Source organism: Cibotium barometz, chromosome 11, assembly GCF_041138505.1.
Source record: "Cibotium barometz isolate CiBa-2024 chromosome 11, ASM4113850v1, whole genome shotgun sequence".
Taxonomy (NCBI): domain Eukaryota; kingdom Viridiplantae; phylum Streptophyta; class Polypodiopsida; order Cyatheales; family Cibotiaceae; genus Cibotium; species Cibotium barometz.
Window position 1 is genome coordinate 3,934,780 of NC_141056.1, and position 72,089 is coordinate 4,006,868.

The following is a 72,089-nucleotide window of genomic DNA, read 5'->3' on the forward strand; positions in this document are numbered from 1 at the left end:
ATAAACGAATGGATGAGATAAGATGTCATGTGAATCAAAATGTGATTGAATGATATAAGATGTGAAGGATTAGATGTGATGAGAAATGGATGTGATGAGACGTAATGTAATTTAAGAAAGATAGGAATGGATATTATGTGAAGTGAGTGAATCTGATGTGATGGGATGGAAAATGATGTATCTGGTTAAGAATGGATACGCATATGAATTGGTTTTGGGTTAAGTAATATGGATTGATGTGGAACAATCTGAAAAGACGAGAGTTCATTATAGAAACTGTATTTGTGAATTGTTTGTAAACTATTTGTAAATGACTGTTTTATGTCAAGAATGCTGGGGAAGCATTTTGACTGTCTTGAGAATGTGGTCGTGTGGAGACCTATCTGATAAAGTTGCAACTACTGACGGAGAGTCAATGGAGGACATCTCACGTAGCAAGGTCGGCCGAGGTCTTGACCAGCCTCGGCTCGATTTAAATGGTGAGATTCTGGTACGGTACAATGAGGGACCAAGGAAGCGGCCTATGAGTGAAGCGCTAGGTGACCTTTGAAGGATCCTAGAGGGTGCTGACCATACGGTGCTCGGGCTCTGGGTCACCAAAGATACCCACACGTGCATCATGGAAGATATTGGAACAAGGAGTAAGAGTTGTTTTCTAAAACTGTACAAACTTTAAGTAAATCAATCAAATAGATCACTATTAACAATTAATAGAGAAGCCAGGGACATACCTAAACCCCTAAGAATGATATATAATTTAAAAATAAAAAATATATATACCTTATAGAAATTTATCGTCTTTGTGGGTAATAAGAGTTTCAGAACTTGATATATGAGAATAGAGAGTCTTCTAATACCTTCTCTTACGATTGAAATCATCCGATCATCCTCCCCAAGATTTATCTCCTCTTACTCGTACTCTCTCTGTTGAAGATCTATGGCAAAATAGCCTTCTCTTGTTACACGGCTACGGCTTACTATTCTTTCTTTAAAAGAAAAGCTATGGAGTTTTGGTCTCTTTCTTCGAAAGACCATAGCAATCTAATCTTCTCTTCTAAGAGATTTGATAAGAATGAAGGGATATATACATCTCAAGCTCTAGGATTACCTTGAGGCTACTTGATGCCTTCTTATAGTTTTCCTTGTGTAGAGACCCTGACAGAATCAGCAAATGATAAAAACTTAGAATATGGTCATTTAGTCAATCAAAAGAACCGGAAGGCATCCGGTCTACAAGCCTGCATAGGTAGAATAGGCACAAACATCTGTAGATAGCCGCAAACGCGCTATCTTTAGAAACACGTTACTTTTTCACATTTTTAGTATGCATGGACTCTAAATATATAAAAGTACTCTAAATGTGACCTCCTATCATCTAAATTCAACTTTCTATTGTTGGAGATACTTATCTCTTAATAGAACTATTCTTGTGTTCTTATTTCTTTCACGATTTTTTGAGCTAATACGTTTATTCTAACACTTTCCTAATGTTTCTAGCCTTATGGTTTCACTCTTCTCAAAGTACACTCTCTTTCCTTCTTGAAATCTATATTAAAAGAGACACATATATGGCTTGGAAGGAGGGACCTTACAATCTCCCCCACTTAAAAGATTCGAGATGTCCTTATCTCGCGAGCTCGGGTAGTATCTAAGTATCTCCTCCTGTCTCTTCCAAAGTGGTGTCCCCACTAGGTAGAAAATTATCTTTTATCTAAACATTGTTTCTAAAAAGTTTCTTATTTCATGTGTTTGGCTCGTCTTGTTGTGCCCCCAAAAGGTCTTTATTATTTTAAAGTTAATTGGCCTTATTATCCTAAGTTCATGCATCCATATACTTCTCATATGATATGAACCTTTTAAAAAAAATCATAATCCTTCTTTATTTATGAATATCTTATTCTATATCCCCATGTAATATGATACTTAACAAATTGTCATGGAAAAACGTAAGGAAATCAATCCTTTACATAATCTAACCTATGATAGCAATTGCATAATCTTAGTATCGTCTTCTAGAATACCTCTATTCATCATGTACATTACTTCACATGAATCTTGTACCAATCCTCTTCTATTTACTCATAGAAATACTTGTTGAATTCAATTATCTTTAACCCTGCTATCCCTATTTCTTGACCTAATTTTGCTCTTGCTCATGATTTCTTGTAGCGCCAAGGGTGGGCTTGACGTTCCTCTTGAATTAGGGGACCTCTTCTTGATTAACATGGAAGGATTCATGTCCTTCTCGACTCTTTCTATATATAAAAACTTTATCATAGTCTTTGGATATAATTATGGCTTCTAAAGTAGAGGATGGTTTTGCATTTTTGACGAGGTTATTCAATGGTAGATTAAGCTTCCAAATGAATCGATGGAGAAGAGTTACCTCATCCATCTCTGGAGCTAATCGCAGAAGTTTAGCAAGATTTTGGTGGCGTTCTTTCAGGGTCTTCCCTTCTTGGGTTAGCTCAAAAAAATCATTCATTTTTTCCTCTCGAAATCCTAGAGGACAAAACCTTTCATGAAGGTGTACTTTCATGGCATCCCATAGTTGATTCTGATTTGAGTAGTTAGATTGACAACAGTGCTTCCAACTAATTTGGCATTTCTTATGATTTTTAGATGAGAAAGGGTGAACTTGCTTCTTTCATTGTATCCATGAAAAATTCAAAACTATAATACTTATCATAGCACCACATTTGAAGGCACTCAGGATTAATACATGTGAGATGGTCATTTTTGAGAATTACACATCCGGTGCCTTGGGATTGACACATCCAAACATTATCTGGATTAACACGTGTGAGATGATTAGTTTTCTGAAAATTACACATCTAGTATCTTGGGATTAACACATATATAAGACCTAGTTCTATCTCAAAGGTGGAGTGTGGTATTCTAAAAGTCAAATTACCCATAGGGTAATTGATCATAGTTTGAGCAACTACTAACCTTGATTCCTAGAGACAACGCTTTTTTCCTTATCCATATGCAAGGCACAGCCCCGCTGGCTTAGTCTCCTAGAATAGAGTTGCTCGAGAACCTATTTATCTAGCGTAGGACTTTCACTTAATCTGTTAGAAAGCTACCCAACTAATCGGGTCCACCCATCCATAGGATGGTGCCGTGTCGAGACATTCCACCCTCCCACTTTCCACCCTACTCATGCGTCAATTTGTTTTCTAATTAATCCTACCACACTGTTTCACATAAATAAACATGTTCCTTAATTAAGGCCTTTTTCACGAGGTTTGTTAAAACAGCCTTTTTCCACAGTACAATAATGCCAAAGAAAAGATTAATAAAAAAAGTTTATACATGAATCAATTCCATACAAGCCAAACCGGCTCTCTTATTCTTTTCCTTTATATTGTGAATGATCTAGAGTTCGGCCTTCCAGCCTCTACGTGCTGGGCAAAACCCTACGGGACCATACACCTCGTCGTCGGCCACCACTGGCGAGGACTCAAGTTGGCTTGTCACCCTCTCAGGCTCCGTCACTCGATCCTCCCGCCCCTCAGAGGGATGTCTAAGCACTAGGTTGGGCTAATTCACCGCACTAGCCTGGGCCCTTAGAACAAGGTAGCATCACAATTACTCACCTCAATCAGCGAACCTCATTCTCCCAATGATATGAGGGATACCATGGGTCGACTCTAGGCCTTACTAACGACTCCACCGTCCGGCTACACAAGCGCAAGAACTGGGCAGTGTCAAGGCAGGGAGAAGTTGTACATGTACCTTAATTTAACCAAGATAACAATCCATTTACTCAACTAAACCATAGGACTAAAATCCATGTTACCTTCTCAAGAAAACAATCCTTTTCACAAAGATTTTAGCATTTCAACTTGAGATTGCACGATAAGACATTCTTTATTAAGGCATATGCTATTGTTTAAAAGATTACAAACTTTAACTAGTAAATCAATCAAATAGACCACTATTAACAATTAATAGAGAAGCCAAGGCCATACCTCATTCCCTTAGAATAATATATAATTGAAAAATAGAATATATATATACCTTATAGAAATTTATCGTTTATGGTTGTCTTTGCTCATTAATAAGAGTTTCAGAACTTGATATATGAGAATAGAGAGTCTTCTAATATCTTCTCTTACGATTGAAATCATCCGATCATCCCCAAGATTTTACTCCTCTTACTCGTACTCTGATGTGAGATCCCCCTGTTCCCACCGAGCAACGGATTCGGGTACTAGCAGCGGAAGTAGCACTTCTCGCGCGGGATAGGGGTCCCACATTCGGGGCCTCGTCCACGGATATCCGGACAAGAGACTAATCCGTCGGTTTTTCCAAAACCGAACCCGGAAAAAACTTCCCTTACCGGAAAGCACGGGCGATTCCACCAGGATAATTTTTTTCTCTAACGAAGACAAGATCATTTCTGATCAAGCTGATCCAATTGTATATTCAAGATACTAGATCAGATCAAGGAAGAAACTTGCACTTGGATCATTGGGATCAACGCTTTTTTCCCCATCAAGAGGCACAGCCGTTGATTCCTATCCATAGAACAATTTCTATCCGGGATTTACTTTATCTATCGTAAAAACAAAAGTTGAGTCTCGATTTATGGATCCATCAGTCCAGCCTAACCCCATCCGATCCCATGGGTTAGCCAACCGCCCAACCACTGTAGTGATGGGATCCAATTTGGAATTTGGTTAGGTTTTGTCCCGGGTACCAAGGAAAAGAGTTTCAAGGCCCCCTAGCCGGAAGTTCATGCAAACATAAAATTAGGCACACCACTTACACACCCAATATGAAATTGCCTTATTCTTAGCATCAGCTAACTTTAAAACAATCCTTTAATGAAACCATAGTACCACTGATCACAGTCTTCCAAATTATCCGGTTGATTCTCAAATTTCCCATCATTCCTTCATCATCAGAGTATCTATGGCATCATTGGCAACTAGAACGCTCACCACCTGTCCACTCAGAGGCCGTTTCCATAGTTCCTAGCCCATAATACTCGGCAATATAATCATTTATCAAGATGGACTCTCGTTGAAGATCAGCAAGATCAACCAACAGATCCATATAAAAGAGCCATGGACTCATCCGTTGAGGACCAGCAAGGTCAGTCAACCAGATCCATGCCCGATTTCACAAAACAACTCTTACTCCTTGTTCCAATATCTTCCTCGACGCACGCGTGGGTATCCTAGGCGACCCAGAGCCCGAGCACCGTATGGTCAGCACCCTCTAGGATCCTTCGCAGGTGACCTAGCGCTTCACTCATAGGCCGCTTCCTTGGTCCCTCATCCACCGTACCGGAAGCTCACCATTTAAATCGAACCGAGGCTGGTCAAGACCTCGGTCGACCTTGCTACGCGAGACGTCCTCCATTGACTCTCCGTCAGCAGTTGCAACTTTAACAGTTAGGTCTTCATGACCTTAATCCACAAGATGGTCAAAATGCTTCCCCAGCATTCTTGACATAAAACAGTCATTTACAAACAGTCACAAAATACAGTTTCTAAATCAAACTCTCGTCTTTCCACATTATCCCTCCTTAGTCCACATTACTTATTCCACATTCCATTCAATGTGTACTCATTCTTATCCATTTCCTCATATCGACGACACATTAATTCACATTCACATTCATACATCCACATTTACATGGATACATCCATTTTCACATCCTCATTTATACATCCACATCCCATATCCACATTCATACATACACATCCATATCCACATCCATACATCCACATTCACATCCACGTTCACATTCACATCCACATTCACATCCTCATTTATACATCCACATCCACATCCATATTCACATCCATACATCCACATCTACATGCATACCTCCATTTTCACATCCTCATTTATACATCCACATCCCTTATCTACATTCATACATACACATCCATATCCACATCCATACATCCACATCCACATCCACATTCATATTCACATCCATATATTCACATCTACATGCATACATCCATTATCACGTCCTCATTCATACATCCACATCCACATACATACATACATCCACATCCACATACATACATACATCCACATCCACATTCCCATTCACATCTATACATCCACATCTACATCCACATACATACATACATCCACATCCACATTCCCATTCACATCTATACATCCACATCTACATCCACATTCATATACATCCACATCCACATTCCCATTCACATCTATACATTCACATCTACATCCACATACATACATACATCCACATCCACATTCCCATTCACATCTATACATCCACATCTACATCCACATTCACATCTATGCATATACATCTTCATGCATACATCCATTTTCACATTCATACATCCACTTTCACATTCATACATGCATACTCCCATCTCCACATCCACACATCCACATACATACATCCATTTCCACATTCCCATTCACATCTATACATCCACATCTACATCCACATTCACATCTATGCATATACATCTTCATGCATACATCCATTTTCACATTCATACATCCACTTTCACATTCATACATCCATACTCCCATCTCCACATCCACACATCCACATACATAGATCTATTTCCACATTCCCATTCATGTAACCCCATATGTCTTCACATCTAATCTTTTACATCACATCCATTCTCGCCCTATCACAACCCATATACATCTTATCCTATCACATACACTTCTTACCTCATCCCCCCATACACATCTTAATTCATCTTATCACCTCCTAACTTATTTCATAAGCATCTTATCACCTCTTATCACACCTCTTATCACATCTCTTATCACCTCCTAACTTATTTCATAAGCATCTTATCACATCTCTTATCACATCCTATCACATCTCTTATCTATTTATAGAATACAAGAGAATTCTTACATTTGATATAAGATTTCTTTACACATTTATTTATGAATAAATTCTATTTAAGGAGATTAATACTTTCAAAGTAAAAATCAATCTTTTATGCATCTTCCTATGCATAAATTCATTTTTAATGAAAATGACACTTTTGAATTAAATTTTAATCTTTTATGCATTTTTCTATACATAAATTCAATTTAGATGAGAATGACACTTTTGAATTAAAAAATCAATCTTTTATGCATCTTCTTATGCATAAATTCAATTTGGTAGGAATTACACTTTTAGAATAAAAAAAATTTCTCTTATGCATCTAAGTTAAGCATAAAATCCATTTATGAGGAAAATCGCACTTTTAGTATAAAAAGAATATCTTTTATGCATACCTATATGCATGAAATTCAATTATGATAAAAGTCACACTTTTATAATAAAATAATCAACTTTTATGCATACCTCTATACATGAAATCCAATATGATAAAAGTAACACTTTTGATATAAAATTTTTTCCATTATGCATACTTCTATGCATGAAATAAAAATGGTAAAAATAACACTTTTGATATAAAAATTTATCCATTATGCATACTTCTATGCATGAAATAAAAATGGTAAAAATAACACTTTTGATATAAAAATTTATCCATTATACCTAGCATTAAAATTCAATTTCTCCATGATTGTAATGAAATTCTTTCAATTAATCTAGGATGATAATTCCTAGAATATGGTAGGAAGTCCTCTTTTTATGCTTTGAATGAGATTATTTTATGCATAATTTTTATAAAAATTTTGCCATAGCTCCGCTGCTATGACTGATAAATCTCAATTTTTCTAAGGGATAATGCTTATCATTAAGAAAATAATTAAAATAATCTCTAATTGGATTATCAATCCATAATGGATTGAATCATTAATATACATAAACTAAAAGCATAAAAAAAAAACCATTAATTTGGCCTCAAGCATAGCTTAATCTTGGGTTAAGGAAAAGCTTTATGAAAAGCTTGATTTGGATTGAGAACGGTTCATGAGTATGACCATTTCTTGAGTGAGAGAGAGAATTTACATAAAAATCATTAGAATTTAAACATAAATGAAAATTAACTTCAATAGCATTATGTAACTCTTCACTACTATTCAAACTTCAATAGCATTAAAAAAAAACCATACCAATTAAACTTCTCAAGCTTGAGAGGGGTTGAGAAGAGAGAAACATTGAGAAATTATAGAAAGATCAATATTCACTAATTACCTTACAACTTGCTTGATTCTTTGTTCACGGTAGAGGCCCCCAACCAATCAATTGGTTAAGTATGTTGATGGAGCCACTAATGGGGATTGAAGAAAGAGGGAAGCTCCAAAAACTAGTGAATTATTAAATGAATTCACAGTTTCTGGCTTAGGTGGAGTAGAGTAACGATGCATAAACACTATCTATTTTTCAACAAGGGGGAGGCTTCTATTTATAGGAAAAATTGAGCTCCTAACCAAACAAACTGATTCTAGAATTTTCTAAATCAGTTTGGTCAATATTTGACCATTTTTAGGTCAGTTAAGCTAACTTTTTGGAACTAGACTTAAATGAGGAGAGAGGAGAGATGAAATATCTCAATTTTTATGAGTTTAAAACTCATTCAAGCATGTGAAATATGCACCTCCTTTAAAGAACTCTCTTTCCTTACATATGTGTCATAATGGAATCATTTTAATATTGCTCATAGTTTTTTACTAATAAACCTTGTACATTTTCAACTCTTCATCTTATGTGAAATATGCACATCCTTTAAAGAACTCCCCTTCCTTACATATGTGTCATAATGGAATCATTTTAATATTGCTCATAGTTTTTTTTTACTAATAAACCTTGTACATTTTCAACTCTTCATCTTATGTGAGCATTTAAGGGACTCCCCTTCCTTACATATGTGTCATAATAAAATCATTATTCCCAAAATATCTCATATTTTTAATATTGCTCATAGTTTTTTACTAATAAACCTTGTACATTTTCAACTCTTCACCTTATGTGAGCATTTACTCATTTTTGGGTATCTTCTTTTTTACAAATTGGATTTATCTACTCCCAACACATGGATTGATGCTATTGGCCCATAGGAACCTTAATTGGACCATAGTCTAAAGATTTCTGAAAATCTAGACCCTTAGACTAAGGTTCTTTATACCTATTTCCAATTAATTCCAATTGCACATTGGAAAATTCTTTTTGAATTCCTGTTTCAGGGAAACTCATCTGAATTATAAGAGATATTTTTCTATCCAAAAATATTCAAAATCTGAATATTCTCTCTCTAGAATATTTTCTCTCTCTAGACTAAAATAGTTAGAAACAAGGTCTTTATATTTCTGAAGAAGGGTTGATTACAGGGGAAGATACTAGACATCAAAAAAGGGTTGGGAGAGGAATCTTACATTCTACCCCACTTAAAAAACGCGAGATGTCCTCATCTCGCAACTTGTGATAATTTCGCAAGATTCACGAATATGAGACTTAGAGAAAAATTTTAATCAAGATTAACCACCAAGATAAGTCTTAAAGAGAGTAAGATTCAAAATAAGAACAAGATTTAAACTTTATTCATTCTCGGAACTTATACAGTAAAGATAGAGGAACTCTTTACACTTCCATAAGCCCGTCCATCATATGGTCACAAAAGCAGTCCTCACAAGCTGCACAAGTATAAGGTAACTCATCTATGGGAATGATTCTATGGGTTATTGCTGCGCCTATCTCAGTGGTATGAGGTGTTCTAACAAAAGGACCTCTGAGAGGCAAGCCAAAAACGGGGTAAAGGCATATCTTCTCATGAGGAAGAAAACACGCCAGTAAGAAGACCCGCTCAGAAAACCCAGGATGCCTTGATCTCATGACGCAGTAGTATCGGGGACCCAAACCCAAAGCTTCAATAACCATGGCCAAGCGGACATTGTTACGAAAGTGCTGCTGACCCCAGGGTGTTACCCTAGTTATGCCTTGATAGGTCCGCCATTTTGTCTGCGCTACAGAAGTTCCCAAGTGAGGGAAAAGTGAGCGCTCATACTGCTCTATAAAATCTTTCTTCACAGACTCCCTTGCGTCTTGAAGGTGAGAAATCATCATGGATAAAACTAATTCTTGTTGCCAAGCCATGAAGGAGATTAAGAAAGAAAGGAGATCGATGGGAGTAAGATTACTATGAGCGACAAGTAAAAGTTACGACTTATATAAAGGAAGGAGCTAGCGTAACTTAGAAGCCAACGGTAGCTTGCCACTGAAGTTTTACCGTCTTTCCATGATTTGGGTTTGGCACAATTTTCTATAGAAGGCATTAAGAACTTTGAGATGAGGAGATAAAAGAAGTTCGTAAGCTAAATCACCTACTTTCTTTGGTCCACAATATCTGGGAGATAACTTCTTATACTTCCCAAGAGATAAAGAACTTCTTTTGGTCCGTACTCGAATGAAGACCAAAACCTTGATATCCAAAACATCGATTCTCACTTCTGAACTCATTGTTCTGAATCTTAAAACAGGTGGGACTCTTGAGAAGTATTCAAGGAAAAGGTTCTTCCTTTTTTAAACAGAATCTTTCTTTTATTTTAGAGAGACAATAATTATAAGATCAGAAAGGGAGATTCTTACTCCTGTATGCCTCGAAGGCTGGGGAGGAATCTTACATTCTACCCCACTTGAAAAGTGCGAGATGTCCTCATCTCGCAAGGTAGAGGACAACTCTTTTTCTTAAGATCCAATTTATTCTGGGGTTCCTTATATTCTGGTCAACCCAACAGAATACGGGGATAATTATCCCTTATATAGAACTCATCATTAAATAACAATTCATTCAGATCATATCATTCATATCTTTAACACGATAATGGTCCATTAGTCTGAAAATTTTCCTTCTGAACATTCCTCCACAGGAATTTTAGTTAAGCAAGTTCTCAATTTGTCATCCCTTAACTTAATCTACCGTCTCAAGTGTTAACAGTAGCAATCTGACAGCACAATCCACTAATCTCATAGTGATTTGCTGAAATCATTATCATCATTCCAGTTATGAATATCATCACTGGGACTCGTCCCATTCATCCTCATTGTGGTTTCGCTCAGCTTATTACATTTCAACTAAATTTCGAAAATCGTCATTTTTCAATCAGAATCCAATTCAATTCATCAATTCTCAAACAGAATTAAAAATCATATCAACCACATTCGAAATCATCATCTGGATAGCATTAACGCTTATAATTTCAAGTCTTAGATTTACTCGTATATACTGTCAGTAATGAGCTGCAGTTATACTCTCGGTATATACGGTAGTCACGGCCCTTGGAATTATAAGGTAAATACCATCATGTCTAGGCCTCAAGCAAGTCAGGGATTCTATATAATTGCGGTACTTCCATCTGAAGACCCAATTACCAAATTACGAATTTCAGTTTGAATATCAAATTGTATGAATTATATCACACAATTACAACCTTTTTTTGTGCTTCTTGATAAATTTTTGACATATTTGGTTTCTCAGTTGATCTTTATTAGCCAAATGCTCTGATACCAACTGTGAGATCCCCCTGTTCCCACCGAGCAACGGATTCGGGTACTAGCAGCGGAAGTAGCACTTCTCGCGCGGGATAGGGGTCCCACATTCGGGGCCTCGTCCACGGATATCCGGACAAGAGACTAATCCGTCGGTTTTTCCAAAACCGAACCCGGAAAAAACTTCCCTTACCGGAAAGCACGGGCGATTCCACCAGGATAATTTTTTTCTCTAACGAAGACAAGATCATTTCTGATCAAGCTGATCCAATTGTATATTCAAGATACTAGATCAGATCAAGGAAGAAACTTGCACTTGGATCATTGGGATCAACGCTTTTTTCCCCATCAAGAGGCACAGCCGTTGATTCCTATCCATAGAACAATTTCTATCCGGGATTTACTTTATCTATCGTAAAAACAAAAGTTGAGTCTCGATTTATGGATCCATCAGTCCAGCCTAACCCCATCCGATCCCATGGGTTAGCCAACCGCCCAACCACTGTAGTGATGGGATCCAATTTGGAATTTGGTTAGGTTTTGTCCCGGGTACCAAGGAAAAGAGTTTCAAGGCCCCCTAGCCGGAAGTTCATGCAAACATAAAATTAGGCACACCACTTACACACCCAATATGAAATTGCCTTATTCTTAGCATCAGCTAACTTTAAAACAATCCTTTAATGAAACCATAGTACCACTGATCACAGTCTTCCAAATTATCCGGTTGATTCTCAAATTTCCCATCATTCCTTCATCATCAGAGTATCTATGGCATCATTGGCAACTAGAACGCTCACCACCTGTCCACTCAGAGGCCGTTTCCATAGTTCCTAGCCCATAATACTCGGCAATATAATCATTTATCAAGATGGACTCTCGTTGAAGATCAGCAAGATCAACCAACAGATCCATATAAAAGAGCCATGGACTCATCCGTTGAGGACCAGCAAGGTCAGTCAACCAGATCCATGCCCGATTTCACAAAACAACTCTTACTCCTTGTTCCAATATCTTCCTCGACGCACGCGTGGGTATCCTAGGCGACCCAGAGCCCGAGCACCGTATGGTCAGCACCCTCTAGGATCCTTCGCAGGTGACCTAGCGCTTCACTCATAGGCCGCTTCCTTGGTCCCTCATCCACCGTACCGGAAGCTCACCATTTAAATCGAACCGAGGCTGGTCAAGACCTCGGTCGACCTTGCTACGCGAGACGTCCTCCATTGACTCTCCGTCAGCAGTTGCAACTTTAACAGTTAGGTCTTCATGACCTTAATCCACAAGATGGTCAAAATGCTTCCCCAGCATTCTTGACATAAAACAGTCATTTACAAACAGTCACAAAATACAGTTTCTAAATCAAACTCTCGTCTTTCCACATTATCCCTCCTTAGTCCACATTACTTATTCCACATTCCATTCAATGTGTACTCATTCTTATCCATTTCCTCATATCGACGACACATTAATTCACATTCACATTCATACATCCACATTTACATGGATACATCCATTTTCACATCCTCATTTATACATCCACATCCCATATCCACATTCATACATACACATCCATATCCACATCCATACATCCACATTCACATCCACGTTCACATTCACATCCACATTCACATCCTCATTTATACATCCACATCCACATCCATATTCACATCCATACATCCACATCTACATGCATACCTCCATTTTCACATCCTCATTTATACATCCACATCCCTTATCTACATTCATACATACACATCCATATCCACATCCATACATCCACATCCACATCCACATTCATATTCACATCCATATATTCACATCTACATGCATACATCCATTATCACGTCCTCATTCATACATCCACATCCACATACATACATACATCCACATCCACATACATACATACATCCACATCCACATTCCCATTCACATCTATACATCCACATCTACATCCACATACATACATACATCCACATCCACATTCCCATTCACATCTATACATCCACATCTACATCCACATTCATATACATCCACATCCACATTCCCATTCACATCTATACATTCACATCTACATCCACATACATACATACATCCACATCCACATTCCCATTCACATCTATACATCCACATCTACATCCACATTCACATCTATGCATATACATCTTCATGCATACATCCATTTTCACATTCATACATCCACTTTCACATTCATACATGCATACTCCCATCTCCACATCCACACATCCACATACATACATCCATTTCCACATTCCCATTCACATCTATACATCCACATCTACATCCACATTCACATCTATGCATATACATCTTCATGCATACATCCATTTTCACATTCATACATCCACTTTCACATTCATACATCCATACTCCCATCTCCACATCCACACATCCACATACATAGATCTATTTCCACATTCCCATTCATGTAACCCCATATGTCTTCACATCTAATCTTTTACATCACATCCATTCTCGCCCTATCACAACCCATATACATCTTATCCTATCACATACACTTCTTACCTCATCCCCCCATACACATCTTAATTCATCTTATCACCTCCTAACTTATTTCATAAGCATCTTATCACCTCTTATCACACCTCTTATCACATCTCTTATCACCTCCTAACTTATTTCATAAGCATCTTATCACATCTCTTATCACATCCTATCACATCTCTTATCTATTTATAGAATACAAGAGAATTCTTACATTTGATATAAGATTTCTTTACACATTTATTTATGAATAAATTCTATTTAAGGAGATTAATACTTTCAAAGTAAAAATCAATCTTTTATGCATCTTCCTATGCATAAATTCATTTTTAATGAAAATGACACTTTTGAATTAAATTTTAATCTTTTATGCATTTTTCTATACATAAATTCAATTTAGATGAGAATGACACTTTTGAATTAAAAAATCAATCTTTTATGCATCTTCTTATGCATAAATTCAATTTGGTAGGAATTACACTTTTAGAATAAAAAAAAATTCTCTTATGCATCTAAGTTAAGCATAAAATCCATTTATGAGGAAAATCGCACTTTTAGTATAAAAAGAATATCTTTTATGCATACCTATATGCATGAAATTCAATTATGATAAAAGTCACACTTTTATAATAAAATAATCAACTTTTATGCATACCTCTATACATGAAATCCAATATGATAAAAGTAACACTTTTGATATAAAATTTTTTCCATTATGCATACTTCTATGCATGAAATAAAAATGGTAAAAATAACACTTTTGATATAAAAATTTATCCATTATGCATACTTCTATGCATGAAATAAAAATGGTAAAAATAACACTTTTGATATAAAAATTTATCCATTATACCTAGCATTAAAATTCAATTTCTCCATGATTGTAATGAAATTATTTCAATTAATCTAGGATGATAATTCCTAGAATATGGTAGGAAGTCCTCTTTTTATGCTTTGAATGAGATTATTTTATGCATAATTTTTATAAAAATTTTGCCATAGCTCCGCTGCTATGACTGATAAATCTCAATTTTTCTAAGGGATAATGCTTATCATTAAGAAAATAATTAAAATAATCTCTAATTGGATTATCAATCCATAATGGATTGAATCATTAATATACATAAACTAAAAGCATAAAAAAAAAACCATTAATTTGGCCTCAAGCATAGCTTAATCTTGGGTTAAGGAAAAGCTTTATGAAAAGCTTGATTTGGATTGAGAACGGTTCATGAGTATGACCATTTCTTGAGTGAGAGAGAGAATTTACATAAAAATCATTAGAATTTAAACATAAATGAAAATTAACTTCAATAGCATTATGTAACTCTTCACTACTATTCAAACTTCAATAGCATTAAAAAAAAACCATACCAATTAAACTTCTCAAGCTTGAGAGGGGTTGAGAAGAGAGAAACATTGAGAAATTATAGAAAGATCAATATTCACTAATTACCTTACAACTTGCTTGATTCTTTGTTCACGGTAGAGGCCCCCAACCAATCAATTGGTTAAGTATGTTGATGGAGCCACTAATGGGGATTGAAGAAAGAGGGAAGCTCCAAAAACTAGTGAATTATTAAATGAATTCACAGTTTCTGGCTTAGGTGGAGTAGAGTAACGATGCATAAACACTATCTATTTTTCAACAAGGGGGAGGCTTCTATTTATAGGAAAAATTGAGCTCCTAACCAAACAAACTGATTCTAGAATTTTCTAAATCAGTTTGGTCAATATTTGACCATTTTTAGGTCAGTTAAGCTAACTTTTTGGAACTAGACTTAAATGAGGAGAGAGGAGAGATGAAATATCTCAATTTTTATGAGTTTAAAACTCATTCAAGCATGTGAAATATGCACCTCCTTTAAAGAACTCTCTTTCCTTACATATGTGTCATAATGGAATCATTTTAATATTGCTCATAGTTTTTTACTAATAAACCTTGTACATTTTCAACTCTTCATCTTATGTGAAATATGCACATCCTTTAAAGAACTCCCCTTCCTTACATATGTGTCATAATGGAATCATTTTAATATTGCTCATAGTTTTTTTTTACTAATAAACCTTGTACATTTTCAACTCTTCATCTTATGTGAGCATTTAAGGGACTCCCCTTCCTTACATATGTGTCATAATAAAATCATTATTCCCAAAATATCTCATATTTTTAATATTGCTCATAGTTTTTTACTAATAAACCTTGTACATTTTCAACTCTTCACCTTATGTGAGCATTTACTCATTTTTGGGTATCTTCTTTTTTACAAATTGGATTTATCTACTCCCAACACATGGATTGATGCTATTGGCCCATAGGAACCTTAATTGGACCATAGTCTAAAGATTTCTGAAAATCTAGACCCTTAGACTAAGGTTCTTTATACCTATTTCCAATTAATTCCAATTGCACATTGGAAAATTCTTTTTGAATTCCTGTTTCAGGGAAACTCATCTGAATTATAAGAGATATTTTTCTATCCAAAAATATTCAAAATCTGAATATTCTCTCTCTAGAATATTTTCTCTCTCTAGACTAAAATAGTTAGAAACAAGGTCTTTATATTTCTGAAGAAGGGTTGATTACAGGGGAAGATACTAGACATCAAAAAAGGGTTGGGAGAGGAATCTTACATCTGACTTTTCTCTCTTTCGAAGATCTATGGCAAAATAGCCTTCTCTTGTTGTAGGGCTACGAGATACTATTCTTTCTTTAAAAGAAAAGCTTTGGATTTTTGGTCTCTTCCTCCTAAAGACCATAGAATGAAGGGATATATACAACTCAAGCTCTAGGATTACCTTGACGCTACTTGATGCCTTCTTACAGTTTTCCCTGTGTAGAGACCCTTACAGAATTAGCAAATTGTTTCGGCTTTAACTCTCTGATGAAAACTTAGAATATGGTTATATAACCAATCAAAAGAACTAGAAGGCATTTGGTCTACAAGCCTACATAGGTAGAATAGGCAGAAACATTTGTATATAGCCGCAAACGTCTTTAAAAATGCGTTACTTTTTCACATTTTTAGTATGCATGGACTCTAAATATATAAAAGTACTCTAAATGCGACGTCGTATCATCTAAATTCAAATTTCTATATTTGGAGATACTTATCTCTTAATAGAACTATGCTTGTCTTCTTATTTCTTTTAGGATTTTTGTAGCTAATAATTTTATTCTAACACTTTCCTAATGTTTCTAGCCTTATTGTCTCACTCTTCTCTAAGTACACTGTCTTTACTTCTTGAAATCTATATTAAAAAAGACACATATATGGCTTGGAAGGAGGGACCTTACAATCTTCCCCACTTAAAAGATTCTAGATATCCTCATCTCACGATCTGGGGTAGTATCTAAGTAAATCCTCTTGTCTCTTCCAAAGTGGTGTCCCCACTAGGTAGAAATCTTCTTTTATCTAAACATTATTCCTAAAAAGTTCCTTATTTCATGTGTTTGGCTCGTTTTGTTGTGCCCCCAAAAGGTCTTTATTATTTTAAAGTTAATTGGCCTTATTATCCTAAGTTCTTGCATCCATATACTTCTCATATGATATGAACCTTAAAAGAAAATCATAATCCTTCCTTACAAATTCCTTTTTCTATATCCCCACATGTAATATGGTACTCAACAAATTGTCATGGAAAAATGTAAGGAAATCAATCCTTTACGCAATCTAACCTCTGATAGCAATTGCATAATCTTAGTACAATCTTCTAGAATACCTCTATTCATCATGTACATTACTTCACATGAATCTTGCACCAATCCTCTTCTATTTACTCATAGAAATACTTGTTGAATTCGATGATCTTTAACCCTGCTATCCCTATTTCTTGACCTAATTTGTAGCCAAGGATGGGCTTGAGGTTCCTCTTGAATTAGGGGACCTCTTCCTGATTAACATGGAAGGACTCATGTCCTTCTCGACACTTTCTATATAAAAAAACTTTATCATAGTCTCTGGCTATAATTATGGCTTCTGAAATAGAGGATGGTTTTGCATTCTTGACGAGGCTATTCAATGGTATACCGATTAAGCTTCCAAATGAATCGATGGAGAAGAGTTACCTCATCCATTTCTAGAGCTAATCACAGAAGTTTAGCAAGATTTTGGTGGTGTTCTTCAAGGGTCTTCCCTTCTTGGGTTAGCTCAAAAAATTCATTCATATTTTCCTCTCGAAATCCTAGAGGACAAAACCTTTCACGAAGGTGTACTTTCATGGTATCCCATAACTGTTTCTCATTTGAGTGGTTAGATTGACAACACTGCTTCCAACTAATTCAACATTTCTTATGATTTCTAGACGAGCAAGGGTGAATTTGCTTCTTTCCATGAAAAATTCAAAACTATCACAAATATTTATCATAGCACCACATCTGAAGGCACTCAGGATTAATACATCTGAGATCTTCATTTTTTGAGAATTACACATCTAGTGCCTTGGGATTCTAAGTACACTCTCTTTCCTTCTTAATAAAAGAGACACATATATAGCTTGGAAGGAGGGACCTTACAATCTCCTCCACTTAAAAGATTCGAGATGTCCATATCTCGCGAGCTGGGGTAGTATCTAAATAACTCCTCCTGTCTCTTACAAAGTGGTGTCTCCACACTAGGTAGAAAATTATCTTTTATCTTAACATTGTTCGTAAAAAGTTCCTTATTTCATGTGTTTGGCCTGTCTTGCTGTGCCCCCAAAAGGTCTTTATTATTTTAAAGTTAATTGGCCTTATTATCCTAAGTTCATGCATCCATATACTTCTCATATGATATGAACCTTTAAATAAAAAATCATAATCCTTCCTTACGAATTTCTTATTCTATATCCCCATGTAATATGGTACTTAACAAATTATCATGGAAAAACGTAAGGAAATCAATCCTTTACGCAATCTAACCTATGATAGCAATCGCATAATCTTAGTATCGTCTTCTAAAAAACCTCTATTCATCATGTACATTACTTCACATGAATCTTGCACCAATCCTCTTCTATTTACTCATAGAAATACTTGTTGAATTCGATTATCTTTAACCCTACTATCCCTATTTCTTGACCTCATTTTGCTCTAGCTCATGATTCCTTGTAGCCAAGGGTGGGCTTGATGTTCCTCTTGAATTAGGGGACCTCTTCTTGATTAACATGGAAGGATTCATGTCCTTCTCGACTCTTTCTATATATAAAAACTTTATCATAGTCTCTGGCTATAATTATGGCTTCTGAAATAGAGGATGGTTTTGCATTCTTGAGACGAAGTTATTCAATGGTAGATTAAGCTTCCAAATGAATCGATGGAGAAGAGTTACCTCATCCATCTCTGGAGCTAATCGTAGAAGTTTAGCAAGATTCTAGTGGCATTCTTCTAGGGTCTTCCCTTCTTGAGTTGGCTCAAAAAAATCATTCATTTTATCCTCTCGAAATCCTAGAGGACAAAACCTTTCACGAAAGGTGTACTTTCATGGCATCCCATAATTGATTCTGAATTGAGTGGTTAGATTGAAAACAATGCTTCCAACTAATTCGGCATTTCTTATGATTTTTAGACGAGCAAGGGTGAACTTGCTTCTTTCATTGTATGCATGAAAAATTCAAAACTATCAAATACTTATCATAGCACCACATCTGAAGGCACTCAAGATTAATACATGCGAGATGTTCATTTTTTGAGAATTACACATCCGGTGCCTTGGGATTGACACATCCAAACATTATCTGGATTAACATGTGTGAGATGATTAGTTTTCTGAAAAATTACACATCTAGTATCTTGGGATTAACACATCTAAGAGCATGATCCTCTGGGAATTACACATCTAAAGTTAGACCCATGTTTATCTGAGATGGGTTCAAGATCTTGGATGATAGTCCTAGTATAACGCATCCAATGGATGGAATTCACACGTCAATGCAAACCTTAATGGAGTTATAATCTTAATAATTTATAATATGCAAATTAATGAGTTATACCCTGAAAATTTCTCTAAACAAAGTTTCGGTCTATCCTTCTAGTCATTCAGTCTCTCACTAGTTTCTTAATTTGATCACCTTATGTTTTTCCTCACAAGGTTTCCTCCCCAATTTTATTTCTCAAATTTATTGTACAAATATCTTGCCTATGCACCCCCACTTAAAAGATTCTAGATATCCTTATCTCGCGATCTGGGGTAGTATCTAAGTAAATCCTCCTTTCTCTTCCAAAGTGGTGTCCCCACTAGGTAGAAATCTTCTTTTATCTAAACATTGTTCCTAAAAAGTTCCTTATTTCATGTGTTTGGCTCGTCTTGTTGTGCCCCCAAAAGGTCTTTATTTTCCTTATTTCATGTGTTTGGCTCGTCTTGTTGTGCCCCCAAAGGTCTTTATTATTTTAAAGTTAATTGGCCTTATTATCCTAAGTTCATGCATCCATATACTTCTCATATGATATGAACCTTCTTTAAAAAAATCATAACCCTTCCTTACAAATTCCTTATTCTATATCCCCATGTAATATGGTACTTAACAAATTGTCATGGAAAAACATAAGGAAATCAATCCTTTACGCACTCTAACCTATGATAGCAATTGCATAATCTTAGTATTGTCTTCTAGAATACCTCTATTCATCATGTACATTACTTCACATGAATCTTGCACCAATCCTCTTCTATTTACTCATAGAAATACTTGTCGAATTCGATTATCTTTAACCCTACTATCCCTATTTCTTGACCTAATTTTGCTCTAGCTCATGATTCCTTGTAGCGCCAAGGGTGGGCTTCATGTTCCTCTTGAATCAGGGGACCTCTTCCTGATTAACATGGAAGATCTCATGGCCTTCGCGACACTTTCTATATAAAAAAACTTTATCATAGACTCTGGCTATAATTATAGCTTCTAAAATAGAGGATGGTTTTGCATTCTTGACGAGGTTATTCAATGGTAGATTAAGCTTCCAAATGAGTCGATGGAGAAGAGTTACCTCATCCATCTCTGGAGCTAATCACAGAACTTTAGCAAGATTTTGGTGGTATTCTTCCAGGGTCTTCCCTTCTTGGGTTAGCTCAAAAAATTCATTCATTTTATCCTCTCCAAATCCTGGTGGAGGACAAAACCTTTCACGAAGGTGTACTTTCATGGCATCCCATAACTGATTCTGATTCGAGTGGTAAGATTGACAACAATGCTTCCAGCTAATTTGGCATTTCTTATGATTTTTAGATGAGCAAGGGTGAACTTGCTTCTTTCATTGTATCCATGAAAAATTCAAAACTATCAATAACTTATCATAGCACCACATCTGAAGGCACTCTAGATTAATACATCTGAGATCTTCATTTTTTGAGAATTACACATCTGGTGCCTTGGGATTGACACATCCAAAGATTATCCGGATTAACACGTCTGAGATGAAGTATCTTGGGATTAACACATCTAAGAGCATGATCCTCTGGGAATTACACATCCAAAGTTAGACCCATGTTTGTCGGAATGGGTTCAAGATCTTGGATGATAGTCCTAGTATAAAGCAACCAATGGATGGCATTCACACGTCAACTATTATGTGAAATAATGAGATTTATCTTGAAAGTTTCTCTAAACAAAGTTTCGGTCTATCCTTCTTGTCATTCAGTCTCTCACTAGTTTCTTAATCTGATCACCTTATATTTTTCCTCAAAAGGTTTCCTCCCCGATCTTTTTTCCCAAATTTATTGTACAAATATCTTGGGTGTGCACCCCCAAGACACAAGCACAATTTCATAGGATGATTGTCTCAACAAGTGAGGATATTCAAATCACTTCTGTGGCCCCACAAGAGATGATTAATTCGTCCCCACAAGAGATGATTAATTCGTCCTCATATGATAAACAATCACTTGTTTTAATCCCTTGACAGTTAACCTTTGAAAAACAAATCCTAGGAACTAAGATCGGCTCTACTGATACTATTTGTAAGGTTTTTCCCTTCCCAAAATAGGGGAAACACTTAAGATAGTCTACTAAGTCTTAGCTTGGAGAAAATTTCCTACTCGTCGATTGACACCTTGACCATGTAAAGATTCAAGGATATGATTTGTAGGTAAGACCTGGTCCTATCCCACAGGGGGAGCGTGGTCTTCTAAAAGTCAAATTACCCATAGGCTAATTGATCATAGTTTGAGCAACTACTAATCTTGATTCCTAGAGTCAACTCTTTTTTCCTTATCCATATGCAAGGCACAACCCTGCTAGCCTAGTCCCCTAGAGTGAGTTGCTCAAGAACCTATTTATCTAGCATAGGGCTTTCACTTAATCTGTTGGAAAGCTACCCGACTAATCGGGTCCATCCGTCCATAGGATGGTGCCGTGTCGGGGCATTCTATCCTCCCACTTTCTAGCCTACTTAAGAGTCAATTTGTTTTCTAATTAATCCTACCATACTCTTTCACATAAATAAACATGTTCCTTAATTAAGGCCCTTTTCACGAGGTTTGTTAAAACAACCTTTTCACGAGGTTTGTTAAAACAACCTTTTTCCACAGTATAATAATGCCAACGACAAGATTTATAAAATAAGTTTATACATGAATCAATTCCATACAAGCCAAACCGGCTCTCTTATTCTTTTCCTTTATACTATGCCGATGATCTAGAATTCGGCCTTCCAGCCTCTACATGCTAGGCAAAACCCTACGGGACCATACACCTCGTCGGCCACTAGGCGAGGACCTAAGCGGGCCTATCACCCTCGCAGGCTCCGTCGCTCGGTCCTTCCGTCTCTCAGAAGATGTCTACACACTAGGGTGGGCTAATTCAATGCACTAGCCTGGGCCCTCAGAACTAGGCAGCATCACAATTACTCGCCTCAATCGGCGAACCTCATTCTCCCAATGGTATGAGGGATAGATACCATGGGTGGACTCTGGGCCTTACTAACGTCTCCGCCGCCGTCCGGCTACACAAGCACAAGAACGGGGCAGTGTCAAGGTAGGGAGAAGTTAAACATGTAATAATCCATTTACTCAACTAAACCATACGACTAGAATCCATGTTACCTTCTTAAGAAAACAATCCTTTTCACAAAGATTTTAGCATTTCAACTAGAGATTGCGTGATAAGACATTCTTTATTAAGGCATATGTTGTTTAAAAGAATACAAACTTTAACTAGTAAATCAATCAAATAGATCACTATTAACAATTAATAGAGAAGTCAGGAGCATACCTCAACCCCTAAGAATGATATATAATTGAAAAACAGAATATATATATACCTTATAGAAATTTATCGTTTATGGTTGTCTTTGCTGGTTAATAAGAGTTTCAAAACTTGATATATTAGAATAGAGAGTCTTCTAATACCTTCTCTTACGATTGAAATCATCCGATCATCCCCAAGATTTATCTCCTCTTACTCGTATGCTCACTTTTCTCTCTTTTGAAGGTCTATGGCAAAATAGCCTTCTCTTGTTGCAGGGCTACGGCATACTATTCTTTCTTTAAAAGAAAAGCTATGGAATTTTGGTCTCTTTCTCCGAAAGACCATAGCAATCTAACCTTCTCTTCTAAGAGATTAGATACGAATGAAGGGATATATACATCTCAAGCTCTAGGATTACCTTGAGACTACTTGATGCCTTCTTATAGTTTTCCCTCTGTAGAGACCCTGACAAAATCAGCAAATTGTTTCGGCTATAAATCTCTAATAAAAACTTAGAATATAGTCAATCAAAAGAACTAAAAGGCATCCGGTCTACAAGCCTACGTAGGCATAGGTAGAATAGGCAGAAACATGTGTATATAGCCGCAAACGCGCTATCTTTAGAAACGCATTACTTTTTCACATTTTTACTATGCATGGACTCTAAATATATAAAAGTACTCTAAATGTGACCTCGTATCATCTAAATTTGAATTTCTATTTTTGGAGATACTTATCTCTTAATAGAACTATTCTTGTGTTCTTATTTCTTTTACGATTTTTGGAGCTGATACTTTTATTCTAACACTTTCCTAATGTTTCTGGCCTTATTGTTTCACTCTTCTCTAAGTACACTCTCTTTCCTTCTTGAAATCTATATTAAAAGAGACACATATATGGCTTGGAAGGAGGGACCTTACAATCTCCTCCACTTAAAAGATTCGAGATGTCCTTATCTCGTGAGCTGGGGTAGTACCTAAATAACTCCTCCTGTCTCCTACAAAGTGGTGTCTCCACTAGGTAGAAAATTATCTTTTATCTTAACATTGTTCCTAAAAAGTTCCTTATTTCAAGTGTTTGGCCTGTCTTGCTGTGCCCCCAAAAGGTCTTTATTATTTTAAAGTTAATTGGCCTTATTATCCTAAGTTCATGCATCCATATACTTCTCATATGATATGAATCTTTAAATAAAAATCATAATCCTTCCTTACGAATTCCTTATTCTATATCTCCATTTAATATGGTACTTAACAAATTGTCATGGAAAAACGTAAGGAAATCAATCCTTTACGCAATCTAACCTATGATAGCAATCGCATAATCTTAGTATCGTCTTCTAGAAAATCTCTATTCATCATGTACATTACTTCACATGAATCTTGCACCAATCCTCTTCTATTCACTCATAGAAATACTTGTTGAATTCGATTATCTTTAACCCTACTATCCCTATTTCTTGACCTAATTCTGCTCTAGCTCATGATTCCTTGTAGCCAAGGGTGGGCTTGACGTTCCTCTTGAATTAGGGGACCTCTTCTTGATTAACATGGAAGGATTCATGTCCTCGACTCTTTCTATATATAAAAACTTTATCATAGTCTCTGGCTATAATTATGGCTTCTGAAATAGAGGATGGTTTTGCATTCTTGACGAAGTTATTCAATGGTAGATTAAGCTTCCAAATGAATCGATGGAGAAGAGTTACCTCATCCATCTCTGGAGCTAATTGCAGAAGTTTAGCAAGATTCTGGTGGCATTCTTCTAGGGTCTTCCCTTCTTGGGCTGGCTCAAAAAATTCATTCATTTTATCCTCTCAAAATCCTAGAGGACAAAACCTTTCACGAAGGTGTACTTTCATGGCATCCCATAATTGATTCTGATTTGAGTGGTTAGATTGAAAATAGTGCTTCCAACTAATTCGGCATTTCTTATGATTTTTAGACGAGCAAGGGTGAACTTGCTTCTTTCATTGTATCCATGAAAAATTCAAAACTATCAAATACTTATCATAGCACCACATCTGAAGGCACTCAGGATTAATACATGCGAGATGTTTATTTTTTGAGAATTACACATCCGGTGCCTTGGGATTGACACATCCAAACATTATCTAGATTAACACGTCTGAGATGATTAGTTTTCTGAAAATTACACATCTAGTATCTTGGGATTAACACATCTAAGAGCATGATCCTCTGGGAATTACACATCTGAAGTTAGACCCATGTTTATCTGAGATGGGTTCAAGATCTTGGATGATAGTCCTAGTATAATGCATCCAATGGATGGAATTCACACGTCAACGCAAACCTTAATGGAGTTATAATCTTAATAATTTATAATATGCAAATTAATGAGATATATCCTAAAATTTCTCTAAACAAAGTTTCGGTCTTTCCTTCTAGTCATTCAGTCTCTCACTAGTTTCTTAATTTGATCACCTTATGTTTTTCCTCAAAAGGTTTCCTCCCCGATTTTATTTCTCAAATTTATTGTACAAATATCTTGCCTATGCACCCCCACTTAAAAGATTCTAGATATCCTTATCTCGCGATCTGGGGTAGTATCTAAGTAAATCCTCCTTTCTCTTCCAAAGTGGTGTCCCCACTAGGTAGAAATCTTCTTTTATCTAAACATTGTTCCTAAAAAGTTCCTTATTTCATGTGTTTGGCTCGTCTTGTTGTGCCCCCAAAAGGTCTTTATTTTCCTTATTTCATGTGTTTGGCTCGTCTTGTTGTGCCCCCAAAGGTCTTTATTATTTTAAAGTTAATTGGCCTTATTATCCTAAGTTCATGCATCCATATACTTCTCATATGATATGAACCTTCTTTAAAAAAATCATAATCCTTCCTTATTACGAATTCCTTATTCTATATCCCCATGTAATATGGTACTTAACAAATTATCATGGAAAAACGTAAGGAAATCAATCCTTTACGCACTCTAACCTATGATAGCAATTGCATAATCTTAGTATTGTCTTCTAGAATACCTCTATTCATCATGTACATTACTTCACATGAATCTTGCACCAATCCTCTTCTATTTACTCATAGAAATACTTGTCGAATTCGATTATCTTTAACCCTGCTATCCCTATTTCTTGACCTAATTTTGCTCTAGCTCATGATTCCTTGTAGCGCCAAGGGTGGGCTTCATGTTCCTCTTGAATCAGGGGACCTCTTCCTGATTAACATGGAAGGTCTCATGGCCTTCGCGACACTTTCTATATAAAAAAAACTTTATCATAGACTCTGGCTATAATTATGGCTTCTAAAATAGAGGATGGTTTTGCATTCTTGACGAGGTTATTCAATGGTAGATTAAGCTTCCAAATGAGTTGATGGAGAAGAGTTACCTCATCCATCTCTAGAGCTAATCACAGAACTTTAGCAAGATTTTCGTGGTATTCTTCCAGGGTCTTCCCTTCTTGGGTTAGCTCAAAAAATTTATTCATTTTATCCTCTCCAAATCCTGGAGGACAAAACCTTTCATGAAGGTGTACTTTCATGGCATCCCATAACTGATTCTGATTCGAGTGGTAAGATTGACAACAATGCTTCCAACTAATTTGGCATTTCTTATGATTTTTAGACGAGCAAGGGTGAACTTGCTTCTTTCATTGTATCCATGAAAAATTCAAAACTATCAATAACTTATCATAGCACCACATCTGAAGGCACTCTAGATTAATACATCTGAGATCCTCATTTTTTGAGAATTACACATCTGGTGCCTTGGGATTGACACATCCAAAGATTATCCGGATTAACACGTCTGAGATGATTAGTTTTCTAAAAATTACACATCTAGTATCTTGGGATTAACACATCTAAGAGCATGATCCTCTGGGAATTACACATCCAAAGTTAGACCCATGTTTGTCGGAATGGGTTCAAGATCTTGGATGATAGTCCTTGGGTGGGCTTGACGTTCCTCTTGAATTAGGGGACCTCCTCTTGATTAACATGGAAGGATTCATGTCCTTCTCGACTCTTTCTATATATAAAAACTTTATCATAGTCTCTGGCTATAATTATGGCTTCTGAAATAGAGGATGGTTTTGCATTCTTGACGAAGTTATTCAATGGTAGATTAAGCTTCCAACTGAATCGATGGAGAAGAGTTAGCTCATCCATCTCTGGAGCTAATCATAGAAGTTTTGCAAGATTCTCGTGGCATTCTTCAAGGGTCTTTCCTTCTTGGGTTAGCTCAAAACATTCATTTATTTTATCCTCTCAAAATCCTAGAGGACAAAACCTTTCACGAAGGTGTACTTTCATGGCATCCCATAACTGATTCGAATTTGAGTGGTTAGATTAAGAGCAGTGCTTCCAACTAATTCGGCATTTCTTATGATTTTTAGACGAGCAAGGGTGAACTTGCTTCTTTCATTATATCCATGAAAAATTCAAAACTATCAAATACTTATCATAGCACCACATTTGAAGGCACTCAGGATTAATACATCTTAGATCTTCATTTTTTGAGAATTACACATCCGGTGCCTTGGGATTGACACATCCAAACATTATTTGCATTATCACGTCTGAGATGATTAGTTTTTCTGAAAATTACACATCTAGTATCTTGGGATTAACACATCTAAGGGCATGATCCTCTGGGAATTACACATCCGAAGTTAGACCCATGTTTGTCTGAGATGGGTTCAAGATCTTGGATGATAGTCCTAGTATAACGCATCCACTGGATGGCATCACATGTCAACTCAAACCTTAATGGAGTTATAATCTTGATGGATGGCATTCACATGTCAACTCAAACCTTAATGGAGTTATAATCTTAATAATTTATAATATGAGAATTAACGAGATATATCCTGAAAATATCTCTAAACAAAGTTTTGAACTATCCTTCTAGAGTCAATGAGTCTCTCACTAGTTTCTTAATTTGATCACCTTATGTTTTTCCTCAAAAGGTTTTCTCCCCGACTTTATTTCTCAAATTTATCGTACAAATATTTTGCATCTGCACCCCCAAGATACAAGCACAATTTCATAGGATGATTGTCTCAGCATGTGAGGATATTCAAATCACTTCTATGTCGATAGATATGATTAATTAGTCCTCCTATGATAAACAATCACTTGTTTTAATCCCTTGATAATTAACCTTTGAAAAACAAATCCTAGGAACTAAGATTGGCTTTGATACCATTTGTAAGGTTCCCCCTTCTGAAAATAGGGGAAACACTTAAGATAGTCTACTAAGTCTTAGCTTGGAGAAAATTTTCTACTCGTCGACACCTTGACCATGTAAAGATTCAAGGATACGATTTGTAGGTAAGACCTAGTTCTATCGCACAGGGGGAGCGTGGTCTTCTAAAAGTCAAATTACCCATAGGATAATTGATCATAGTTTGAGCAACTACTAATCTTGATTCCTAGAGACAATGCTTTTTTCCTTATCCATATGCAAGTCACAGCCCCGCTGGCCTAGTCTCCTAGAATAGAGTTACTTGAGAACCTATTTATCTAGCGTAGGACTTTCACTTAATCTGTTGGAAAGCTACCCGACTAATCGGGTCCACCCATCCATAGGATTGTAAGATTCCTCCCTCCAACTTTTGAGGTGTGCAGGTGTAAGAACCTCCCCTTCTGATCTTATAATTATTCCCCTCTCTGAAATAAAAGAAAGATCCCGTTTTACCCTATTTTGGGCTAGAGAGAGAAAATAATCTAGAGAGAGGTTATTCAATTTTTAGATATTTTTCCTAAAAATGGTCAAAAATTTACCAAACTGATCTAGAAAATTCTAGAATCAGTTTGCTTGGTTAGAGACTCACTTTTTCCTATAAATGAAGCCTCCCCCTTTGTAAATGGTTAATAGTGTTTTATGCACTCTTACTCTACTCCTCCCCAGAGCCAAAAACTGTGAATTTCTTAATAATTCATTAGTTTCTGACCATTCCCTCTTCTAAAGAATTGGTGGCCACTCTTGTTGCAAACAAGAGTAGATCCCTCAAACCATCAAGACAAATGAAAGCTCCCAAAATTTCATGTAAGTTAGAAATCCTACTTTTTCTTATTCTTTTAATGGTTTTTTCATTTTTTGTTATCTTTAAAATGATAATCTGATGCTATGCCTTGCTGGAAAGGCTTTCACCCTCTCTGATTCCTAAATTCAGCCCTTCTTTATCCTAGTTAAGTAATCAAAATTGTTTGAATTAAACTTTTCATATTATTTCTCTTTTAAAAGTGGAATTTGATTAGTTTAGAATGCTTTAAACAAATTGGGGATAATTTTTTAAGTAGATAAAGAATAGGAAAATGTGAAAAATGGTCAGCCATACAAAGGAGGTTATGGTAAAATTTTCTTAAATTTTATGAAATAAGTATTACGTTTTATTATTCAAAAAGAGTAATCCTAATCGTTTGTGTATTCTAAAAGTGTTATTTTCATTCTATGCATAGGAAAATGCATAATAGAAATGTTTTTATTACAAAAGTGTTATTTCTATTAGATTTAAATTCTATGCATATTGATTATTTTTTAATTATAAAAGAGTGATTTACATTAGATTTAAATTCTATGCATAGAAAGATGCATATTGATTATTTTTTTATTTTAAAAGAGTGTTTTTCATTAGATTTAAATTCTATGCATAGAAAGATGCATATTGATTTTTTTTATTATAAAAGAGTGATTTACATTAGATTTAAATTCTATAAATAGAAAGATGCATATTTATTATTTTTTTATTATAAAAGAGTGATTTTCATCAGATTTAAATTTTATGCATAAAAAGATGCATATTGATTATTATTTTATTATAAAAGAGTCATTTACATTAGATTTAAATTCTATGCATAAAAAGATGCATATTGATTATTATTTTTATTATAAAAGAGTGATTTACATTAGATTTAAATTCTATGCATAGAAAGATGCATATTGATTATTTTTTAATTATAAAAGAGTGATTTACATTAGATTTAAATTTTATAAATAGAAAGATGTATATTGGATAATTTCTTTATTATAAAAGCGTTACTTTCATCAATATTGATTTTATGCATAGAAAGATGCATAAAGAATTTATTTTTTATTTCAAAAGAGTTATTCTCATTAATTTTGATTTTATGCATAGAAAGATGCATAAAGAATTTTTTTTATAAGAGTTATTCTCATCAATTTTGATTTTATGCATAGAAAGATGCATAAAGAATTTATTTTTATTTCAAAAGAGTTATTCTCATCAATTTTGATTTTATGCATAGAAAGATGCATAAAGAATTTATTTTTTTATTTCAAAAGAGTTATTCTCATCAATTTTGATTTTATGCATAGAAAGATGCATAATGATTTTTTTTTCAAAAGAGTTATTCTCATCAATTTTGATTTTATGCATAGAAAGATGCATAAAGGAATTTATTTTTATTTTATTTCAAAAGTGTTATTTTCCTTAAATTGATTTTATGCATAAATAGATGTATAAAGGGATTTTTATAAAAGTGTTATTACCACTGAAGTTGATTTTTATAAATGTGAATGAATGGATGGATAGATGTGTTGTGAATCAGATAAATGTGAATGAATGGATGGATAAATGTGATGTGAATCAGATAAATGTGAATGAAGGGATGGATGGATGTGGATGTATGTGAAGAATAGAAGTGGATGTATGTGCAAGGATGGATGTGGATGTATGTGAAGAATAGAAGTGGATGTATGTGAAGAGTAGAAGTGGATGTATGTGAAAGAATGGATGTGGATGTATGTGAAAGGATAGATGTGAATGTGTATGTGATAAGTATGGATGTGGATGTATGTGAAAGGATAGATGTGGATGTGTATGTGATAAGTATGGATGTGGATGTATGTGAAAGGATAGATGTGGATGTATATGTGATAAGTATGGATGTGGATGTATGTGGGAGAATACATGTGGATGTAAATGTGATGGATACGAACGAGAATTGAGGTGATGAGATGTGATGTAAATTGGATAGATATGAATGATACAGAATGTGATATGAATGATACGGAATGTGATATGAATGATACGAAATGTGAAAGAATGATATAGGATGTGAATGAATGTGATAGCATGTGAATCAAGATGTAAACATGTGAATCGGGATGTGAATGAATATGTTAGCATGTGAATCGGGATGTAAATGAATGATATAGGATGTGAATGAATGTGTTAGCATGTGAAAGGAGATGTGAATGAATAATATAGGATGTGAATGAATGTGTTAGCATGTGAATCAGGATGTGAATGAATGTGTTAGCATGTGAATCGGGATGTGAATGAATGATATAGGATGTGAATGAATGTGTTAGTATGTGAATCAGGATGTGAATGAATGATAAGTGGTGAAGTGATGAGATGTATGGGTAGATGCAAGTGGATGAGATTTGATGAGGATAAATGAGGAAATAAGTGATGAGATAGAAAAAGATATGATTAGATGAGAATGGGAATGGGAATGAAATGAATGTGAATGGATGTGTGGATAATGTGGATTGATGTGGATGGATGTATGAATGATGTGGATTAATGTATGGATGATGTGGATTGATGAGTGGATGATATAAATTGATGTGGATTGATATGGATGATGTGGATTGATGTGTGGATTGATGTGGATGGATGTATGGAAGATGTGGATAGATGTTTAGATAATGTGGATTGATGTGGATGAATGTGGATGGATGTTTGGATGATATGGATTGACATGTGGATTGATATGGATGGATGTATGGAAGATGTGGATTGATGTTTGGATAATGTGGAATGATGTGGATGGATGTATGGATGATGTGGATTGATGTATGGATGTATGAATGATGTGGATTGATGTGTGGATGATGCGATTGGATGTGATTTGATGTCGGAATGATGTGATGTGATAGGGATCGATGAAGAAAATAAAATTGTGGTAAGATGAGAAAAGATGAGGTCTAATGTGAAAGGATGCGGAGTAATGAGAAAAGATGGAAATATTGTTGGAACTGTATTGTATGTGAAATCTATTTTTAAATGACTGTTTTATGTCAAGAATGCTGGGAAAGCATTTTGACCGTCATGTGAATGAGGTCGTGGGGAGACCTATCTGTTAAAGTTGCAACTGCTGAGACGCGGAGGACATCTCGCGTAGCAAGGTCGGTCGAGGTCTTGACCAGCTTCGGTTTGATTTAAATGGTGAGCTTTCGGTACAGTGGATGAGGGACCAAGGAAGCGGCCTATGAGTGAAGCGCTAGGTGACCTGCGCGAAGGATCCTAGAGGGTGCTGACCATAAGGTGCTCGGGCTCTAGGTCACCGACGTCGGGGAAGATATTGGAGCAAGGAGTAAGAGTTGTTTTCTGAATTCGGTCATGGATCTGGTTGATTGACCTTCTTGGTCCTCAACGGATGAGTCCATGGCTCTTTTATATGGATATGTTGGTTGATCTTGCTGATCTTCAACGGATATTTCATCTATGTGATTATATTGTCGGGTACTATGAGCTAGGAACTATTGAAAAGGCCCCTGAGTGAACACGTGGTGAGCATTCTGATTGCCAATGATGCCATAGTTTCACCGACGAAGGAATTAATTTTAAATTAGGATTCAATTGGATAAATAGAGGATTATGATCAGTAACACTATGGTTTCATTAAATGACTGTTTTAAAGATTGTTGAATCTGTGAAAAAGGCAAGTTCATATTGGGTGTGTAAGTGGTGTGACTAGTTTTATGTTTGTATGAATATCCGACTAGGGGGCTTGGGAACTCTTTTCCCTAGTACCCGGGACAAAACCTAACCAAATTCCTGATTGGATCCCATCACTACAGTGGTTGGCTAGGCGGTTGGCTAACCCATGGGACTGGATGGGGTTAGGTGGACTGATGGATCCGTAATTCGAGACTCAATTTTTGTTTATTACGATAGATGAGGTAAATCCTGGATAAAAATTATTCTATGGAAAAGAATCAACGGCTGTGCCTCTCAATGAGGAAAAAAGCGTTGGTCTCTATGATCCAAGTATAATCTTTTCCCTGGTCTGACTATGGGACTTACAAGTTCGTCGGTCAGATCAGTTCAATTAGTTCAGGCTTTTGATTATGCTAGAGAAAAGTTATCCTGAAAGAATCGCCCGTACTTTCCGGGCAAGGGAAGTTTTTTGGAGTTCCGTTTTGGAAGAATCGATAGATTAGTCGCTTGTCTGGATATCCGTTGGGTGAGGCCCTGAGTGTGGGATCGTGCCCCGTGCAAGAAGTGCTACTTTTGTTGTCAGCACCCCCAAATTTGTTGCGTAGTGGGATCAGGGATCTTACAACTAGTACCAGAGCAAATTGGCTAACGAGGATCGACCGAGAAGCCAAAAATGTCAAAAATTTATGTAGAAGCAGTAAAGGGTTGTAATTGTGTGATAAAATTCATACAAATTGATGTTCAAAATGAAATTCGTAAATTGGTAATTGGGTCTTCAATGGAAGTACCGCAATTGTATAGAATCCCTGACTTGCTTGAGGCCTAGACATAATGGAATTTACCTTATAGTTCCAAGGACTGTGACTACCCGTATATACCGAGGGTATAATTGCATCTATTTACTGGCAGTATATACGAGTAAATCTAAGACTTGAAATTATAAGCATTAATACTATCTAGATGATGAATTTAAATGTGGTTGATATGATTTTAAATTCTAATTGAGAACTGATGAGTTGATTTGGATTCTGATTGAAAAATGAAGATTCTTAAATTTTGGTTGAAATGTAATAAACTAAGCAAAACCACAATGAGGATGAATGGGACGAGTCCCTGTGTGATAATGTTCATAGCTAGAATGAGGTTAATGACTTCATCAAATCACTATGAGATTAGTGGATTGTGCTGGCAGATTGCTGCTGTTAATACTTAACCTTAAGGGGTGTCAAATTAGAAATCTGTAAAATTGAAAATTTCCATGAAGGATTGTTCAGATAGAAATTTCGGTCTAATGGACCATTATTGTGATAAGGATTGAATGTTACGATCTGACACGTACAAAATGCCAGTTCCTGAAGCTATCAAACTCAAGGAACAGCTTAGACAGCTGTTAGAACAAGGGTTTGTAAGACCCAGTGTTTCACCTTGGGGTGCACCAGTTCTCTTTTAGAAAAAGAAAGATGGAACGCTTAGACTCTATGTGGACTACAGAGGTCTAAATCAATTGGACAGTTAAGAATAAGTATCCTATTCCTAGAATTGATGAGCTTCTGGACAGGCTAAGTGGAGCCAGATCTTCACAAAGATAGATCTCAAATCAGGGTGTTACCAGATTAGGATTAATGAACAAGATATCCCGAAGACAGCCATCAATACTCGGTATGGGCATTATGAATTCACTGTCATGCCGTTTGGATTGACAAATGCCCCAGCTACATTCAATCGCTTAATGTAAGACATTCTCAGAGAATACTTGGATGATTTTGTTCTTGTTTTCTTTGATAATATTCTGATTTACTCAAAGAATGTAGCTGACCATGAAGCTCATGTCAAAAAAGTTCTTGAGATTCTAAGGAAGCACCAACTCTTTGCAAAAAAGAGCAAATGCACTTTCTCTGCCGACCATGTTGAATACTTGGGCTTTCTGGTATCCAAAGATGGAATTTCTCCAGATTCTGCAAAAGTCTAAGCAGTCATAGATTGGCCTGAACCAAAGATAGTAAAAGAAGTCAGAGGATTCTTGGGATTGACTGGTTGGTACAGAATTTTTATATCAAAGTATGCTCTTATAGCCTCCCCCCTGACTAATCTTCTCAAGAAGAATATTCCGTTTCAATGGTCTGCCAGGTGCCAGAGTGCTTTTGATAAGCTGAAGACCGTCTTGGTAACCAATCCCGTTCTGAAGCTACCAGATTTCTCTCTACCCTTTGAGGTAGTAAACTGATGCAAGTGGTTTTGTCCCTTGGGAGGTGCACTCATGCAGGAAGGTCATGCAGTGGCCTATGAATCCCGAAAACTCATAACGCATGAGAGGAATTATGCTGTCCACGACCTGGAACTACTTTCAGTAGTATATGCCCTGAAGTTATGGAGACATTACCTACTGGGACAAAGATTCACTTTGATGACAGATCATCAGAGCTTAAAGTGGATCTTCACTTAGAAGGATCTCAACATGCGCCAAAGAAGGTGGATGCAGACCCTGCAGGAATTTGATTTTGAAATCAAGTACCGCCCAGGCAAAGAAAATGTGGTAGAAGATGCCCTCAATAGAAAAGCCTCCTTGCTTGCAATTACTGTAGTATCAAATCCTTTGATTATTGAAGCAAGAGAGAAGATCATGCAAGATAGATTCTTTGGCCCTATTGCTACCCTACTTATGCAAGAAAGCAAAACTCCTCTGGGCATGAGACTAAGCTAGTGGTCATTCCAAAAACCAAAACATGGAAAATTTCCCATGCCCGGAATGCAGGGACGATTCCACCATTTTGAATTTCTTAACGAATTTTTCTAACAAGGTCAAGACTGAACTAACCTTCATCTGAATAAACCGGATAGAAGGGAAACTATAACAGACTTAAAGGAATCAACGCTTTTTTCCTAATTGAATTAGGCACAGTCGCTGATCTATTCATTTGAGAAGTCTTCAGGTTATTATTTAACTATTTGAATTCTAAGCGTAATCCTATTAATCAATTTTATTTTATTAAAACTCTACTGATTCCAGCCTGTAGCCACCGCCCAACCACTAGAATAGTAGAACCAGACACCGGATACTATTTGGATATGTCAATCCCAAGGCACTGGATGTGTAATTCTCAAAAAATGAAGATCTCACATGTATTAATCCTGAGTGCTATGATAAGTATTTTTGATAGTTTTGAATTTTTCATGGTACAATGAAAGAAGCAAGTTCACCCTTGCTCATCTAAAAAGTTTTGAATTTTTTCATGAATACAATGAAAGAAGCAAGTTCACCCTTAGTCGTCTAAAAATCATAAGAAATGCCAAATTTGTTGGAAAGCACTGTTGTCAATCTAACCACTCGAATCAGAATCAGTTATGGGATGCCATGAAAGTACACCTTCGTGAAAGGTTTTGTCCTCCAAGAATTTGAGAGGATAACATGAATGAATTTTTTGAGCTAACCCAAGAAGGAAAGACCTTGGAAGAATACCACCAAAATCTTGCTAAACTTTTGTGATTAGCTCAGAAGATGAATGAGGAAACTCTTCTCCATCGATTCATTTGGAAGCTTAATTGGTATACGATTGAATAACCTCGTCAAGAATGCAAAACCATCCTCTTTTTCAGAAGCCATAATTATAGCCAGAGACTATGATAAAGTTTTTTTATTTAGAAAGTGTCGACGAGAAGGACATGAGTACTTCCATGTTATAATGAAGAGGTCCCCTAATTCAAGAGAAACGTCAAGCCTACCCTTGGCTACAAGGAATCATGAGCTAGAGCAAAATTAGGTCAAGAAATAGGGATAGCAGGGTTAAAGATAATCGAATTCAACAAGTATTTCTATGAGTAAATAGAAGAGGAAAGGTGCAAGATTCATGTGAAGTAATAATGTGCATGATGAATAGAGGTGTTCTAGAAGATGATACTAAGATTATGCAATTGCTATCATAGGTTATTGCGCATAAAGGACTAATTTCCTTACGTTTTTCCATGACAATTTGTTAAGTACCATATTACATGTGAAGGTATAGAATAAGGAACTCGTAAGGAAGGATTATGATTTTTTTTAAGGTTCATATTATATGAGAAGTATATGGATGCATGAACTTAGGATAATAAGGCCAATTAACTTTAAAATAATAAAGACCTTTTGGGGGCACAACAAAACGAGCCAAACACATGAAATAAGGATCTTTTTGGGAACAATGTTTAGATAAAAGAAGATTTCTACCTAGTGGGGACACCACTTTGGAAGAGACAGGAGGATTTACTTAGATACTACCCCAGCTCGCGAGATGAGGACATCTCGAATCTTTTAAGTGGGGAAGTTTGTAAGGTCTCTTCTTCCAAGCCATATATGTGTCTCTTTTAATATAGATTTCAAGAAGGAAAGAGAGTGTCCTTAGAGAAGAGTGAGACAATAAGGCTAGAAACAGTAGGAAAGTGTTAGAATAAAAGTATTAGCTCCAAAAATCCTAAAAGAAATAAGAAGATAAGAATAGTTCTATCAAGAGATAAGTATCTCCAAAAATAGAAATTTGAATTAAGGTGATACGAGGTCGTATTTAGAGTACTTTTATATATTTAAAGTCCATGCATAACTAAAAATGTGAAAAAGTAACGCGTTTCTAAAGATAGCGCATTTGCGGCTATATATAGATGTTTTTGCCTATTTGACATACATTGGCTTGTAGACCAGATGCCTTCTGATTCTTTTGACTAGTTTAGTGACCATATTCTGAGTTTTTATCAGAGATTTATAGCCGAAGTAATTTGCTGATTCTGTCAGGGTCTCTACACAGGGAAAACTGTAAGAAGGCATCAAGTAGCCTCAAGGTAATCCTAGAGCTTGAGATGTATATATCCCTTCATTCTTGTCTAGTCTCTTAGAAGAGAAGGTTAGATTGCTATGGTCTTTCGGAGGAAGAAACCAAAACTCCATAGCTTTTCTTTTAAAGAAAGAATAGTATGTCGTAGCCCTATAACAAGAGAAGGCTATTTTGTTATAGACCTTCAAAAGAGAGAAAAGTTAGAGTACGAGTAAGAGGAGATAAATCTTGGGGATGATTGGATGATTTCATTCATAAGAGAAGGTATTAGAAGACTCTCTATTCTCGTATATCAAGTTCTGAAACTCTTATTAAGAGCAAAGACAACTATAAACGATAAATTTCTATAAGGTATATATATATTTTGTTTTTCAATTATATATCATTCTTAGGGGTTGAGGTATGGCCCTAGCTTCTCTATTAAATGTTAATAGTGATCTATTTGATGGATTTACTAGTTAAAGTTTGTATTCTTTTAAATAACAGCATATGCCTTAATAAAGAATGTCTTATTACGCAATCTCAAGTTGAAATGCTAAAATATTTATGAAAAGGATTGTTTTCTTAAGAAGGTAACATGGATTCTAGTCCTATGGCGTAGTTGAGTAAATGGATTGTTATCTTGGTTAAATTAAGATACATGTACAACTTCTCCCTGCCTTGATGTTGCCCCAATCTTGTGCTTATGTAGCTAGATGGCAGAGACGTTAGTAAGGCCTAGACTCTACCCATGGTATCCCCCATACCATTGGGAGAATGAGGTTCACCGATTGAGGCGAGTAATTGTGATGCTGCCTAGTTCTAAGCGCCCAGGCTAGTGCGATGAATTAGCCCACCCTAGTGTGTAGACATCCCTTTGAGGGGCGGGAGGATCGAGCGATGGAGCTTGAGAGGGCGACAGGCTAGCTTGAGTCCTCCCCAACGGTCGACGACGAGGTGTATGGTCCCGTAGGGTTTTGCCCAGCATATAGAGGTTGGAAGGCCGAATTCTAGATCATCAGCAGTATAAAGGAAAAGAATAAGAGAGCCGGTTTGGCTTGTATGGAATTGAATCATGTATAAACTTTTTTTATAAATCTTATCTTTAGCATTATTGTACTGTGAAAAAAGGCTGTTTTAACAAAACTTGTGAGGGCCTTAATTAAGGAACATGTTTATTTATGTGAAACACTGTGGTAGGATTAATTAGAAAATAAATTGACGTGGAAAGTGGGAGGATGGAATGCCCTGACACGGCACCATCCTATGGACAGGTGGATGCGATTAGTCCGGTAGCTTTCCAATAGATTAAGTGAAAGCCCTATGCTAGATAAATAGGTTCTCGAGCAACTCTATTCTAGGAGACTAGGCCAGCACGGCTGTGCCTTGCATATGGATAAGGAAAAAAGCGTTGTCTCTGGGAATCAAGATTAGTAATTGCTCAAACTATGATCAATTACCCTATGGGTAATTTGACTTTTAGAAGACCACGCTCCCCCTGTGGGATAGGACTAGGTCTTACCTACAAATAGTATCCTTGAATATTTACATGGTCAAGGTGTCGACGAGTAGGAAATTTTCTCCAAGCTAAGACTTAGTAGACTATCTTAAGTGTTTCTCCTATTTTGGTATTAGAGCCGATCTTAGTTCCTAGGATTTGTTCTTCAAAGGTTAACTGTCAAGGGATCAAAACAAGTGATTGTTTATCATATGAGGACGAATCAATCATCTCTAGTGGGTGGCCATAGAAGTGATTTGAATATCCTCACATGTTGAGACAATCATCCTATGAAATTGTGCTTGTATCTTGGGGATGCACACGCAAGATATTTGTACAATAAATTTGAGAAATAAGATCGGGGAGGAAACCTTTTGAGGAAAAACATAAGCTGATCAAATTAAGAAACTAGTGAGAGACTGAATGACTAGAAGGATAGACCAAAACTTTGTTTAGATAAATTTTCAGGATATATCTCATTAATTGGCATATTATAAATTATTAAGATTATAACTCCATTAAGGTTTGAATAGTTGACGTGTGAATGGCATCCATTGGATGCTTTATACTAGGACTATCATCCAAGATCTTGAACCCATCTCAGACAAACATGGGTCTAACTTCGGCGGATGTGTAATTCCCAGAGGATCATGCTCTTAGATGATTTAATCCCTAGATACTAGATGTGTAATTTTTAGAAAACTAATCATCTCAGACGTGTTAATCCAGATAATCTTTGGATGTGTCAATCCCAAGGCACTAGATGTGTAATTCTCAAAAAATGAAGATCTCAGATGTATTAATCCTGAGTGTCTTCAGATGTGGTGCTATGATAAGTATTTGATAGTTTTGAATTTTTCATGGATACAATGTCACCCTTACGCGTCTAGAAATCATAAGAAATGCCGAATTCGTTGGAACCACTGTTGTCAATCTAACCACTTGAATCAAAATCAGTTATGGGATACCATGAAAGTACACCTTCGTGTGAAAGATTTTGTCCTCTAGGATTTCAAGAGGATAAAATGAATGAATTTTTGAGCTAACCCAAGAAGGGAAGACCCTAGAAGAATGCCACCAAAATCTTACTAAACTTTTGCCATTAGCTCCAGAGATGGATGAGGTTACTCTTCTCCATCAATTCATTTGGAAGCTTAATCAGTATACCATTGAATAACCTCGTCAAGAATGCAAAACCATCCTCTATTTTAGAAGCCATAATTATAGCCAGAGACTATGATAAAGTTTTTTTATATAGAAAGTGTCGAGAAGGACATGAGTCCTTCCATGTTAATCAAGAAGAGGTCCACTAATTCAAGCGAAACATCAAGCCCACCCTTGGCTATAAGGAATCATGAGCTAGAGCAAAAATAGGTAGAGAAATAGGGATAGCAGCGTTAAAGATAATCGAATTCAAGAAATAATTCTATGAGTAAATAGAAGGGGATTGGTGCAAGATTCATGTGAAGTAATGTACATGATGAATAGAGGTATTCTAGAAGATGGTACTAAGATAATGCAATTGCTATCATAGATTAGATTGCGTAAAGGATTGATTTCCTTACGTTTTTCCATGACAATCTCTTAGGTACCATATTACATGTGGGGATATAGAATAAGGAATTAGTAAGGAAGGATTATGATTTTTTTTTAAAGGTTCATATTATATGAGAAGTATATGGATGCATGAGCTTAGGATAATAAGGCCAATTAACTTTAAAATATTAAAGACTTTTTGGGGGCACAACAAAACGAGCCAAACACATGAAATAAGGAACTTTTTAGAAACAATGTTTAGATAAAAGAAGATTTCTACCTAGTGTGGACACCACTTTGGAAGAGATAGGAGGATTTACTTAGATACTACCCCCCAGATCGAGAGATGAGGATATCTCGAATCTTTTAAGTGGGGGAGATTGTAAGGTCCCTCCTTCCAAGCCATATATGTGTCTCTTTTAATATAGATTTCAAGAAGGAAAGAGAGTGTACTTAGAGAAGAGTGAGACAATAAGGCTAGAAACGTTAGGAAAGTGTTAGAATAAAAGTATAAGCTATAAAAATTCTAAAAGAAATAAGAACACAACCATAGTTCTATTACGCAAAGAAAAACATGTGAGACCCCCTCGTCTATAAATCCCACGGTGCCTTTAAGAGGCACTTCAAGTGGGATCGATGGCTGAGGTGAGCGCGCAGATCTCGGTTGTCGGATCAAAAGCATCCAAAAAGTAAACTAGGGATAAAAAGTAAACTAGGGATGAGGGTGGCGGCGGCTGGGAAAAGGACACGGGTCATAGATTCAAGAGGTCGTGGTAATCATTTGCATTGGGTTTAGAGATTTTTGAATCTTAATCATTTTTCAACATTTTCTTCTTAAGAAATCTATTGGTTGTATGTAGTGGTCAATTAATGAGGTTTGAGTGTCTTCCCAAGGTAAACTAGGAAAAAAAGTAAACTAGGACACGTAAGAAATATGCAAGATTTTCATTGTCATTCAAAAATGCCCGCTTCCACCTTGTCATATGTTGCTTCCACCACCTCTTTTACTCAAAGAAGCTTGCTATTGACTATACATTGAAGGTAATTTGCTCTCTCTCTCTCTCTCTCGCTCTCTCTCTCTCTCTCGCTCTCTCTCTCTCTCTCTCTCTCTCTCTCTCTCTCTCTCTCTCTCTCTCTCTCTCCCTTGTCTCTAAATCACACAGTCTATTTGATATGTGGTGAGAAAATAAAAAAACAAGGTCTGCCCAGTAAACTAGAAAAACTAGGGAAAGTAGGACTGTGTAGTAAACTAGGACTGTGAGCAAACTATGACGGTCAAAGGGATAGATGAATAGCATTATATTAAGATTTTTTTTCCCTTTTTAAAACATAATAAGTTTCTAAATATGTCCATGTGTGTGTAGTATGAGCTTGTAGATTGAAGATCCTTGGATTCAAGATGGCCCAAGTGAGCAAACTATGATTGAAGAATACTTGGTGCCTGATACAAGTATCCAAGAATCTAGTGAGAGTCAAGAAGAGGATGGTTTCTTTGCACTATTTAGTGAGAGTAGGCTTTATTTTACATACCTTGGCACCTTATGTCAAGTCTTGTTTGTTTGAACTTGAAGGGGATGGCTTACAATATCTCATGTTGATATTAGCTCTCCGAGTGAGAGTAAGCCTTCAAATGTAATAATAACAATATCCACTAGTGAGATTAAGACGCACAATGTCTTGGGCATGGTAAAAGATCTAAGTGCGGTCTATGAAAGGTATACTTTATTTAACTTTATGGCTTGAATATTGAATTATCTTAACATATGCATGGTTTCAATCAGCCGAGTCAATCATGCATGTCAAAGCATCTACTCGCGTGCTTAACCTATTTGCCATGTCGGTAATTTTTTAAATTCTGAAATATAGCTTTTGGATTTGCAGCTCAAAGATGCTTAAAGCATGTTGATTTTGTAGGTGGATGGAAAAAACCCTACCTGTAGATGCTCTAGAGAAGGTTTCATTCGTGGATAGTTTGTGGTATGAATATGTGGCTTCACGGTGTCCAAAGAGCAATAATTCATTGCAAAATTTCTTTGGACATATTGATATGAGCAAGCATGTGTTCTTGTTTCTACCTCTAGTACATAGGTAAAGTCAATAGTTTACTCATATTGACGCATGTGTTCTTGTTTTTGTCATTAGTAGACAAAGCACTTACAACTTCATGTTTTTCAGGCACCATTGGACTCTTTTTGTGGTCTATAATTACCACATCATGAAGGTGAGAGGCTTGTCATCAAGAAAAAATATTCTCCTGCACCTAGACTCACTGCATGTAGGGAATTCGGGCGAGTATGTTTCCATTGTGCAACAGTAAGACAAGAGGTTTACTTTGAAGTTCATGAATCCATAATGCTTGGGTAAATGCTAACTAGCATTTTACATCTATATATTATTAGAGTTCTTGAGTCAATTTCTTCAAGTTGCACACATGGACCATTACAAGAGTCTCTTGCATGCCAACTCCAAAAATCCTAAAAGAAATAAGAAGACCATAATAGTTCTATTAAGAGATAAGTATCTCCAAAAATGGAAATTCGAATTTAGATGATACGAGGTCACATTTTGAATACTTTTATATATTTAGAGTCCTAGCATACTAAAAATGTGTAAAAGTAACGCGTTTCTAAAGATAGCACGTTTTCGGCTATAAACAAATGTTTCTGCCTATTCTACCTACGTAGGCTTGTAGACCGGATCCCTTCCGGTTCTTTTGACTGACTTTATGACCCTATTCTGAGTTTTTATGAGAGATTTATAGCCAAAATAATTTGCTAATTCTATCAAGGTCTCTACACAGTGAAAACTGTAAGAAGGCATCAAGTAGCCTCAAGGTAATCCTAGAGCTTAAGATGTATATATCCCTTCATTCTTATCTAATATCTTAGAAGAGAAGGTTAGATTGTTATGGTCTTTTCGAGAGCAAGAGACCAAAACTCCATAGCTTTTCTTTTAAAGAAAGAATAGTATGCCATAGCCTTGCAACAAGAGAAGGCTATTTTGCCATAGACCTTCGAAAGAGAGAAAAGCCATAGTACGAGTAAGACAAGATAAATCTTGGGGATGATTGGATTATTTCAATCGTAACAGAAGGTATTAGAAGACTCTCTATTCTCATATTTTAAGTTCTAAAACTCTTATTAACAAGCAAAGATAACCATAAACAATAAATTTCTATAAGGTATATATATATTTTGTTTTTCAATTATATATCAGTCTTAGGGGTTGAGGTATGGCCCTGGCTTCTCTATTAATTGTTAATAGTGATCTATTTGAGTGATTTACTAGTTAAAGTTTGTATTCTTTTAAACAGCATCATATGCCTTAATAAAGAATGTCTTATCGCGCAATCTCAAGTTGAAATGCTAAAATCTTTGTGAAAAGGATTGTTTTCTTAAGAAGGTAACATGGATTCTAGTCCTATGGTTTAGTTGAGTAAATGGATTATTATCTTGGTTAAATTAAGGTACATGTAGAACTTCTCCCTGCCTTGACACTGCCCCATTCTTGTGCTTGTGTAGCTGGACGGCAAAGACAATAGTAAGGCCCAGAGTCCACCGATGTTATCCCTTATACAATTGAAAGAATGAGGTTTGCCAATTGAGGCGAGTAATTGTGATGCTGTCTAGTTCTAAGGGCCCAAGCTAAGGCGGTGAATTAGCCCACCCTAGTGCGTAGACATCCCTCTGAGAGGCAGGAGGATCGAGCAACGGAGCTTGAGAGGGCAAGAGGCCGGTTTAAGTCCTCGCCAGCGGCCTCCCGTAGGGTTTTGCCCAGCATGTAGAGGCTGGAAGGCTAAATTCTAGATCATCGGCAGTATAAAGGAAAAGAATAAGAGAGCTGGTTTGGCTTGTATGGAATTGATTCATGTATAAACTTTTTTTATAAATCTTATCTTTGTGGCATTATTATACTTTGAAAAAAGGTTGTTTTAACAAACCTTGTGAAAAGGGCCTTAATTAAGGAACATGTTTATTTATGTGAAACAGTGTGGTAGGATTAATTAGAAAACAAATTGATGCGTGAGTAGGGTGGAAAGTGGGAGGGTGGAATGCCTGGACGACACGGCACCACCCTATGGAGAGGTGGACCAAATTATTCGGGTAGCTTTCCAACATATTAAGTGAAAGCCCTATGCTAGATAAATAGGTTCTCGAGAAACTCTATTCTAGGAGACTAGGCCAGTGGGGTTGTGCCTTGCATATGGATAAGGAAAAAAGTGTTGTCTCTAGGAATCAAGATTAGTAGTTGCTCAAACTATGATCAATTACCCTATGGGTAATTTGACTTTTAGAAGACCACGCTCTCCCTGTGGGATAGGACTAGGTCTTACCTACAAATCGTATCCTTGAATCTTTACATGGTCAAGGTGTCGACGAGTAGGAAATTTTCTCCAAGCTAAGACTTAGTAGACTATCTTAAGTGTTTTTCCCTATTTTGGGAATGGAGGAACCTTACAAATGGTATCAGAGCCGATCTTAGTTCCTAGGATTTATTTTTTAAAGGTTAACTATCAAAAGGGATTAAAACAAGTGATTGTTTATCATATGAGGACAAATCAATCATCTCTAGTGGTGGCCATAGAAGTGATTTGAATATCCTCACATGTTGAGATAATCATCCTATGAAATTGTGCTTGTATCTTGGGGGTGCACACGCGCAAGATATTTGTATAATAATTTTGAGAAATAAGAACGGGGAGGAAACGTTTTGAGGAAAAACATAAGGTTGTAAGATTCCTCCCCAACCTTCGAGGTATATAGGAGTAAGAATCTCCCTTTTGATCTTATAATTATTCCCTCTCTAAAATAAAAGAAAGATTCTGTATATAAAAAAAAAGATCCTTTTCTTAGAATACTTCTCAGGAGTCCCACCTATTTTAAGGATTCAGAACAATGAGTTCAGAAGTGAAAATCGGTGTTTTGGATACCACGGTTTTGGTTTTCATTCGAGTACGGCCCAAAAAGAAGTTCTTTATCTCTTGGGGAGTATAAGAAGTTATCCCCCAGATATTGTGAACCTTATCTGAATTCTATGAAAGTAGGTGACTTAGCCTACAAGCTTCTTTTATCTCCTCATCTCAAAGTTCTTAATGCGTTCTATAGAAAAATGTGCCAAACCCAAATCATGGAAAGACGGTAAAACTTCAGTGGCAAGTTACCGTTGGCTTCTAGGTTACGCTAGCTCCTTCCTTTATATAAGTCGTAACTTTTACTTGTCGCTCACAGTAATCTTACTTCCATTGATCTCCCTTCTTCTTAATCTCCTTCATGGCTTGGCAACAGGAATTAGTTTTATCCATGATGATTTCTCACCTTCAAGACGCAAGCGAGTCTGTGAAGAAGGATTTTATAGAACAGTATGAGCGCTCACTTTTTCCTCAATTGGGAACGTCTGTAGCTCAGACCAAATGGCAGACCTATCAAGACATAACTAGGGTAACACCCTGGGGTCAGCAGCACTTTCGTAACAATGTCCGCTTGGCCATGGTTATTGAAGCTTTGGGTTTGGGTCCCCGATACTACTGCGTCATGAGATCAAGACATCTTGGGTTTTCTGAGCGGGTCTTCTTACTGGCGTGTTTTCTCAGAAGATATGCCTTTATCCCGTTTTTGGTTTGCCTCTCAGAGGTCCTTTTGTTAGATCACCTCATACCACTGAGATAGGTGCGGCAATAACCAACAGAATTATTCCCATAGATGAGTTACCTTATACTTGTGCAGCTTGTGAGTGCTGCTTTTGTGATCATATGATGGACGGGCTTATGGAAGTGTAACGAGTTCTTCTATCTTTACTGTATAAGTTCCGAGAATGAATAAAGTTTAAATCTTGTTCTTATCTTGAATCTTGCTCTCTTGAGACTTTTTTAATTGGTGATTAATCTTAATTAAAAAAATTTCTCTCAGTCTCATACTTGTGCATCTTGCGAAATTACCCCCAGTTTGTGAGATGAGGGCATCTCGCGTTTTTCAAGTTGGAGAGAATGTAAGATTCCTCCCCAACCTCTCAAAATGTCCAGCATCTTCCCCTGTAATCAATCCCTCTTCAGAAATATAAAAGACTTGTTTCTAACTATTTTAACCTAGAGAGAGAAAATATTCTAGAGAGAGAATATTCAAATTTTTAATATTTTTGGATAGAAAATTATCTCATCTTATTAAAATAAGTTTCCCTGAAACAGAAATTCAAAAAGAACTTTCCAATGTGCAATTGGAATTAATTGGAAATGGGTATAAAGGACCTTAGCCTAAGGGTCTAGATTTTCAGAAATTTTTAGATTATGGTCCAATTAAGGTTCCTATGGGCCAATAGCATCAATCCATGTGTAGGGAGGAGATAAATCCAATTTGTAAAAGAAGATACCCAAAAATGAGTAAATGCTCACATAAGATGAAGAGTTGAAAATGTACAAGGTTTATTAGTAAAAAACTATGAGCAATATTAAAAATATGAGATATTTTGCGTATCCAAAAATGAGTAAATGCTCACATAAGATGAAGAGTTGAAAATGTACAAGGTTTATTAGTAAAAAACTATGAGCAATATTAAAATGATTCCATTATGACACATATATAAGGAAGGGGAGTTCTTTAAAGGAGGTGCATATTTCACATAAGATGAAGAGTTGAAAATGTACAAGGTTTATTAGTAAAAAAACTATGAGCAATATTAAAATGATTCCCTTATGACACATATGTAAGGAAGGGGAGTTCTTTAAAGGAGGTGCATATTTCACATAAGATGAAGAGTTGAAAATGTACAAGGTTTATTAGTAAAAAAACTATGAGCAATATTAAAATGATTCCCTTATGACACATATGTAAGGAAGGGGAGTTCTTTAAAGGAGGTGCATATTTCACATAAGATGAAGAGTTGAAAATGTACAAGGTTTATTAATAAAAAACTATGAGCAATATTAAAATGATTTCATTATGACACATATGTAAGGAAGGGGAGTTCTTTAAAGGAGGTGCATATTTCACATGCTTGAATGAGTTTTAAACTCATAAAAATTGAGATATTTCATCTCTCCTCTCTCCTCATTCAAGTCTAGTTCCAAAAAGTTAGCTTAACTGACCTAAAAATGGTCAAATATTGACCAAACTGATTTAGAAAATTCTAGAATCAGTTTGTTTGGTTAGGAGCTCAATTTTTCCTATAAATAGAAGCCTCCCCCTTGTTGAAAAATATATAGTGTTTATGCATCGTTACTCTACTCCACCTAAGCCAAGAACTGTGAATTCATTTAATAATTCACTAGTTTTTGGAGCTTCCCTCTTTCTTCAATCTCCATTAGTGGCTCCATCAACATACTTAACCAATTGATTGGTTGGGGGCCTCTACCGTGAACAAAGAATCAAGCAATTTGTAAGGTAATTAGTGAATATTGATCTTTTCTATAATTTCTCAATGTTTCTCTCTTCTCAACCCCTCTCAAGCTTGAGAAGCTTAATTGGTATGGTTTTTTAAATGCTATTGAAGTTAATTGGTGTGAATAGTAGTGAAGAGTTACATAATTTAATAAATGCTATTGAAGTTAATTTTCATTTATATTTAAATTCTAATGGTTTTTATGTAATTTCTCTCTCTCACTCAAGAAATGGTCTTACTCATGACCCATTCTCAATCCAAATCAAACTTTTCATAAAGCTTTTCCTTAACCCAAGATTAAGCTATGCTTGAGACCAAATTAATGGCTTTTTTCTATGCTTTTAGTTTTTGTATATTGATGATTCAATCCATTATGGATTAATAATCCAATTAGAGATCATTTTAATTATTTCCTTAATGATAAGCTTTATCCCTTAGAAAAATTGAGATTTATCAGTCATAGCAGCGGAGCTATGGCAAAATTTTTATAAAAATTATGCATAAAATAATTTCATTCAAAGCATAAAAAGAGGACTTCCTACCATATTCTAGAATTATCATCCTAGATTAATTGAAAGAATTTCATTATAATCATGGAGAAATTGAATTTTAATATCATGCATAAAGGATAAGTTTTTATATCAAAAGTGTTATTTTTACCATTTTTATTTCATACATAGAAGTATACATAATGGATAAATTTTTATATCAAAAGTATTATTTTTACCATTTTTATTTTCATGCATAGAAGTATGCATAATGGATAAAAATTTATATCAAAAGTGTTATTTTATTATTTTTATTTTCATGCATAGAAGTATGCATAAAGGATAAATTTTTATATCAAAAGTGTTATTTTTACCATTTTTATTTCATGCATAGAAGTATGCATAATGGTTAAATTTTTATATCAAAAGTGTTATTTTTACCATTTTTATTTCATGCATAGAAGTATGCATAATGGTTAAATTTTTATATCAAAAGTGTTACTTTTATTATTTTTATTTTCATGCAAAGAAGTATGCATAATGGATAAATTTTTATATCAAAAGTGTTATTTTTATTATTTTTATTTTCATGCATAGAAGTATGCATAAAGGATAAATTTTTATATCAAAAGTGTTACTTTTATCATTTTTATTTCATGCATAGAAGTATACATAATGGATAAATTTTTATATCAAAAGTGTTACTTTTATCAAATTTGAATTTCATGCATAGAGGTATGCATAAAAAGTTGATTATTTTATTGTAAGGGTGTTACTTTTATCATATTGGATTTCATGCATAGAGGTATGCATAAAAGATATTCTTTTTATACTAAAAGTGTGATTTTCCTCATAAATGGATTTTATGCATAACTTAGATGCATAAGAGAAATTCTTTTATTCTAAAAGTATAATTCCTACTAAATTGAATTTATGCATAGGAAGATGCATAAAAGATTGAATTTTAATTCAAAAGTGTCATTTTCATTTAAAATGAATTTATGCATAGGAAGATGCATAAAAGATTGATTTTATTTCAGAAGTATTAATCTCCTTAAATGGAATTTATGGATAAGTAAATGTGTAAAGAAATCTTATATCAATTATAAGAATTCTCTTGTATTCTATAAATAGATATGAGATGTGATAGGATGTGATAAGAGGTGTATAAGAGGTGATAAGATGAATTAAGATGTGATAGGATGTGATAAGAGGTGTATAAGAGGTGTATAAGAGGTGATAAGAGGTGATAAGATGAATTAAGATGTGATAAGATGTGTATGGGATGAGGTAAGAAGTGTATGTGATAGGATAAGATGTATATGGGTTGTGATAGGGCAAGAATGGATGTGATGTAAAAGATTAGATGTGAAGGCATATGGGGTTATATGAATGGGAATGTGAAAATGGATGTATGTATGTGGATGTGTGGATGTGGAGATGGGATTATGGATGTATGAAAGTGAAAATAGATGTATGCATGAAGATGTATATGCATAGATGTGAATGTGGACGTAGATGTGGATGTATAGATGTGAATGGGAATGTGGATGTGAATGTGGATGTAGATGTGGATGTATAGATGTGAATGGGAATGTGGATATGGATGTATGGATGTGAATGTGGATGTAGATGTGGATATATAGATGTGAATGGGAATGTGGATGTGAATGTGGAAGTAGATGTGGATGAATAGATGTGAATGGGAATGTGGATGTGGATGTATGTATGTATGTATGTGGATGTATGTATGTATGTGGATGTAGATGTGGATGTATAGATGTGAATGGGAATGTGGATGTGGATGTATGTGAATGTGGATGTAGATGTGGATGTATAGATGTGAATGGGAATGTGTGGATGTATAGATGTGAATGGGAATGTGGATGTGGATGTATGAATGAGGACGTGATAATGGATGTATGCATGTAGATGTGGATATATGGATGTGAATATGAATGTGGATGTAGATGTATGAATGAGGACTGATAATGGATGTATGCATGTAAATGTGGATATATGGATGTGAATATGAATGTGGATGTGGATGTGGATGTATGGATGTGGATATGGATGTGTATGTATGAATGTAGATATGGGATATGGATGTATAAATGAGGATGTGAAAATGGAGGTATACATGTAGATATGGATGTATGGATGTGAATGTGGATGTATGGATGTGAATGTGGATGTGGATGTGGATGTATGGATGTGGATATGGATGTGTATGTATGAATGTGGATATGGGATGTGGATGTATAAATGAGGATGTGAAAATGGATGTATGCATGTAAATGTGGATGTATGGATGTGAATGTGAATGTGTATGTGAATTAATGTGTCGTCGATATGAGGAAATGGATGAGAATGAGTACACATTGAATGGAATGTGGAATAAGTAATGTGGACTAAGGAGGGATAATGTGGAAAGACGAGAGTTCGATTTAGAAATTGTATTTTGTGACTGTTTGTAAATGACTGTTTTATGTCAAGAATGCTGGGGAAGCATTTTGACCGTCTTGTGGATTAAGGTCATGAAGACCTAACTGTTAAAGTTGCAACTGCTGTGACGGAGAGTCAATGGAGGACGTCTCGTGTAGCAAGGTCGATCGAGGTCTTGACCAGCCTCGGTTCGATTTAAATGGTGAGCTTCCGGTACGGTGGATGAGGGACCAAGGAAGCGGCCTATGAGTGAAGCGCTAGGTCACCTGCGAAGGATCCTAGAGGGTGCTGACCATACGGTGCTCGGGCTCTGGGTCGCCGAAGATACCCACACGTGCGTCGTGGAAGATATTGGAACAAGGAGTAAGAGTTGTTTTGTGAAACCGGGCATGGATCTGGTTGATTGACCTTGCTGGTCTTCAATGGATGAGTCCATGGCTCTTTATATGGATCTGTTGGTTGATCTTGCTGATCTTCAGCGAGAGTCCATCTTGATTTTTATAAGTGATTATATTGCCGAGCATTATGGGCTAGGAACTATTGAAAAGGCCCCTGTGTGGACAGGTGGTGAGCGTTCTAGTTGCCAATGATGCCATAGATACTCTGATGAAGGAATGATGGGAAATTATGAATCAACTGGATAAATTGGAAGATTATGATCAGTGGTACTATGGTTTCATTAAAGGATTGTTTTAAAGTTAGCTGATGCTAAGAAAAAGGCAATTTCATATTGGGTGTGTAAGTGGTGTGGCTAGTTTTATGTTTGTATGAACTTCCGGCTAGGGGGCCTTGGAACTCTTTTCCTTGGTACCCGGGACAAAACCTAACCAAATTCCAAATTGGATCCCATCACTACAGTGGTTGGGCGGTTGGCTAACCCATGGGATCGGATGGGGTTAGGCTGGACTGATGGATCCGTAAATCAAGATTTAATTTCTATTATTACGATAGATGAAGTAAATCCCGGATAGAAATTGTTCTATGGATAGGAATCAACGGCTGTGCCTCTTGATGGGAAAAAAAGCGTTGATCCCAATGATCCAAGTGCAAGTTCTTCCTTGATTTGACCAAGTACCGTTAAAGGTGCAGTCAGATCAGTTTGATCAGTAATGATCTTGACTACGTTAGAGTAAAGAGTTATCCTGGTGGAATCGCCCGTGCTTTCCGGGTAAAGGAAGTTTTTCCGGTTTCGGTTTTGGACAAACCGACGGATTAGTCTCTTGTCCGGATATCCGTGGGCGAGGCCCCGAGTGTGGGACCCCTGTCCCGCGCGAGAAGTGCTACTTCCGCTGCTAGTACCCCGAATCCGTTGCTCGGTGGGAACAGGGACCTCACAGTTGGTATCAGAGCAGGTTTTGAAAGCTAATAAAGATAATTAAATTCTTATCTGAAATTGGTAATAAGAATTCAGAAACAACATTTTCATAATGTATTTTCATTCCGTAAGCTTCTTTAATGAAGAAATTTTAATCAAAGAAATTGTTTTTATAGATGGAAGTTCCACATTTATCTGGTATTCCCGACCTCACCCAGTCTCAAGATATGATTGCATTTGCCTTCGAGCATCTCATCTCTTCCGCTTCATCTCAAACAAGCCGAGCAAGACTCGCACGCCATTTCGCGGATTTATATTTTCCTACCCCAGCGGAGAGAATACAACATAAGTGGTTTGCAGGGCAATATGTCCACGCCCATTGCAACCGCCGTACAATGCTGTGGCAGAATCTCTCATTGACTATGATCCTGTTAAAGCTGAAAATGGTGCGTGGTGTCATTCTATATCATTCGACACCTCGAAATTTCAGACTTTCATGTCGAATTTATAGACTCCTTAGTCAATTTATCCCTAAGGAGAAAATAATAACTCCCTTCGCAGTCAGAGAACTTATGTAACAGGGCATGACTATGGCCCAGTACCGTCGTCTTATGCATCTCTCGAGGAGATTTTGAATTTTGGAGCCGAGCCACTCTATGTAATTATTGCAACTTGTATATAAATATACAAATGTTTCTTTTTACCGACGATCGGATAAAGAAAAATCTATTTATCAGACTTAAGTCATAGATCTCCAATAAGATTAACTGAGAAGACAAATATGTCAAAAATTTATCAAGAAACATAAGAAGGTTGTAATTGTGTGATATAAGTCATACAATTTGATATTCAAACTAAAATTCGTAATTTGGTAATTGGGTCTTTAGATGGAAGTACCGCAATTATATAGAATCCCTAACTTGCATGAGGCCTAGACATGATGGTATTTACCTTATAATTCCAAGGACCGTGACTACCCGTATATACCGAGAGTATACTGCAGCTCTTTACTGACAGTATATACGAGTAAATCTAAGACTTGAAATTATAAGCGTTAATGCTATCCAGAGGATGATTTCGAATGTGGTTGATATGATTTTTAATTCTATTTGAGAATTGATGAATTGATTTGGATTCTGATTGAAAAATGATGATCCCTGAAATTTGGTTGAAATGTAATAAGCTGAGCGAAACCTCAATGAGGATGAATGGGACGAGTCCCTGTGATGATATTCATAACTGGAATGATGATAATGATTTCAGCAAATCACTATGAGATTAGTGGATTGTGCTGTCAGATTACTACTATTAATACTTGACCGTTAGATCAAGTTAAGGGATGACAAATTGAGAACTTACTTGACTAAAATTCCCGTGGAGGAATGTTCAGAAGAAAATTTTTCGGTCTAATGGACCATTATCATATTAAAGATATGAATGATATGATCTGAATGAATTGTTGATGAGTTCTAAGGGATATTTATCCCAGTATTCTGTTGGGTTGACCAGAATATAAGGAATCCCAGAATAAAATTGGATCTTAAGAAAAAGAGTTATCCTCTACCTTGCGAGATGAGGACATCTCGCACTTTTTTAAGTGGGGTAGAATGTAAGATTCCTCCCCAACCTTCGAGGTATATAGGAGTAAGAATCTCCCTTTTGATCTTATAATTATTCCCTCTCTAAAATAAAAGAAAGATTCTGTATATAAAAAAAAAGATCCTTTTCCTAGAATACTTCTCAGGAGTCCCACCTATTTTAAGGATTCAGAACAATCAGAAGTGAAAATCGGTGTTTTGGATACCACGGTTTTGGTTTTCATTCGAGTACGGCCCAAAAAGAAGTTCTTTATCTCTTGGGGAGTATAAGACGTTATCCCCCAGATATTGTGAACCTTATCTGAATTCTATGAAAGTAGGTGACTTAGCCTACAAGCTTCTTTTATCTCCTCATCTCAAAGTTCTTAATGCCTTCTATAGAAAAATGTGCCAAACCCAAATCATGGAAAGACAGTAAAACTTCAGTGGCAAGTTACCGTTGGCTTCTAGGTTACGCTAGCTCCTTCCTTTATATAAGTCGTAACTTTTACTTGTCGCTCACAGTAATCTTACTTCCATTGATCTCCCTTCTTCTTAATCTCCTTCATGGCTTGGCAACAGGAATTAGTTTTATCCATGATGATTTCTCACCTTCAAGACGCAAGCGAGTCTGTGAAGAAGGATTTTATAGAACAGTATGAGCGCTCACTTTTTCCTCAATTGGGAACGTCTGTAGCTCAGACCAAATGGCGGACCTATCAAGACATAACTAGGGTAACACCCTGGGGTCAGCAGCACTTTCGTAACAATGTCCGCTTGGCCATGGTTATTGAAGCTTTGGGTTTGGGTCCCCGATACTACTGCGTCATGAGATCAAGACATCTTGGGTTTTCTGAGTGGGTCTTCTTACTGGCGTGTTTTCTTCCTCATCAGAAGATATGCCTTTATCCCGTTTTTGGTTTGCCTCTCAGAGGTCCTTTTGTTAGATCACCTCATACCACTGAGATAGGTGCGGCAATAACCAACAGAATTATTCCCATAGATGAGTTACCTTATACTTGTGCAGCTTGTGAGTGCTGCTTTTGTGATCATATGATGGACGGGCTTATGGAAGTGTAAAGAGTTCTTCTATCTTTACTGTATAAGTTCCGAGAATGAATAAAGTTTAAATCTTGTTCTTATCTTGAATCTTGCTCTCTTGAGACTTTTTTAATTGGTGATTAATCTTAATTAAAAAAATTTCTCTCAGTCTCATACTTGTGCATCTTGCGAAATTACCCCCAGTTTGTGAGATGAGGGCATCTCTCGTTTTTCAAGTTGGAGAGAATGTAAGATTCCTCCCCAACCTCTCAAAATGTCCAGCATCTTCCCCTGTAATCAATCCCTCTTCAGAAATATAAAAGACTTGTTTCTAACTATTTTAACCTAGAGAGAGAAAATATTCTAGAGAGAGAATATTCAAATTTTTAATATTTTTGGATAGAAAATTATCTCATCTTATTAAAATAAGTTCCCCTGAAACAGAAATTCAAAAAGAACTTTCCAATGTGCAATTGGAATTAATTGGAAATGGGTATAAAGGACCTTAGCCTAAGGGTCTAGATTTTCAGAAATTTTTAGATTATGGTCCAATTAAGGTTCCTATGGGCCAATAGCATCAATCCATGTGTAGGGAGGAGATAAATCCAATTTGTAAAAGAAGATACCCAAAAATGAGTAAATGCTCACATAAGATGAAGAGTTGAAAATGTACAAGGTTTATTAGTAAAAAACTATGAGCAATATTAAAAATATGAGATATTTTGCGTATCCAAAAATGAGTAAATGCTCACATAAGATGAAGAGTTGAAAATGTACAAGGTTTATTAGTAAAAAACTATGAGCAATATTAAAATGATTCCATTATGACACATATATAAGGAAGGGGAGTTCTTTAAAGGAGGTGCATATTTCACATAAGATGAAGAGTTGAAAATGTACAAGGTTTATTAGTAAAAAAACTATGAGAAATATTAAAATGATTCCCTTATGACACATATGTAAGGAAGGGGAGTTCTTTAAAGGAGATGCATATTTCACATAAGATGAAGAGTTGAAAATGTACAAGGTTTATTAGTAAAAAAACTATGAGCAATATTAAAATGATTCCCTTATGACACATATGTAAGGAAGGGGAGTTCTTTAAAGGAGGTGCATATTTCACATAAGATGAAGAGTTGAAAATGTACAAGGTTTATTAATAAAAAACTATGAGCAATATTAAAATGATTTCATTATGACACATATGTAAGGAAGGGGAGTTCTTTAAAGGAGGTGCATATTTCACATGCTTGAATGAGTTTTAAACTCATAAAAATTGAGATATTTCATCTCTCCTCTCTCCTCATTCAAGTCTAGTTCCAAAAAGTTAGCTTAACTGATCTAAAAATGGTCAAATATTGACCAAACTGATTTAGAAAATTCTAGAATCAGTTTGTTTGGTTAGGAGCTCAATTTTTCCTATAAATAGAAGCCTCCCCCTTGTTGAAAAATATATAGTGTTTATGCATCGTTACTCTACTCCACCTAAGCCAAGAACTGTGAATTCATTTAATAATTCACTAGTTTTTGGAGCTTCCCTCTTTCTTCAATCTCCATTAGTGGCTCCATCAACATACTTAACCAATTGATTGGTTGGGGGCCTCTACCGTGAACAAAGAATCAAGCAATTTGTAAGGTAATTAGTGAATATTGATCTTTTCTATAATTTCTCAATGTTTCTCTCTTCTCAACCCCTCTCAAGCTTGAGAAGCTTAATTGGTATGGTTTTTTAAATGCTATTGAAGTTAATTGGTGTGAATAGTAGTGAAGAGTTACATAATTTAATAAATGCTATTGAAGTTAATTTTCATTTATATTTAAATTCTAATGGTTTTTATGTAATTTCTCTCTCTCACTCAAGAAATGGTCTTACTCATGACCCATTCTCAATCCAAATCAAGCTTTTCATAAAGCTTTTCCTTAACCCAAGATTAAGCTATGCTTGAGACCAAATTAATGGCTTTTTTCTATGCTTTTAGTTTTTGTATATTGATGATTCAATCCATTATGGATTAATAATCCAATTAGAGATCATTTTAATTATTTCCTTAATGATAAGCTTTATCCCTTAGAAAAATTGAGATTTATCAGTCATAGCAGCGGAGCTATGGCAAAATTTTTATAAAAATTATGCATAAAATAATTTCATTCAAAGCATAAAAAGAGGACTTCCTACCATATTCTAGAATTATCATCCTAGATTAATTGAAAGAATTTCATTATAATCATGGAGAAATTGAATTTTAATATCATGCATAAAGGATAAGTTCTTATATCAAAAGTGTTATTTTTACCATTTTTATTTCATACATAGAAGTATACATAATGGATAAATTTTTATATCAAAAGTATTATTTTTACCATTTTTATTTTCATGCATAGAAGTATGCATAATGGATAAAAATTTATATCAAAAGTGTTATTTTATTATTTTTATTTTCATGCATAGAAGTATGCATAAAGGATAAATTTTTATATCAAAAGTGTTATTTTTACCATTTTTATTTCATGCATAGAAGTATGCATAATGGTTAAATTTTTATATCAAAAGTGTTATTTTTACCATTTTCATTTCATGCATAGAAGTATGCATAATGGTTAAATTTTTATATCAAAAGTGTTACTTTTATTATTTTTATTTTCATGCAAAGAAGTATGCATAATGGATAAATTTTTATATCAAAAGTGTTATTTTTATTATTTTTATTTTCATGCATAGAAGTATGCATAAAGGATAAATTTTTATATCAAAAGTGTTACTTTTATCATTTTTATTTCATGCATAGAAGTATACATAATGGATAAATTTTTATATCAAAAGTGTTACTTTTATCAAATTTGAATTTCATGCATAGAGGTATGCATAAAAAGTTGATTATTTTATTGTAAGGGTGTTACTTTTATCATATTGGATTTCATGCATAGAGGTATGCATAAAAGATATTCTTTTTATACTAAAAGTGTGATTTTCCTCATAAATGGATTTTATGCATAACTTAGATGCATAAGAGAAATTCTTTTATTCTAAAAGTATAATTCCTACTAAATTGAATTTATGCATAGGAAGATGCATAAAAGATTGAATTTTAATTCAAAAGTGTCATTTTCATTTAAAATGAATTTATGCATAGGAAGATGCATAAAAGATTGATTTTATTTCGGAAGTATTAATCTCCTTAAATGGAATTTATGGATAAGTAAATGTGTAAAGAAATCTTATATCAATTATAAGAATTCTCTTGTATTCTATAAATAGATATGAGATGTGATAGGATGTGATAAGAGGTGTATAAGAGGTGATAAGATGAATTAAGATGTGATAGGATGTGATAAGAGGTGTATAAGAGGTGTATAAGAGGTGATAAGAGGTGATAAGATGAATTAAGATGTGATAAGATGTGTATGGGATGAGGTAAGAAGTGTATGTGATAGGATAAGATGTATATGGGTTGTGATAGGGCAAGAATGGATGTGATGTAAAAGATTAGATGTGAAGGCATATGGGGTTATATGAATGGGAATGTGAAAATGGATGTATGTATGTGGATGTGTGGATGTGGAGATGGGATTATGGATGTATGAAAGTGAAAATAGATGTATGCATGAAGATGTATATGCATAGATGTGAATGTGGACGTAGATGTGGATGTATAGATGTGAATGGGAATGTGGATGTGAATGTGGATGTAGATGTGGATGTATAGATGTGAATGGGAATGTGGATATGGATGTATGGATGTGAATGTGGATGTAGATGTGGATATATAGATGTGAATGTGGAAGTAGATGTGGATGAATAGATGTGAATGGGAATGTGGATGTGGATGTATGTATGTATGTATGTGGATGTATGTATGTATGTGGATGTAGATGTGGATGTATAGATGTGAATGGGAATGTGGATGTGGATGTATGTGAATGTGGATGTAGATGTGGATGTATAGATGTGAATGGGAATGTGTGTATGTATAGATGTGAATGGGAATGTGGATGTGGATGTATGAATGAGGACGTGATAATGGATGTATGCATGTAGATGTGGATATATGGATGTGAATATGAATGTGGATGTAGATGTATGAATGAGGACTGATAATGGATGTATGCATGTAAATGTGGATATATGGATGTGAATATGAATGTGGATGTGGATGTGGATGTATGGATGTGGATATGGATGTGTATGTATGAATGTAGATATGGGATATGGATGTATAAATGAGGATGTGAAAATGGAGGTATACATGTAGATATGGATGTATGGATGTGAATGTGGATGTATGGATGTGATTTATAGATGTGAAAATGGTGATGTGTATGGATTGAATGTGAATGTGTATGTGAATTAATGTGTCGTCGATATGAGGAAATGGATGAGAATGAGTACACATTGAATGGAATAAGTAATGATGACTGTTTTATGTCAAGAATGCTGGGGAAGCATTTTGACCGTCTTGTGGATTAAGGTCATGAAGACCTAACTGTTAAAGTTGCAACTGCTGTGACGGAGAGTCAATGGAGGATGTCTCGTGTAGCAAGGTCGATCGAGGTCTTGACCAGCCTCGGTTCGATTTAAATGGTGAGCTTCCGGTACGGTGGATGAGGGACCAAGGAAGCGGCCTATGAGTGAAGCGCTAGGTCACCTGCGAAGGATCCTAGAGGGTGCTGACCATACGGTGCTCGGGCTCTGGGTCGCCGAAGATACCCACACGTGCGTCGTGGAAGATATTGGAACAAGGAGTAAGAGTTGTTTTGTGAAACCGGGCATGGATCTGGTTGATTGACCTTGCTGGTCTTCAATGGATGAGTCCATGGCTCTTTATATGGATCTGTTGGTTGATCTTGCTGATCTTCAGCGAGAGTCCATCTTGATTTTTATAAGTGATTATATTGCCGAGTATTATGGGCTAGGAACTATTGAAAAGGCCCCTGTGTGGACAGGTGGTGAGCGTTCTAGTTGCCAATGATGCCATAGATACTCTGATGAAGGAATGATGGGAAATTATGAATCAACTGGATAAATTGGAAGATTATGATCAGTGGTACTATGGTTTCATTAAAGGATTGTTTTAAAGTTAGCTGATGCTAAGAAAAAGGCAATTTCATATTGGGTGTGTAAGTGGTGTGGCTAGTTTTATGTTTGTATGAACTTCCGGCTAGGGGGCCTTGGAACTCTTTTCCTTGGTACCCGGGACAAAACCTAACCAAATTCCAAATTGGATCCCATCACTACAGTGGTTGGGCGGTTGGCTAACCCATGGGATCGGATGGGGTTAGGCTGGACTGATGGATCCGTAAATCAAGATTTAATTTCTATTATTACGATAGATGAAGTAAATCCCGGATAGAAATTGTTCTATGGATAGGAATCAACGGCTGTGCCTCTTGATGGGAAAAAAAGCGTTGATCCCAATGATCCAAGTGCAAGTTCTTCCTTGATTTGACCAAGTACCGTTAAAGGTGCAGTCAGATCAGTTTGATCAGTAATGATCTTGACTACGTTAGAGTAAAGAGTTATCCTGGTGGAATCGCCCGTGCTTTCCGGGTAAAGGAAGTTTTTCCGGTTTCGGTTTTGGACAAACCGACGGATTAGTCTCTTGTCCGGATATCCGTGGGCGAGGCCCCGAGTGTGGGACCCCTGTCCCGCGCGAGAAGTGCTACTTCCGCTGCTAGTACCCCGAATCCGTTGCTCGGTGGGAACAGGGACCTCACAGTTGGTATCAGAGCAGGTTTTGAAAGCTAATAAAGATAATTAAATTCTTATCTGAAATTGGTAATAAGAATTCAGAAACAACATTTTCATAATGTATTTTCATTCCGTAAGCTTCTTTAATGAAGAAATTTTAATCAAAGAAATTGTTTTTATAGATGGAAGTTCCACATTTATCTGGTATTCCCGACCTCACCCAGTCTCAAGATATGATTGCATTTGCCTTCGAGCATCTCATCTCTTCCGCTTCATCTCAAACAAGCCGAGCAAGACTCGCACGCCATTTCGCGGATTTATATTTTCCTACCCCAGCGGAGAGAATACAACATAAGTGGTTTGCAGGGCAATATGTCCACGCCCATTGCAACCGCCGTACAATGCTGTGGCAGAATCTCTCATTGACTATGATCCTGTTAAAGCTGAAAATGGTGCGTGGTGTCATTCTATATCATTCGACACCTCGAAATTTCAGACTTTCATGTCGAATTTATAGACTCCTTAGTCAATTTATCCCTAAGGAGAAAATAATAACTCCCTTCGCAGTCAGAGAACTTATGTAACAGGGCATGACTATGGCCCAGTACCGTCGTCTTATGCATCTCTCGAGGAGATTTTGAATTTTGGAGCCGAGCCACTCTATGTAATTATTGCAACTTGTATATAAATATACAAATGTTTCTTTTTACCGACGATCGGATAAAGAAAAATCTATTTATCAGACTTAAGTCATAGATCTCCAATAAGATTAACTGAGAAGACAAATATGTCAAAAATTTATCAAGAAACATAAGAAGGTTGTAATTGTGTGATATAAGTCATACAATTTGATATTCAAACTAAAATTCGTAATTTGGTAATTGGGTCTTTAGATGGAAGTACCGCAATTATATAGAATCCCTAACTTGCATGAGGCCTAGACATGATGGTATTTACCTTATAATTCCAAGGACCGTGACTACCCGTATATACCGAGAGTATACTGCAGCTCTTTACTGACAGTATATACGAGTAAATCTAAGACTTGAAATTATAAGCGTTAATGCTATCCAGAGGATGATTTCGAATGTGGTTGATATGATTTTTAATTCTATTTGAGAATTGATGAATTGATTTGGATTCTGATTGAAAAATGATGATCCCTGAAATTTGGTTGAAATGTAATAAGCTGAGCGAAACCTCAATGAGGATGAATGGGACGAGTCCCTGTGATGATATTCATAACTGGAATGATGATAATGATTTCAGCAAATCACTATGAGATTAGTGGATTGTGCTGTCAGATTACTACTATTAATACTTGACCGTTAGATCAAGTTAAGGGATGACAAATTGAGAACTTACTTGACTAAAATTCCCGTGGAGGAATGTTCAGAAGAAAATTTTTCGGTCTAATGGACCATTATCATATTAAAGATATGAATGATATGATCTGAATGAATTGTTGATGAGTTCTAAGGGATATTTATCCCAGTATTCTGTTGGGTTGACCAGAATATAAGGAATCCCAGAATAAAATTGGATCTTAAGAAAAAGAGTTATCCTCTACCTTGCGAGATGAGGACATCTCGCACTTTTTTAAGTGGGGTAGAATGTAAGATTCCTCCCCAACCTTCGAGGTATATAGGAGTAAGAATCTCCCTTTTGATCTTATAATTATTCCCTCTCTAAAATAAAAGAAAGATTCTGTATATAAAAAAAAAAGATCCTTTTCCTAGAATACTTCTCAGGAGTCCCACCTATTTTAAGGATTCAGAACAATGAGTTCAGAAGTGAAAATCGGTGTTTTGGATACCACGGTTTTGGTTTTCATTCGAGTACGGCCCAAAAAGAAGTTCTTTATCTCTTGGGGAGTATAAGACGTTATCCCCCAGATATTGTGAACCTTATCTGAATTCTATGAAAGTAGGTGACTTAGCCTACAAGCTTCTTTTATCTCCTCATCTCAAAGTTCTTAATGCCTTCTATAGAAAAATGTGCCAAACCCAAATCATGGAAAGACGGTAAAACTTCAGTGGCAAGTTACCGTTGGCTTCTAGGTTACGCTAGCTCCTTCCTTTATATAAGTCGTAACTTTTACTTGTCGCTCACAGTAATCTTACTTCCATTGATCTCCCTTCTTCTTAATCTCCTTCATGGCTTGGCAACAGGAATTAGTTTTATCCATGATGATTTCTCACCTTCAAGACGCAAGCGAGTCTGTGAAGAAGGATTTTATAAAACAGTATGAGCGCTCACTTTTTCCTCAATTGGGAACGTCTGTAGCTCAGACCAAATGGCGGACCTATCAAGACATAACTAGGGTAACACCCTGGGGTCAGCAGCACTTTCGTAACAATGTCCGCTTGGCCATGGTTATTGAAGCTTTGGGTTTGGGTCCCCGATACTACTGCGTCATGAGATCAAGACATCTTGGGTTTTCTGAGTGGGTCTTCTTACTGGCGTGTTTTCTTCCTCATCAGAAGATATGCCTTTATCCCGTTTTTGGTTTGCCTCTCAGAGGTCCTTTTGTTAGATCACCTCATACCACTGAGATAGGTGCGGCAATAACCAACAGAATTATTCCCATAGATGAGTTACCTTATACTTGTGCAGCTTGTGAGTGCTGCTTTTGTGATCATATGATGGACGGGCTTATGGAAGTGTAAAGAGTTCTTCTATCTTTACTGTATAAGTTCCGAGAATGAATAAAGTTTAAATCTTGTTCTTATCTTGAATCTTGCTCTCTTGAGACTTTTTTAATTGGTGATTAATCTTAATTAAAAAAATTTCTCTCAGTCTCATACTTGTGCATCTTGCGAAATTACCCCCAGTTTGTGAGATGAGGGCATCTCGCGTTTTTCAAGTTGGAGAGAATGTAAGATTCCTCCCCAACCTCTCAAAATGTCCAGCATCTTCCCCTGTAATCAATCCCTCTTCAGAAATATAAAAGACTTGTTTCTAACTATTTTAACCTAGAGAGAGAAAATATTCTAGAGAGAGAATATTCAAATTTTTAATATTTTTGGATAGAAAATTATCTCATCTTATTAAAATAAGTTCCCCTGAAACAGAAATTCAAAAAGAACTTTCCAATGTGCAATTGGAATTAATTGGAAATGGGTATAAAGGACCTTAGCCTAAGGGTCTAGATTTTCAGAAATTTTTAGATTATGGTCCAATTAAGGTTCCTATGGGCCAATAGCATCAATCCATGTGTAGGGAGGAGATAAATCCAATTTGTAAAAGAAGATACCCAAAAATGAGTAAATGCTCACATAAGATGAAGAGTTGAAAATGTACAAGGTTTATTAGTAAAAAACTATGAGCAATATTAAAAATATGAGATATTTTGCGTATCCAAAAATGAGTAAATGCTCACATAAGATGAAGAGTTGAAAATGTACAAGGTTTATTAGTAAAAAACTATGAGCAATATTAAAATGATTCCATTATGACACATATATAAGGAAGGGGAGTTCTTTAAAGGAGGTGCATATTTCACATAAGATGAAGAGTTGAAAATGTACAAGGTTTATTAGTAAAAAAACTATGAGAAATATTAAAATGATTCCCTTATGACACATATGTAAGGAAGGGGAGTTCTTTAAAGGAGATGCATATTTCACATAAGATGAAGAGTTGAAAATGTACAAGGTTTATTAGTAAAAAAACTATGAGCAATATTAAAATGATTCCCTTATGACACATATGTAAGGAAGGGGAGTTCTTTAAAGGAGGTGCATATTTCACATAAGATGAAGAGTTGAAAATGTACAAGGTTTATTAATAAAAAACTATGAGCAATATTAAAATGATTTCATTATGACACATATGTAAGGAAGGGGAGTTCTTTAAAGGAGGTGCATATTTCACATGCTTGAATGAGTTTTAAACTCATAAAAATTGAGATATTTCATCTCTCCTCTCTCCTCATTCAAGTCTAGTTCCAAAAAGTTAGCTTAACTGATCTAAAAATGGTCAAATATTGACCAAACTGATTTAGAAAATTCTAGAATCAGTTTGTTTGGTTAGGAGCTCAATTTTTCCTATAAATAGAAGCCTCCCCCTTGTTGAAAAATATATAGTGTTTATGCATCGTTACTCTACTCCACCTAAGCCAAGAACTGTGAATTCATTTAATAATTCACTAGTTTTTGGAGCTTCCCTCTTTCTTCAATCTCCATTAGTGGCTCCATCAACATACTTAACCAATTGATTGGTTGGGGGCCTCTACCGTGAACAAAGAATCAAGCAATTTGTAAGGTAATTAGTGAATATTGATCTTTTCTATAATTTCTCAATGTTTCTCTCTTCTCAACCCCTCTCAAGCTTGAGAAGCTTAATTGGTATGGTTTTTTAAATGCTATTGAAGTTAATTGGTGTGAATAGTAGTGAAGAGTTACATAATTTAATAAATGCTATTGAAGTTAATTTTCATTTATATTTAAATTCTAATGGTTTTTATGTAATTTCTCTCTCTCACTCAAGAAATGGTCTTACTCATGACCCATTCTCAATCCAAATCAAGCTTTTCATAAAGCTTTTCCTTAACCCAAGATTAAGCTATGCTTGAGACCAAATTAATGGCTTTTTTCTATGCTTTTAGTTTTTGTATATTGATGATTCAATCCATTATGGATTAATAATCCAATTAGAGATCATTTTAATTATTTCCTTAATGATAAGCTTTATCCCTTAGAAAAATTGAGATTTATCAGTCATAGCAGCGGAGCTATGGCAAAATTTTTATAAAAATTATGCATAAAATAATTTCATTCAAAGCATAAAAAGAGGACTTCCTACCATATTCTAGAATTATCATCCTAGATTAATTGAAAGAATTTCATTATAATCATGGAGAAATTGAATTTTAATATCATGCATAAAGGATAAGTTTTTATATCAAAAGTGTTATTTTTACCATTTTTATTTCATACATAGAAGTATACATAATGGATAAATTTTTATATCAAAAGTGTTATTTTTATCATTTTTATTTTCATGCATAGAAGTATGCATAATGGATAAAAATTTATATCAAAAGTGTTATTTTATTATTTTTATTTTCATGCATAGAAGTATGCATAAAGGATAAATTTTTATATCAAAAGTGTTATTTTTACCATTTTTATTTCATGCATAGAAGTATGCATAATGGTTAAATTTTTATATCAAAAGTGTTATTTTTACCATTTTTATTTCATGCATAGAAGTATGCATAATGGTTAAATTTTTATATCAAAAGTGTTACTTTTATTATTTTTATTTTCATGCAAAGAAGTATGCATAATGGATAAATTTTTATATCAAAAGTGTTATTTTTATTATTTTTATTTTCATGCATAGAAGTATGCATAAAGGATAAATTTTTATATCAAAAGTGTTACTTTTATCATTTTTATTTCATGCATAGAAGTATACATAATGGATAAATTTTTATATCAAAAGTGTTACTTTTATCAAATTTGAATTTCATGCATAGAGGTATGCATAAAAAGTTGATTATTTTATTGTAAGGGTGTTACTTTTATCATATTGGATTTCATACATAGAGGTATGCATAAAAGATATTCTTTTTATACTAAAAGTGTGATTTTCCTCATAAATGGATTTTATGCATAACTTAGATGCATAAGAGAAATTCTTTTATTCTAAAAGTATAATTCCTACTAAATTGAATTTATGCATAGGAAGATGCATAAAAGATTGAATTTTAATTCAAAAGTGTCATTTTCATTTAAAATGAATTTATGCATAGGAAGATGCATAAAAGATTGATTTTATTTCGGAAGTATTAATCTCCTTAAATGGAATTTATGGATAAGTAAATGTGTAAAGAAATCTTATATCAATTATAAGAATTCTCTTGTATTCTATAAATAGATATGAGATGTGATAGGATGTGATAAGAGGTGTATAAGAGGTGATAAGATGAATTAAGATGTGATAGGATGTGATAAGAGGTGTATAAGAGGTGTATAAGAGGTGATAAGAGGTGATAAGATGAATTAAGATGTGATAAGATGTGTATGGGATGAGGTAAGAAGTGTATGTGATAGGATAAGATGTATATGGGTTGTGATAGGGCAAGAATGGATGTGATGTAAAAGATTAGATGTGAAGGCATATGGGGTTATATGAATGGGAATGTGAAAATGGATGTATGTATGTGGATGTGTGGATGTGGAGATGGGATTATGGATGTATGAAAGTGAAAATAGATGTATGCATGAAGATGTATATGCATAGATGTGAATGTGGACGTAGATGTGGATGTATAGATGTGAATGGGAATGTGGATGTGAATGTGGATGTAGATGTGGATGTATAGATGTGAATGGGAATGTGGATATGGATGTATGGATGTGAATGTGGATGTAGATGTGGATATATAGATGTGAATGTGGAAGTAGATGTGGATGAATAGATGTGAATGGGAATGTGGATGTGGATGTATGTATGTATGTATGTGGATGTATGTATGTATGTGGATGTAGATGTGGATGTATAGATGTGAATGGGAATGTGGATGTGGATGTATGTGAATGTGGATGTAGATGTGGATGTATAGATGTGAATGGGAATGTGTGTATGTATAGATGTGAATGGGAATGTGGATGTGGATGTATGAATGAGGACGTGATAATGGATGTATGCATGTAGATGTGGATATATGGATGTGAATATGAATGTGGATGTAGATGTATGAATGAGGACTGATAATGGATGTATGCATGTAAATGTGGATATATGGATGTGAATATGAATGTGGATGTGGATGTGGATGTATGGATGTGGATATGGATGTGTATGTATGAATGTAGATATGGGATATGGATGTATAAATGAGGATGTGAAAATGGAGGTATACATGTAGATATGGATGTATGGATGTGAATGTGGATGTATGGATGTGAATGTGGATGTGGGGTGTGGCTAGTTTTATGTTTGTATGAACTTCCGGCTAGGGGGCCTTGGAACTCTTTTCCTTGGTACCCGGGACAAAACCTAACCAAATTCCAAATTGGATCCCATCACTACAGTGGTTGGGCGGTTGGCTAACCCATGGGATCGGATGGGGTTAGGCTGGACTGATGGATCCGTAAATCGAGATTTAATTTCTATTATTACGATAGATGAAGTAAATCCCGGATAGAAATTGTTCTATGGATAGGAATCAACGGCTGTGCCTCTTGATGGGGAAAAAAGCGTTGATCCCAATGATCTTGGCTAACCCATGGGATCGGATGGGGTTAGGCTGGACTGATGGATCCGTAAATCGAGATTTAATTTCTATTATTACGATAGATGAAGTAAATCCCGGATAGAAATTGTTCTATGGATAGGAATCAACGGCTGTGCCTCTTGATGGGGAAAAAAGCGTTGATCCCAATGATCCAAGTGCAAGTTCTTCCTTGATTTGACCAAGTACCGTTAAAGGTGCAGTCAGATCAGTTTGATCAGTAATGATCTTGACTATGTTAGAGTAAAGAGTTATCCTGGTGGAATCGCCCGTGCTTTCCGGGTAAAGGAAGTTTTTCCGGTTTCGGTTTTGGACAAACCGACGGATTAGTCTCTTGTCCGGATATCCGTGGGCGAGGCCCCGAGTGTGGGACCCCTGTCCCGCGCGAGAAGTGCTACTTCCGCTGCTAGTACCCTGAATCCGTTGCTCGGTGGGAACAGGGACCTCACAAAGGTGATCAAATTAAGAGACCAGTGAGAAACTGAATGACTAGAAGGATAGACCGAAAATTTGTTTAGAGAAATTTTCAAGACATATCTCATTAATTCTCATAATATAAATCATTAAGATTATAACTCCATTAAGGTTTGAATAGTTGACATGTAAATGCCATCCATTGGACGCTTTATACTAGGACTATCATCCAAGGACTTGAACTATTTTACCCATGTTGGCTTGTAGATTGGAAGCCTTCCGGTTCTTTTAACTGGTTATATGACTATATTCTGAGTTTTTATCAGAGATTTATAGCCAAAATAATTTGCTGATTCTGTTAGGGTCTCTACACAGGGAAAACTGTAAGAAGGCATCAAGGATGTATATATCCCTTTATTCTTATCTAATCTCTTAGAAGAGAAGGTTAGATTGCTATGGTCTTTTGGAGGAAGTGACCAAAACTCCATAACTTTTCTTTTAAAGAAAGAATAGTATGCCATAGCCCTGTAACATGAGAAGGCTATTTTTTCATAGACCTTCGAAAGAGAGAAAAGTCAGAGTACGAGTAAGAGGAGATAAATCTTGGGGATGATCAGATGATTTCAATCATAGGAGAAGGTATTAGAAGACTCTCTATTCTCACATATCAAGTTCTGAAACTCTTATTAATATCCAGCAAAGACAAATTTCTATAAGTTATATATATATTTTGTTTTTCAATTATATATCATTCTTAGGGGTTGAGGTATGGCCCTGGCTTCTCTATTAATTGTTAATAGTGATCTATTTGATTGATTTATTAGTTAAAGTTTGTATTCTTTTAAACAACAGCATATGCCTTAATATAAAGAATGTCTTATCACGTAATCTCAAGTTGAAATGCTAAAATCTTTGTGAAAAGGATTGTTTTCTTAAGAAGGTAACATGGATTCTAGTCCTATGGTTTAGTTGAGTAAATGGATTGTTATCTTGGTTAAATTAAGGTACATGTACAACTTCTCCCTGCTTGACGCTGCCCCATTCTTGTGCTTGTGTAGCCGGATGGCGAAGATGTTAGTAAGGCCCAGAGTCCACCCATGGTATCCCTCTGTAAGGTTCCCCCCTTCCAAAATAGGGGAAACACTTAAGATAGTCCACTAAGTCTTATCTTGGAGAAAGTTTCCTACTCATCGACACCTTGACCATGCAGAGATTCAAGGATACAATTCATAGGTAAGACCTAGTTCTATCCCACAGGGGGTAATTGATCATAATTTGGGCAACTACTCAGGCTCCGTCACTCGATCCTCCCGCCCCTCAAAGGGATGTCTAAGCACTAGGTTGGGCTAATTCACTGCACTAGCCTGGGCCCTTAGAACTAGGCACAATCACAATTACTCGCCTCAATCAGTGAACCTCATTCTCCCAATGATATGAGGGATACCATAGGTGGACTCTAGGCCTAATGACTCCACCATCCGGCTACACAAGCACAAGAACTGGGCAGCGTTAAGGCAGGGAGAAGTTGTACATGTACCTTAATTTAACCAAGATAACAATCCATTTACTCAACTAAACCATAGGACTAGAATCCATGTTACCTTCTCACTCAAGAAAACAATCCTTTTCACAAAGATTTTAGCATTTCAACTTAAGATTGCGCGATAAGACATTCTTTATTAAGGCATATGCTGTTGTTTAAAAGAATACAAACTTTAACTAGTAAATCAATCAAATAGATCACTATTAAACAATTAATAGAGAAGCCAGGGCCATACCTCAACCCCTAAGAATGATATATAATTGAAAAATAAAATATATATACCTTATAGAAATTTATCGTTTATGATTGTCTTTGCTTATTAATAAGACTTTCAGAACTTGATATATGAGAATAGAGAGTCTTCTAATACCTTCTCTTACGATTGAGTTCATCCGATCATCCCCAAGATTTATCTCCTCTTACTCGTACTCTAACTTTTCTCTCTTTCGAAGATCTATGGTAAAATAGCCTTCTCTTATTGTAGGGCTACGATATAGTATTCTTTCTTTGTATAAAAAGCTATGGAGTTTTGGTCTCTTTCTCCGAAAGACCATAGCAATCTAACCTTCTCTTCTAAGAGATTAGATAAGAATGAAGGGATATATACATCTCAAGCTCTAGGATTACCTTGAGGCTACTTGATGCCTTCTTATAGTTTTCCCTGTGTAGAGACCCTGAAAGAATTAGCAAATTGTTTCGGCTAAATCTCTCATAAAAACTTGGAATATGGTCATATAGTCAGTCAAAAGTACCGAAAGGTATCCGGTCTACAAGCCTGCATAGGTAGAATAGGCAGAAACATCAGTATATAGCCACAAACATGCTATCTTTAGAAACACATTATTTTTTCACATTTTTAGTATGCATGGACTCTAAATATATAGAAGTACTCTAAATGTGACCTCGTATCATCTAAATTCGAATTTCTATTTTTGGAGATACTTATCTCTTAATAGAACAATTCTTGTGTTCTTATTTCTTTTACGATTTTTGGAGCTAATACTTTTATTCTAACACTTTCCTAATGTTTCTAGCCTTTTTGTCTCACTCTTCTCTAAGCACACTCTCTTTCCTTCTTGAAATCTATATTAAAAGAAACACATATATGGCTTGGAAGGAGGGACCTTACAATCTCCCCCACTTAAAAGATTCGAGATGTCCTTATCTCGCGAGCTTGGGTAGTATCCAAGTAACTCCTCTTGTCTCTTCCAAAGTGGTGTCCCCACTAGGTAGAAAATTATCTTTTATCTAAACATTGTAAGGTGTAATTTCATGGCATCCCATAACTGATTCTGGTTCTAGTGGTTAGATTGGTTTGTTAAAACAGCCTTTTTACACAATACAATAATGCCAAGACAAGATTTATAAAAAAAAGTTTATACATGAATCAATTTCATACAAGCCAAACCGACTCTCTTATTCTTTTCCTTTATACCGCCGATGATCTAGAATTCGGCCTTCCAGCCTCTACATGCTGGGCAAAACCCTACGGGACCATACACCTCATCGTGGGCCATTGGGGCAAGGAATCAAGCCGCCTGTTGCCCTCTTAGACTCCATCGCTCGATCCTCCCGTTTCTCAGAGGTTTGTCTGCACACTAGGGTGGGCTAATTCATCGCACTAGCCTGGGCCCTCAGTACTAGGTAGATCACAATCACTCGCCTCAATTCGGTGAACCTCATTCTCCCAATGGTATGGGGGATACCATGGGCCAACTCCGAGCCTTACTAACGTCTTCGCCGTTCGGCTACACAAGAACAAGAACGGGGCAACGTCAAGGCAGGGAGAATGTGTACCTGTACCTTAATTTAACCAAGATAACAATCCATTTACTCAACTAAACCATAGGACTAGAATCCATGTTACCTTCTTAAGAAAACAATCCTTTTCACAAAGATTTTTGCATTTCAACTTGAGATTGCGATAAGACATTCTTTATTAAGGCATATGCTATTGTTTAAAAGAATACAAACTTTAAATAGTAAATCAATCAAATAGATTACTATTAACAATTAATAGAGAAGTCGGGGCCATACCTCAACCCCTAAGAATGATATATAATTGAAAAACAAAATATGTATATACCTTATAGAAATTTATCGTTTATCGTTGCCTTTGCTCGTTAATAAGAGCTTTAGAACTTGACATATGAGAATAGAGTCTTCTAATACCTTGTCTTACGATTGAAATCATCCAATCATCCCCAAGCTTTATCTCCTCTTACTCGTACTTTGACTCTTCTCTCTTTCTAAGTTCTATGGCAAAATAGCCTTCTCTTACAGGGCTACGGCATACTATTCTTTCTCTAAAAGAAAAGCTGTGGAGTTTTGGTCTCTTCCTCCGAAAGACCATAGCAATCTAACCTTCTCTTCTAAGATATTAGAT